This window comes from Arachis stenosperma, chromosome 1, assembly GCF_014773155.1.
Source record: "Arachis stenosperma cultivar V10309 chromosome 1, arast.V10309.gnm1.PFL2, whole genome shotgun sequence".
Classification (NCBI taxonomy): Eukaryota; Viridiplantae; Streptophyta; class Magnoliopsida; order Fabales; family Fabaceae; genus Arachis; species Arachis stenosperma.
In genome coordinates, this window is record NC_080377.1 from 70,231,526 (window position 1) to 70,303,614 (window position 72,089).

General features: G+C 36.7%; 1 protein-coding gene and 4 non-coding genes across 5 annotated transcripts; 1 reads left to right on the forward strand and 4 right to left on the reverse strand.

Annotated features, from left to right (window-relative positions):
• Positions 1-8,062: 8,062 nt before the first annotated feature.
• LOC130942104 (probable aspartyl aminopeptidase) lies at positions 8,063-13,739 on the reverse strand. The gene is made up of 11 exons (XM_057870798.1): positions 13,530-13,739; positions 13,290-13,425; positions 13,119-13,197; positions 12,595-12,800; positions 12,401-12,473; positions 11,787-11,894; positions 11,490-11,645; positions 9,328-9,501; positions 8,970-9,044; positions 8,735-8,875; positions 8,063-8,565 (listed from the first exon to the last, which is right to left on the reverse strand). Exons 1-11 carry the CDS (start codon positions 13,612-13,614, stop codon positions 8,344-8,346), a joined length of 1,455 nt encoding a protein of 484 aa, XP_057726781.1. The 5' UTR covers positions 13,615-13,739; the 3' UTR covers positions 8,063-8,343.
• Positions 13,740-31,123: 17,384 nt separating this feature from the next.
• LOC130950080 (small nucleolar RNA R71) lies at positions 31,124-31,231 on the reverse strand. The gene has a single exon (XR_009073519.1). It is a non-coding gene; the product is annotated as a small nucleolar RNA R71 (small nucleolar RNA).
• An 18,812-nt stretch (positions 31,232-50,043) lies between these two features.
• On the reverse strand, positions 50,044-50,147 carry LOC130955549 (small nucleolar RNA R71). The gene has a single exon (XR_009076805.1). It is a non-coding gene; the product is annotated as a small nucleolar RNA R71 (small nucleolar RNA).
• Positions 50,148-55,410: 5,263 nt separating this feature from the next.
• Positions 55,411-55,518, reverse strand: LOC130954097 (small nucleolar RNA R71). Its single transcript, XR_009076179.1, has one exon. It is a non-coding gene; the product is annotated as a small nucleolar RNA R71 (small nucleolar RNA).
• A 14,260-nt stretch (positions 55,519-69,778) lies between these two features.
• LOC130951283 (small nucleolar RNA R71) lies at positions 69,779-69,886 on the forward strand. The gene has a single exon (XR_009073905.1). It is a non-coding gene; the product is annotated as a small nucleolar RNA R71 (small nucleolar RNA).
• Positions 69,887-72,089: the final 2,203 nt, after the last annotated feature.

Below are 72,089 nucleotides of genomic sequence, written 5' to 3' on the forward strand. Positions count from 1 at the left end.
ATGAAATTATATGTGGACGACATGTTAATAAAGACACAAAGTGAAGAGACGTTGCTGTCCAACCTTACCCAAGTATTCGACACTATACGAAGGCATGGCATACGACTTAATCCTGCAAAATGCACCTTCGCAGTAGAAGCTGACAAATTCTTGGGTTTTATGCTCACACAAAGAGAAATCGAGGCAAAACCGGATAAATGTCGGGCCATACTCAACATGAAAAGCCCGACTTCTGTCAAGGAAGTACAACAACTCAATGAAAGGTTGGCAGCCTTGTCCAGATTTCTAGTGGGATTGGCCATAAGGTTTCTCCCCTTCTATGCCACTCTAAGGAAAGGAAAGAGGTCTGAATGGATAACGGAGTGCGAGCAGGCTTTCCAATATTTCAAAAGATTTCTGGGACAGCCACCTATCCTAACTCGGCCTCGGGAAGGAGAACCACTTATATTATATCTCGTAGTAGGAAATCGGGCAGTAGCTTCAGCACTAGTTCGAGAAGACGACAGTGGGCAACAACCTGTGTACTTCATCAGCAAAGCATTACAAGGATCCGAGCTGAACTACCAAAAAATAAAAAAATTTGCCTATGCTCTCATATTAACATCTCGACGACTTCATCCATATTTCCAAGCTCACACCATTAGGGTTCGGACAACCAACCCATGAAAGGAATTTTGCATAAAACAGACTTAGCAGGTAGAATCTTATAATGGGCAGTCGAGTTGTCTGAATTCGACCTTCAATATGAAGCTCGGACAGCCATCATAATATCTAGCCGATTTCATTGCATAATTTACAGACACCCCGAAAATCTCTGCAAAATGAAATCTCTACGTAGACGGTTCCTCAAATAAAATGGGAAGCGGTGCAGGTGTGATAATTGAAAGCAACCAGGGAACCCAAATCAAACTTTTCCTCAATTTCGGGTTTCCTGCCTCAAACAACCAAGCAGAATATGAGGCACTATTAGCTGGTTTGAAGCTGGCCAAGAAGGTTGGAGCTCAAAAGCTTATCATCTTTAGCGACTCACAAGTTGTCACTTCACAAATAACAGGGAGCTACCAAGCCAAAGATCCTACAATGAAAAAGTACTTGGACAAAACCAGGGAACAGCTCAGACAACTCGGAGAATATGAGGTCCGCCACATACCCCGAGAACAAAACGCCCGAGCTGATGCACTCTCAAAACTAGCCAGCACCAAACCAGGGGACAACAAGAGAAGCCTCATCCAAGAAAGGCTACAGAACCCGTCAATTTCGGAAGAAGAAAAAGTTCTAGCCATAACAGGTTAGGATCAAGGATGGATGACTCCCATAATTAACTACCTCAAAACATAAACGCTCCCCGTAAATGAAAAGAAGGCATAGAAGTTAAAACGGAAAGCACAATACTACACTATCATAAACAATACCCTATACAAAAGAGGAATCTCAATACCATTGTTAAAATGTGTGCCGACTTCCAACACAAAGGAAGTTCTAGAAGAAGTACACAGTGGCATCTACGGCAATCATCTCGGGGCGCATGCACTCACCAAAAAAGTGCTCCGAGCAGGATTTTATTGGCCAACTATACAAAAAAAAGCCACAGAATTCGTAAAGACATGTCCACCATGTCAGAAACATGCCAACTTCCACATCGTCCCACCAGAGGAACTCATCAGCGTAATTTCACCTTGGCCATTCGCAAAATGGGGACTCGACCTTCTCGGCCCTTTCTCTCAGGGAACGGGACAAGTCAAATTCCTTATAGTAGGGATAGACTATTTCACAAAGTGGATCGAGGCAGAACCCTTAGCTCACGCAACTGCTCAAAGAAGTCGAAAATTCCTATATAGAAACATTGTCACAAGATTTGGGGTTCCATACTCCATCACCACAGACAACGGTACTCAATTTACAGATACGAGCTTCAGAAAATTGGTGGCCGATTTGAACATAAAACACCAATTTACATCCGTAGAACACGCTCAGGCCAATGGACAAGCAGAAGCTGCCAATAAAGTCATATTGGCCGGGTTAAAATGAAGATTACAGGATGCAAAGGGAGCCTGGACCGAAGAGCTCCCACAAGTCCTATGGGCATATCGAACAATGCCACATTCCACCACAAAGGAATCTCCTTTCAGATTAGCTTACGGGATGGAGGCAATGATCCCGGTAGAGGTCGAAGAAGGGTCGCCTAGAGTGATCCATTATAGTGAAGAGGCCAATTCCCAGCTTCAAAGGGAAGAACTCGACCTACTCCCAGAAATTCGTGAAAAAGCTGGCAGCAAACTGGAAATGACCCTACCGAGTCATAGAAGTACTTGGAAAGGACTACTACAGATTGTCCGAACTCGAAGGGCGAGAGCTTCCCAGGTCATGGCACGCCTGCAACCTAAGAAGATACTACAGTTAGAGGTAATAGGGATCTTAGGATAAGGTACACTCTTTTTCCTAAAAATATTTTTTAATGAGGTGCCAAGCCAAGATCTACAAAATTGCTCGACCTAGAGAGATAAAACTCCTACATGTATATATATGCATTTCTTCTGAATAAAGTTTTTTAGATTTTCTACAAATTCTCAAGATGCATTAGTCTGAAACGCTAAAAAATTCATCGCCCGATTATAAAGCTACAAGATCGGTAGAAGGTGAAGATCAAATTCACTGTCTGACCACAATAAAGATCAAAAAAGATGAAAACCAAATTCATCAAAAGGTCAACCAAACAAGGGTCAAACTTGACTTCGACAAAATCGACAAAGATGAAAAAGCGACAAAACAGAATAATGCAAGAAGTTATCGAAAGTGATCCATAGAAAGGACCTGACGAGGTCTTAATAAAATGGGTTGCTAAAAATAACTTAAAAGACCGGCCGACATAGAAAAGTCGGACCAGTCGACCACAATAACCAAAATTATAAAAAGTCAATCCCTGGAAAGAGGTCTGGCCAGCCCTAAAAAAGAGGATTACTAGAAATAACTTATAAGGGACCGACATGATGAAGTCGGCCTCCCACAAACAAGTTATAAAAAAGTAATCCCTGAAAGAGACCTGACAAAGGTCCAAGAAAGAGGATTACTAGAAATAACTTATAATGGACCAACATGATGAAGTCGGCCTCCCACAAACAAGTTATAAAAAAGTAATCCCTGAAAGAGACCTGACAAAGGTCCAAGAAAGAGGATTACTAGAAATAACTTATAAGGGACCGACATGATGAAGTCGGCCTCCCACAAACAAGTTATAAAAAGTAATCCCTGAAAGAGACCTGACAAAGGTCCAAGACAGAGGATTACTAGAAATAACTTATAAAGGACCGACATGATGAAGTCGGCTTCCCACAAACAAGTTATAAAAAGTAATCCCTGAAAGAGACCGGGCAAAGGTCCAAGAAAGAGGATTACTAGAAATAACTTCAAACCAAAGTAAGGAATCGACATACAAGTTGGGTCCAAACATCCACAACCTCAAAAAGAATCAAGCCACAAGTATGAAAATACAAAGACAATCCAAAGAGGTCGGACAATAAGGCTCCCACACTCCCAAAAAAAGCCTAAAAAAGTACCAGACAGATGCAAACAAATGTGTCATAAAAAGCACAAGTTATAATAATAACAAACTCAAGAGGCCACCAAAATCAGCCCCAAGAGCTTTAAAACTACTTTGTTTTTCAAAAAGTTGCTAAACAAGCAACTAAGACAGTAGCAGAAAGTCAGAACCACCATGTACAAAATATAAAAAGTTCAAAAGCCCACAAGCCGGACTATCTACATAAACATCCAGAATAATCATTAAGGATCCAAAGACTTCTCAGCAACATCAACACGGGACGAAGGAGGACGAGTTTGAAGAGGCACCGCATCCACTGTCCCGTCATCCTGGTTCAAGATTTGACAATCAGGTTTTGACTCAGGATGACCAACCTCAGCTGAAGGAGTTAAAGGGGTCGGCGCAACAGAGGACTTGGTGGCAGGCACTGAAGGAGGGTCGACATCATCATCATCAGCGTCATCAAGAACAATTTTTTCGTCTTTTACGATGTTGTCCAAGCTAAAGAGAGTAAGATCGAGCTCGGGCGCAAGAACCCGAACCTGCTCCTTCAGGTTTTCATAAGCAGCATTTACACTACCTACAAGGTGACCCTGGAGCTCGACATAATCAGCTCGAGCAGACTCTAAATCATCCCTGAGACGCATCATCTCCCTATAGGTTGTGACATAGCTCTCCTTGTGCTTCAATGCCATGTCTTCAGCCAACCTCACAGAAGCCGCCAAGGCAATAGAACTAGCCTTCTCACCCTCCAACTCCTTCTCCAGCTTGGTCACTTTCACTTCGAGCTCCTCCTTTAAACCCTTCATCTGGTTGAACTCCAACTTAGCCTCTTCCATAAAGGCTTTTGTAGCATGAATGGGAAGATCTTGGGCAGTCCGATATAAAGCTGCACCCATGTGTGCCATCTTGACGCTGCTCCGAGTAATAAAGTCCAAATGGCGAAGAAGAGAAATATCGTTAGTAAGCATGGTACCATAAGGACCAATTTGTTGGTCCACAAACTCGACAGCGTCAAAGTCAGGGGCATCAAGGTTAAAGGGCTCAGCTGTTTTTTGCTTTTTCGAGGAGGAGCGCCGGTAGGAGAAGAGGTAGCAGCAAAAGCCTGTAAAGGATCAACCAAACGAACCCGAGGAGTAGGGATCATCCTCCTCGATCCAGGAGAGCTCGGAACAGATGGCTTCGACAAAACCTGAAAGGACCCCTCCCCAGCCACCTTGGCCGAGATGTTTTGAGCCGGTGTAGCCTTCCTCGCCTTCTTGAAGGTTTTCATGGAGTCATTGTTCTTGGTCATCTTTGAAAAAGAAAATCGACCATAGAAGCAGATTACACATTGGAAAAAGAAGAAAGCAAAACCAAAAAACAAAAACATATCAATTTTTAAATACCTAATGCAATTCGGACAAGGGACGGGTCCCCCAGAAATTTTTTAGTGTCAAGATGAGGAGGTTCCCCCCAAATGTCTTCCAAAACATTTACAAAGGCCTGCTCGACCTCATCGATCATCTCCCATGTATATTGAGACACCATTACATTTTGTTGCCAACACAAGGGAAAGGCAGACTCATCATTTGCTTCCAGAAAAAACGGCCGAGCTCCCTCAACTGCTCGGACCTTAAAAAAGTAATTTTTGAAATCCCTAAAGGACTCGTCATACATGAAAAAAATTTTATCTCCTTGGGCAGATCTAAAGAAAACCCATGAGGCTTTCTTTTTTGAAGAAGCACCGGGCTTAGTCAAAACAAACAGATAAAGAAAAAGGGTCTGAGAATGAGTAACGTCTAACTCTTGGCAAAGAAGCTGAAAGATCTTGATAAAACCCCAAGAGTTCGGATGGAGTTGGGATGGAGCTACATTACACGACCACAGCAGATCGGTCTCAAAGGAAGTAAAAGGAAAAGTGATATTCAACTGGCTGAAAAAATAATCATAAGCGTAAAAGAAAGTGCGCTCCCCCCGGGTCATAACAGGAAAGCAAACCCTCTCCTCGGAATCAGGTGCTACCAATTCATAGTTCCCTTCCTGATCTCTACTCTTACAGAGGCAGTGATGTTTCCTAAGCTCCACACAGAACTCAGCATTCACCACAGAAACACACATTAACACAAGGGAATCCAACCAATCGGACATCTCCTCAGGAACCTTAGAAGACGTCTCTACAATATTTTTGCGAGAACACATGGCCAACTAGTCCTACAAACAAGAAAGAAAATGGATTACTAAAAAACATCTCAGACAAATATGACACAGAGCAATACAAGCAACAAAAGGAAACCCCAGGACCTACACTAAAGATCCAGGGGCATCCTTTGGAAGCAAGTTATGGAATAAGGACTCAGGGAAACCTACAAGTCTACATCTCTACACATCCTAACAGAAAGATAATCTCCTTCTCAACAAAAGCGACACTCTGAGAAGAAAGCCATAAAGCTGCAAATCAAAAGTCATCAAAACAACTACCTCCCTAACTCACAGTCTCGGCTTATCAACAAACGGAACTACCAAACAACGAAAGTATCAAGAAGAAAATCAAAACGAGCCATCAGAAAGAATCGTTACTTTCTACAAAGGTTCATCAGCAAAACTATCAAACACAGCAAAAGTCATCAAAAGGAGCAAACCATTCTGGTAAAGAAAACAGGTTCATAAAAATCAGAAAAACATGCAGCACAGCAACAAGTAAGCACGACAACGCAAAAAGGTTCAAGCTTCCCAAACATGCATTCAAGCAAAAAAAAAGAAGCTTCGAAGGAAACTAAGAAATAGAAACCGGAATCGCCTTTCAGAGCAAAGAAAGCACCAACGATCACCAAACAACGTCGTAGGGAGAAACGCGAAAAAATACAAATATTCAGGCGAAAACAAAAAGTGAGAAAGAAAAGGGGAAGTTATGAAACAGAGAAGAGAAACCGTTTTTTGGGAAAAAGTTAAAAAAAAAAACAAAGAAACGGAACATTAAAAAAGAATTAATGAGGTTATTAAACCTTCGCACATTCCCAAAGCAAGGGGACGCGCGTTTTCAAAAGAGTAAAATTCAAAAGGAAACGTTCCGCATTCAAAGGAGAACTCTACAAAGAAGAAGTCGACAAATTGCTCGAGTTCGGCTTCACCAGAGAAGGATCGAAGTCCTAAAAGTAAGACTCGACCTCAAAAAAGACCGAGCTCGAGCAGGGGCACTGTTCATACCCTGGATCGAGCTGTCTGACCCGGGATGATTAGCAACGAGACGACCGACATCTTCAAGTCAAACTACCCGACCTCTTCTCAAAGAGCTTGGCCAAACCGCCAGAAAAGCTCAATAAAAGGGCCCAAATAGAGGAACACGACCCAAATCCAAAGGCAGCCCAAGCCCATGGAGATAACGGCGGTTCCCACGAAAGATAAGATAACTAACTTATCTTATCTGAAAATGTCACTTTACACCATTATAAATACACTGGAGCACCCAGATATAACTCATACTCTGATTCTACTAAAAATCTGCTTAATACCCTTACTAACTTAAGCATCGGAGTCCCTTGCAGGTACCACCACCCTCCGGTGACAAAGGATCAACACCTCCACCAAGTCCTACAAGTCGGACGCAACAGCTCCGACCAGTACAGAAGATCTCGTCCGAGATCGACCTACAGTTTCAGGTAACCCTCGGAACAGTAACAAATTATAGTTTTATTAAAACTATTTAAAAAGACTTAGTTCCACCAAGAGTGGAATTGTTTGCTTGATTTGTATTGATAGGTAGAGTGAATATAAAAAAAAGATTGAATAGATTAGACAGCGTTACTCACCAGAATAATGTTTGTGTTTTATGTAAAAAAGAGGTGAAATATATTCACCACTTGTTTCTTGGTTGCAAGTTTACTTGAAAGGTTTGGTGCACATGATTATCTGATTTTTGAAGACTATGGTCCTTCTTAAGCACATTGAAGGAACACTTTGAGAGTTGGATAGATGTACAGAATAGAAAGGAGATGGACAAAAAGTAATTGGTATATTTTTTTTGCAATTATTTAGAATGTTTAGATGGAAAGGAAAAGAAGAATTTTTTAGAACAAGAAAGCAGGTGTTGAGAAAACTGTTAGGAACTCATTTCAGAACTACAAGGAGTGAAATAGAGTAAATCCCTTTTGTTCATTTCAGACTACAAAGAGTGAAAAAAAGAGAATCCCTTTTGTTATTAATGGCAATACCAAAGATGACAATGAAATTTTTGTGTTCTCTTTATTTTCTATTTTTGTTTAGTTTATCTCTGTCGCTCCATTTTATTGTGTTGAGCTGTCATGTTAAAAAATAAAAGTTAGAGAGGGAGAGATACAAATGTGTATACATTTAGGTTTGCAAGAGAACACAAAAAAGTCTTTTCAACATAAAATTTTCAAATAAAAAATTTTCATCTAAACCCTTTAAAATGGCAAAATTTCAAAGAACACAACTGAATTCCATGAATTTTTGAAATCAAAGCATTTCTCTTATATTTAAATTTTAAAAAAGGATTTGTCTCATTTTATTGTATTCCAAACACACTTATAGGGAGTTCAAACTCAACTTAGCTTCATCTATCATTTGCATCGCCATTGTTACTTGACTAAAAAAGAATGTGGCCATTCAGTTAAGGTACAAAAGATGCATGCACGTGGCAGCTTTTTATATTGAATTCATTGAATCTATTACTCTGGTGTTATTTAGGATTTTTCATCTATAGAACAGTATGAGTCTTATATTAATATCCAAATTGCAAGTGATCAGTCCATTAACAACATCACCTAAAGCACAAGATTGATGATCAATTCTTCAATGAAAGATACCTATATGTCCACGACAATCTTTGCATCGAGTTGAGAGAATTCTTCGAAAAAGGCCTTGAAATGCTCATAGGAATGCTTGACATCATCTACAGCACACATTTCTCGTATGCTATGCATCGACAACTGCGGTGCACCTACATCAACAGTACGAATGCCCACGCCGCTTGCAAGAATGGGGCCAATGGTTGAACCGCAAGCCGTGTCATTGCGAACCACAAAGTCCTGCATCAACATGTTATAATTTATTTCCACTGATAAACAACTACTATCCTTCAGTGTTATTTATGATGATTCAGCTCTCAATAGGGTAACAATGCCTGTTCCATTCTGAGAGAAGAGAAGGAAAAGAAAAAAGAAATGAAAAGATACTAAAACATTTCACTTAACAGACCTGTACAGGAAGCTTATGCACTGATGCTATCTCCCTGAATATGAAGGATGTGACTGCATTAGTGGCATATCTTTGATTTGCATTGTGTTTAATGACAAGCCCTCCATGCAATTTAGGCTGATGGTTCTCTTCATGTTTGTCCTAACAAGAGCAACGGAATTAATCTGAATATGTATTATAGATCATAATCATAAAAGCTTACCCCAACTTTTCACATGCACCAGAAAAGACATACCATGTAATTGGGGTGTAGTGCATGCGCCATATCAGCAGAAACAAGGAAGCTTCTCTGAATAGCTTTCTCAAGCATCTGAGAAAATCAGCATAATGACACAAGTCAATACAAAAAGCCCGATCAGGTGTCATTCCATAATAAAATATCATGAACAGTCCTCTTATACATGATGCAAAGAACAACTTATAGATTGATACAATAATCCATTAGGAAAGTTGAAATAGTCACAGCTCCATTTCCTGTTAAACGTCTCCTACATACAATATAGAATGATAGGATGTTCACAGAAAAGGTAACAAGAATCATCCCTGTAGTCCTTTAAGTATGAAAATGAACAAATAAGATAGTTGCATATTACCTGGGTCTCTGACCTAAAGGAATTTGTAACCCGGGATACCGCATCTAGCATGACTGGAGAGCCAGCTCCTTGGGCAGAATTAGACCCACATTCTTCATGATCAAACAAAGCTACCATTCTAACACCAGTCTCTTCTTCGAGACTGGTTTCAGAGGATGTAGCATCTATCAATGCCTGTCAGTTAAAATAAGATAATCAACCATTTATTTTTAAAAGAAAAAAAAATCAATCTAGCAAATAAACAAAACCATTGCACACTTTTTATGATTACATTCGAATTACAAAGCAGACAGCTACATAATCTTAAGATCCAAAAGCTAAAGTCAACATTTCCTTCTCTCACAAGTATCCTTTGTTAGTCATACATATGAATTTGGTGTCGTTAAAAATCTGTCTCCACCCACTCCTTTTCCAAAAAAGGGAATATATGTCAATGGATGTTCAGTTGAATACAAATTTTTCCATCAGACTGGGAAATTTTCCAAATTCAAAACAGAATTTTTGGCATAATCAATTTTTAACATGATCGGAAGCAAAATTTTTATCATAACATAATCAGTTAATTACAAGCAAAATACATAATCATAACTCATAATCAGAATTTTTTAACACAATCAAATTTTTTTTTAACATAATCAGTGAGCAGAAGTAAAACCAAGTAGAAGCAGAATGAAACAAAAGCAAAATGAAACAGAAGCAGAAGCAAGATGAAGTGTTGAATTCGGTTCTCCTGGAATCTGAATCGAGACCTGTAGGTCCAACAACATCGGTCCAAGCCGAGAGGATGTTGACATCAGGAGCAATCAAATCTGGTTTGAGAATCTCAAGGTTCAAGCCGTTAGGTCCTCTTGCAGAGAACGATGCCACAAGCAGTGCTGATTTGATTCCGAAGATCGTTCCTTTGAATTCGAGAGTTGCAGTAGGGTTTGCGGTAGATGAGATGTAGGATTTGATCATGTCGCCTTCATCTGCGCCCACGGCGCATGTCGGGATGAGGTGAGCATCGCCGACGAGACCCTCACCATTGGAGATTCCGTTTGTGAGGATCATTTCAACTCCACCAGCTTTCTTCACCACCAAAATTGGCAACCCTAGGGCTACATCCCCGATCGCAAACCACGATTTTTCCTCTCACTAGTCTTAGATCCAGTGAATTCTTCATGCGGAATGAATTAGATAGAACACCAGATTTCCTAGGGTACACTAATTGGTTCATTTTCCCCCTCAATGGAGCTCGAAGTGGTGGATTCGATGGAAGAGGTGAATGGCGTGGAAGAGGGAGAAGGAGGAGAGTAGAGGTTTTTTTATTTTATGTTAAGGGCACTTTTGTAATTTAAAAAATAAAAGATGTTATCTTTTAGGTTTTTTTATTTTATGTGTAGTATATACGTTTTATTTAACGGAATATTCCGTTAACTTTAACTTTTTGTAATGGTAGGGACTCAATTACAAATTTTGATATGGCATAGGGATTCAATTAAAAAGAAAAAAAAGTATAGGGATCTAGTTGAAAATTTGGTGAAACTATAGGGACCGGCAGAGTAATTAAACCTAACAATAACAATAACCAAGACTTGTTCAGTTAAAGTGGGTCTAACTACATGGATTCCGATGATACATACACCAAGCCTCTTAATTTGGCAGCGAAGATGCAGATAATCATGATCTAACTAAATTGAACTCAAACCATGGATGCAATAACTACAAACAGAATAATACAATATCAGGAAACAAACCATCTTCTGCCCTCATGGAAGAACACTAAACAGAATTCTGAAAATTTTCATTATCTATGGTATATACCTCATCCCTATATCCTCTATCATTACAAAATTGAGTAAGTAGAGAAGAAAAAAATTACTGTACTTGAACTATTGATCGCTTAGTTAACACTTATTTATGAAGGGCACCAAATTCAAGTTTAAGCAGTTCATTGGCTGTAGTGCAGCAGCTCTTCACTCAAACATAGATTACAATGATGTTGTGAAATGATTGGGTAGTGATGTTTTTTTCTGCTTTGTCTTCACACTATAAGGTAAATATTTTTGGGATGGTAGGTATCAAACGGAAAGGCATAGTTCAAAAAGAATATTATAATTCAAAATTCATATCTATACACGTGAACCTGAAACTTGAGAAAACAATTTATGTAAAACTTAAACCTTCAAGGAGCAAAATGACATGCAGAGGTTATCAAGCCGTCCTGAAAATATGAATTCCTGTGCAGCTCCAGCAATTACACTTGGTTGGGTATCACAAGCATGCAATTCAAAATCACAAATGTCTTCTGGTTCACACCCAAGCTTGTTTGCAAGCAACTGGGGAAAAGAAAAACAAGATAATTACCAAGAGTTAGAACCAAGTTGAAATCTGCAAGTAGTGTGAAATAGATGTCAAAAGGAAATGTAACTGAAACACCTATCAAAAAGAAGGCACTATGAATTTCAAAACCTGCTAACCTGCAGTAGAAGAGAATGGTGTTTAGTATTGGTAGTGTCAGTTTTATCATTTGCTTTCTTTCCACTTTCAGCTGAATCATTTTCAGGGACAGCTTTATTCAGTTCTGCCTGCAAGACAAAACTCAACCCCATTAAATGTATAAAAGCTAAATCAAATAACTAATAAGAAAGTAAGAAACACTTTGCATCTTAATAAGCAATGCTGGTGGAAACTTATTCTTTAGTTAACTAGATACAAGTATTAGTGCTAAAAAACACAATGCACCATAACACAAAGATGGCTTTCAGTAAGGTGCAACTAAACGCTAATAATTCTATATAAATCATTTTGCCACCTCATCAAGAATGATTCTTATTAAACAAGATATGCATCTTTAACCATTAATTGAACTCGCTAAGACTCTAGCTACATGCAGTCAAATAGATTGCAACTCGGGTAAAGTAATTATTTCAAAATATAATTCAATCTTTAACTTGATGCATTATACCTGGGCATCTCAATCTAATCATTTTCTTTTGTCCTTAGCAAAATCATAAACATAGCAAAGGTATGAGTATTAGTGTATTACATATCCTGTGGCAGAAGCATGAACTTTGTTTAAATCCAGTATTACCTTCACCGATGTAGCCAAGACAGGAAGAAGATGAGATTGAGCATTAGGTTTGAATCCATCACTATTAACATTCCTGATCAAACAAGCAGCGTGTTTCTAAAGAGTCAACAAACAACGGAAGAATGTGATAATCAAAGCAAACAAAAAAAAAGGCAAAAATACAAACAAGAATGATGCGTATTTTCGAAGAAGACCTGTCCAAGTGAATAGCCAAAGTAGGGATCCTCATTATTGGTTCCTCAATTCTAACAAGCCGATGCGCATAAGAAGAGGCAGAACCCTCTTTTCTTTCTCGAATGATTACCCTCCCAGCAATGGTCAAATCCCTATCAAACCATGTATGCCACAAGCCACCACCATAAGTCTGAACCCCAACCTCCAAATATCCACCTTTAGTCACCTACCCCAAAAGAAAACCCATGTCATGTTTATGTCCAAAATTTAATTAAGCCCCCAAATTCATGTTTGATCTATATATTAAATTTTGTGCATAAATGAGACTTATACTCTGATGCACAAATACTTCATTTTTACTCAAGTATGTGTATATGCATCAAATACGGCTAACTTATTAAATCTGTGATTAATCTTTTTATGAAATTGCCTAGCATCATATTCATTCAATATTCGAATTAGTATTTGTGCTTCACAGGACTAATATGACTGATATTTACTTCTAAATAAATCAAATCAAATCAAATCAATGAAAACTAGATACCTTGGTGACGGGCTTGAGTTTGAGACAAGGGCTATCAGTATGAGCACCCACAATGTGGAAACCATTTCCAGCAACATACCTAACGACAAAATTCGAGAACACAGAACTAAGCACAAAATTTGAAACAAATGCTGAAAATAAAAGCGACTAGGGATAAGAAAGTAGAAGCACCTCTGACCAATGGCAAAAGCGACGATGGTAGAATGATTCCTGGTGAAGAAGTACTTTTTTCCAGCTTTCAAATTCCAAACTTCCTTTTCCGAAAGCTGGTCAAAACCTGCGCTTCGCAAACGGTTCTTCGCCTCCTCTGAAACAAAGAGTTAGATTAAATTAAAGTAATATCAGAATGTATCGAGTGAATACAACTGAATCAAGAAAGCAGTTTTCTTTTATCTGGGTAATTGTTATTACCGACGGCGTGAAAAGCAGTTGGAGAAGCATTGAGGAAGGCAACAAGATCGGAAGCGACATCGTTCTTGTGTTGTTGCTTCGCCATCGTGGCAGGGGTTTTGCTTCGAAAGGTTTTGCGACTGCGAGAGTGAGAGTGCACGCGACTTTGTGTAGTCAGCTACTTAGCTCCGAGAGTCGTATCGCGGTGCTGCTAGCATTTCGACACAAACAAGTTTAATAAATGTACCATACGATAAAATTAGGTGGTTTTTTTTTTTAAGATAATAGGTTATCTATCAATCTATCTGTCTATTCTATTATATAAAAATCGAATTTCTATACTTAATAATGGAATTAAAGTAACATACTTCTAAAAGTATTTTTTAATTTATTTCTTTTAATTTTGTAAAATAAATCAATTATAACTAATTAATGATATTAATTAATTAATTTGATTAAATATTTAAATCTCATAATTTATTATAATTTATATAAATTAATTAATTATAATTAATTATATCAATTAATTAATTTAATTAATTATATTAATTATTTTATTTAATTTGATTGAAATAAATATCAATTTATTTTAGTAAATAATAAAAATGATAATGAAATACATGAATTAATTTAATTAGTTTATTTTTTTTAATGTCATCTATTTATACGAAATCATAATGTGTTTTTTATTCATTCGTTCTCTTTTATATCTAGCTAATATAATTGAGGTAGTTAATTTAGTTTATTTGTTTATTAATATATTTGATCGAAAGCATGAAAGATAGATAAGAAAAAAAATAATTAGGAAAATAAAATGTTAATAATTACTTAAAATAAATAAAAAATAATTTATAGGGTATTATTTTATTTAATTATTAATAATTAGAAGAATAGAAAATCGATAATTATTTTAAATAGATATTGAATTTAGTTTTATGGTACTAATTTATTTAAATTGTTAATAAAATTTTATAATTTTTAGATTTATATCTATTCAATTTATGTATTTTATTTTATTTTACTTTAATATAAAATTAAAACATGTCTTTTAAATTATTTTTTTAGAAAGTATAGTGAAATAAGTTATATCAATTATAATTAATTATCTAAAATTAAATTAATTGATTGTGTTAATTTGTAAGATGAATAACACATAATAAATGGTGTAAAATTAATTATAATAAATTAATAAATACAAAAAATAAAATAGATTTTTTTTATTGTCTTTTGATAAATACATATTTTTATTCGTTCAATTTTTTTATCTCTTTTTTTACATTTATTTTTTTTAATTTATTGAAACAAATCAAGTATACTAATTATTTGTATAAACTAATTAAGTATTTTTAATAGACTTTGCTAATTGTGCCCTTAAAGCATAGACTAAAAACATTATAAAAAAATATTTTATAAAAATTATTTAAAAATAAATATTTTTAAAATGTATCCTTATAAAATAAATATTAATTATAACTAAATAATTATATTTAATCTGATTTTATTAGAATAAATAATATTTCATCATTTAATATTTTATTTAATTCATTAAATTACATCAATCATAACTAATCAAATATTTAATTTAACTAAAATAGATATTAAATTATTTAAAATTTTATTTGATTCATTAAACCACATAAATATTAAATGTTTTAATAAATAAAATATAAGACAATGAAATAAATAAATTCATTTAATTTAATTTATTATCTTATATATATATATAACAAAATGAGTATTAATTAATTGATACTTAAATAAAATGAGTATTAATTATTGAGAAGGTAACGAATTTATACTACGTATTAGTTATTTGATACTTAAATAAATTATTTAAACTGGTCACATATATTTTTTAATTGGTCTCTTATTAATACAATCCAGTAAATTAAATGAGTATTAATCATTGTAGTGAATGAATATTTATTATTTTAAAATAAATTCATTTAATTTATTTAAAAATATTGAAGAATTCTAATTCTATATCCTACGATTTTATTTTATTTTGTTATTAATGTATATATACTCCTATATTATATATTATATGATTCCTATATTCTCAGATAATATTTTCAAATTTTTTTAGTTTAATTTATTATTTTTAGTCATCATTTTTAGTCATCCATTCAATTTTTTTAATTTAATAATTCAACAACATATTTTAATTATATATAATTAGAATGTGCTTTCTATCCCTTTTTTCTCTCTATTTTGTGTTTGGGTATAATATTTGTAATTTCTTTATTTTTTTTTTCTATCTTAATTTTGTTAAATTTTTTTATAATTTTATTTTATATTAATGATTTTTTATGTATTTTGATTGATAGAGTTATTTTATTAAAGGCATTTTAAATTATTTATAATATTTTTATAAAAGTTGATTAATAAGTTCTTCTTCAATTTTTTTTTAATTTGTTCAATGAGATCGCATTTTAATCTTTTATATTTATGAATTATATTAAACTTCAATTACAATACATTTTTTATTTATTCCATACATTATTTGTTTTACCTTCTTTTACTTCTTTTAATTATTCTTTTTATTTTATTTTTAATTTTTAATTTTATTTTTACTCCTCATCTATAAATTTATTATAATTCATCACATGCATGTTCTTTTTTAATTTAAGCGATTTTTTTAGGTTATATTTTATCATTGATGCTATATATTGTTTAGTGTGTTTATTTTTTATTTTTTAGTTATCTGTAAATATATTATAAAAATATGATTTTATTTTGTCCAATATTTACTGCTGCGTTTAGTAGATAAATAACAAAATTTTCATTTATTGTTATATTGATTGAGTTTGAAGATTTCATTTCTATTTTTATACATTTGTTTATATTGTATGATTTGTATTTGTGTTAGGTAGCATTTGTTTTAAGGTATTGGGATGGAGACTGAGATTGGGATTCAATATCATGTTTGTTGGTTCAAAAACTAATATTAAAATTTTAATATATTCTCAAAATTTTAATATTTCAGTACCTCCAAAAAGTGGACATAGGGGACTGAAATTGTTTGGAATGAAGATTGAATTTTAATAATATTTTATATCTTAAATATCTTCATTTCAATTAATTAATTTCAACTTTACTCTTTGTGCAAATTAAATTAGAGTTCGTTCTTATTTCAGTCTCTGTCTCTCACTTTACACCAAATACAATACTGAAACTTATTTCAGTCTCAGTCTCTCAGTCTCTGTCTTTCGGTCTCTCTCTCTCTTCCAAAGACTACCTTAGTGACATCATGGTTCATACATTTTAATATTTAGGTAACAAATCTTATAAATTATTTTTACAAGTTATAATTTATTTTTATTTTATTTGGATATTTGAGTTTTAATAACAATTTTTATTTGTTTATAAATATAATATTTCCTATTTTTATTTAAAAAAATTATAAGATAGTAAATAGAAATTTTTTAATTTTATCCTTGATATTTAGTTTCAGTTTTATTCTTGATATTTCAAATATGTTTCAGTTATACTACTACATAAATAGCATTAAGTATGAATAATTATTATATTAATTATTTGATTTGACCATAATAAATATTAAATTATTTAATAAATAATGAATAAGAAAATGAAATAAATGAATTTAATTTAAAATTTTTACCTATTATATATATATATATATATATATATATATATATATATATATAATTAGAATGTACTTTATATTTTTTTTCTTTCTTTTTTTTTGTACTTCCGTTATAATCTTTGTAATTTCTTTATTTTGCCAAAATTTTCTATGACTTTGTTTTATATATTTTTTATGTATTTTGATTAATAATTTTTAAGAATGTTACTATTTTGTTTATTAATATTTCAAATTTTTTGTGATATTTTTTTAGGACTTTATTAATAAGTTCTTCGTAATATTTTTTTATTTTTTAATAGAGACATATCTTGATTTTTGTCTTTCATATTTTATATTTATTGATTTATACTAAACTTTTCTTGCAGTGTATTTTTTATCGACTACATGTATAGTCTTTTCTTCCTATTTCTATTTCTTTTAGTTGTTTTTTTATCTTATTTTTAATTTTTTATTTAACTTTTACTTCCAATTTGTTTATTATATTTCACTTCGTCTTAAATTCAATTTCATAGTTATCTTTTAATTGTGTAAAATTGAACCGTTTCTTTCAAAAATACTTAAATATATTATCTATTACAAATAATTATTATAATAAACAAACAAATATAAATTGAATATATAATTTAATTTTAATTTTAATTTTAATTAAAAATTAAGTAAATTATCAAAAAATATCGACAAATTTTGTTTTTAATTTCTCTATAGTTTTATTTAATGGTGAAATTTTTTCTATAGTCACTAACATAATAAACAAACAAATATAAATTGAATATATAATTTAATTTTAATTTTAATTAAAAATTAAATGAATTATCAAAAAATATCAACAAATTTTGTTTTTAATTTCTCTATAGTTTTATTTAATGGTAAAATTTTTTCTATAGTCACTAAGATTGTTGATAGGAAAAAAATATAAGTTTCTATCAAGTAAAATAAAATACATATAAGATAAATAACATACATGTAATTTCATTATTAATCATAGACTATAGATAAGTTTCTAAAAACAAAATCTTATGAAACAACAAGTAATTTTTTAATATTTTTTTTAAGTTGTCCAAACTTATCAATATTTTATAATATGATTTCACAAGTTATAATATGAGATATTAGCCATTGTTATATATATATATATATATATGAGAATGATATAGCTTGAACTTTGGTTATCTAAAAATTTACTAAGTAGCTAGAGTAGTTTCACATCACGAACCAACAAATGCTACCAATTAGAATGATGAAAAAAGACCAGCCAAATGGATATTTGCTGGATTACGTGCAATTTGGAACTAAATAGAGATCTATGAAATTTTTAGGGGTAAAGACCTGTCCACGTGAAATAGACTAAAATGGGGACATAGATATCCTCTTCATCAAGAACCGTTAAATTCACGCAAATATAAAATTACTGATTTATATATTTCTTAAATTTAGTAATCCTAATTTATGTCTCCAATTTAAACTCTCTTTTTTTTCTTCTAGACTCATTCTTAGCCTTGATTTTGTATTTACTCTTCCTCTAACTTACTTTCTCTACCTCTTATGGTCGTCATTCTGTCGTTCAGTCTCGCCCTAAAATATTATATTATATTATTATGTTGGAAGATGTTTTTATATTTTTTTTGAAATGTTGTTTTTTTATAATGAATATATTATGAGTTGTGTTGAATTATATTGAATTGATTATTTTATGATTATTATATTATATTTTTTTGTTATTTTTTTCAAAAATTTTCAAAAAATATCCATAGATAATCTTGGGTATCTGCATTCGCTAAGAGGATAATTAAACAGGGGGGACTTGCGATGAAGATAGAGAGCGGACATGGGATCGTTTTTTTTTTTAAACGGGAGTGAAGGATGGAAAAAGGGGTCCACCGTACCCACACAAGTATCTATTACTGTATCTAACTAACAACGAAAATTCAATTTGAACTGATTTGAGATAGGACACGTGAACTTTATCTGCATTGGATTTTATGACAATGAACCTAATTCGAATTTAGGATCCTAACAATAGGCCTAGGTTGATCTTACTCATGAGTCATTGCTATAATAAATATTATACTATTAATATGATTATATTTAGTATATATAAAAGTTAGGTATACTTACAATAGATTTTATAATCAAACTAAACAAATTATAATTATTTTTTTTCTTTTTTAATTTTAAATTTTATTTGCTATTTAATGAAAAAGTAAATAATAATAATCACTCACATAATTAAAATAGATCATCCTAATATATACAAGACACTACATATATCAAAGATTATTATATGTGGTAAATTATTTCTTTATTTTTCTAAAGATAATTTATATATAAATCAACTAATCTTTATAACATACGATCTATTGCATAATTGTTTTCTCTTAATATGGATAAATTGATAAATTTAATATACAAAATATAATTTATATTATTTAACATACGAAATAAATAATTTAAGCCATTATCTAAGACAATAAATACAATAGTACAAATACCTACATATTTATTAGTATTAGAAAAATATACAAATAATATAAACATGATTTTTTTATAGAAAAGCACTAATAAATGTTATTAATTAAATTAATTACATAATAAAAAAGATTGAATAATTTTTTAAATAATAATAAAAAATAAGATCACTATTTTTACATACTACAAAATTTATAAAAAAAAGTTAGACAATAAATTAATTCTCAATAAATCATACATTAGCTCTATTAAAAAAATTAATTATATGTTAGATATTATTATTTGTGTAATATATGTGTGTGTGTGTTAAAAAAATTAATTATATGTTAGATATTATTATTTGTGTGTTATCAATTATTAAGTTATAGTTAATTTTTAACTTAATTTTTGGTAGTAAAAATTTAAATGCTGAACATTTTGAACCTAACTAATTTTGTTTTTGTTATTAAAATTTTAAAAAAATGTGAGTTGTTAATCAATTCTGAATTTAAATTTAAATTTAAATTTAAATATGTGTAAGAAAAATATTTTGAATTTTTTTACTAATCGAAATTAATTTTGAAATAAAAAATTATTTTGTACATCATATTATAAGATATTGTAGTCATTTATTTTTTCTTTAATGGCAATTATTGCCAAATAAAATGATATAAAAATGAAGAAAAATATATTTATCAATCTAGGAATAATAATTTATTTTTTAATAGAATAAATTATATATTGAATAACAAAAGTTATTATAGTTTCTTTTTACACAAACTAATATTCAACAACGGTGTTTTGATAATATTACCAAGAAATATTAATCAATCTAATAGCTTTTGTAATGACATAAGTTTATAAGTTTGAAAATCATGTCATAAAATATAAAATTTTAATCGGTAACAACGTTGATCATATTGTTTGACTTCCTGAATGAATATGATACCAATAAATAAAATTGTCATAGTTAAATTTTAACAAAGGCAAATCTTCATAAGTATTGCTATCATCAATGAGAATTGTTCTACTTTCAAAACAAATACTATTTTCTTTCATTGTATTTTCTAACTCGGTAGGTCGAGAACATATAAAGCACAGACACTTCGTTGAGTTGCTGTGTCCGTGTGCCGGACACATTTCGGATATGACACTCGCCGACACTCGTCCGACACGCGTGTCTGCTGTGTCCAACCGTGTCTTAGTAAAAAATAAAAAATTCTTTTCCGGACACGCCTGGACACACCTAAATATCATCACGTGTCAGCGTGTCCGATCCAATCTTATTCTTAACGTATATTCTTAAAATAAATATAGATATAGTATATATTATTATTTATTAAAACAAAAAAATATTTTAAATAGTTGATATAATTAAAATAAGATATTAAAAATAATTAAAAATTTTAATTTATATTTTAATATCAATAAAATATCATTATGATTTATCTAAAAAAATATTTTATATTTTATATGTATGTGTGTTCCCGTGTCATGTAAGATTTTAAAATTCGCGTGTCGGCGTGTCCCGTGTCGTATCCCGTATCCGTGCATCATAGTCGAGAATTAATCATCCACGGATTGAAGCTCTATTTATTAAGGGTCTGCGGCTAGGCAATGAGTTGTTATATACACAAGACGGGATTCGAAACTCTAATACTTACTTAGGTAGACGAGTGAAATGACCACTCAACTAATCCAAATTAATTAAAATAAATACTAATTATTTTTAATATTAAAAATAATTAAATTTTAATTTTAATTATAACTTTGTAAAATATTTACAGTAATAATTATTATATATATCTTTTGTTTAATCTCTTTTAATAAAAAATTTATATATTTTTATTGATTATCCCGTACAGTGTACGAGAACATACACTAGTATTTCATTAATTATTGAAAAATAAAATACAAAGATGTTAAAAAATAAGATAGCATAATAAAAGGTGGGGATTTTCCAAAATAATACACTAAAGATATTCATCCAATGGTGTATGGTCGAAAAACGAAGAAAAATTTTAAAGAAAAAAGAATAATAAATCAAATTGAATGAAACTAAGAAGTTGCCTCATGGAGATGACGACCTGAATTGGGAGTTCTTTGGATTTCATGGAGCAACTTGACAGAGCTTGTTAGAATGGCAAACGGCATTGAAGTAGAACCTTCAAAAATTAACTAGGTGTGAGCTTTACAGCAGTTCCAGCAAATGATGGCAAGCAATTGAGGATTAGCATTCTTTAACAGGTTAAGCATCTCTGTTGATGCAGTCCACCATGTACAAAAGTCGTTAGGGCTTTGAGAGGAAAGACAGTGACAAAGATAGCTCTAAGACCATACTTCTTTGATTGTAGAATAATCGATCAAACAATGAGTGATTGTTTATGTTGTTTCATGACAGCAGGGGCATATTGGCGATAAAGATAGGATGCAGTGGTGAATCTGAGCAAGCACCAAAAACCGACCATGGAGAGCTTTCTAGATAAATAGCTTAATTTTGTGAGGCAAGTTCAACTTTCATAGATCAATCCACGGCTTTTTCTGCTGCATATAATTAGGAAAAAGCTCCAGAGGTGAATGGTGAAATAAATAGCCATTTCTGTAACTTGAAACTGTATCATATTGCTTGAATTTGTTCAAATTCCATTGCAATTTGTCCATACTCTGCTGAATTTTAAGTGACAAAATCCTGTCTACAACGTCTTGGGAAAATAATTCTTGAGTGAGATTCTGATTCCAATTCCTGTTTTCAATAATTAAGTCTTTAACTCTTGGAACCAACTCAGAAATAGCCTGTTTGTTTGGCATATCAGAAATCATTAAAGGATATGGAGGAGGCAGCCAAGAATCCTCAAATGTTTGGATATTCTCTCTAGTATCCACGGTCCAGTTAAGACCTTTTTCAACAATCTTTCGGCCTTCCAGTATGCTCCTCCATCCCTAAGAAGGTAAGACTCCAATTTCTACAGTTAGAGCATTACCATTGCTAAAGTATTTACCTCTTAGAATTTTAGATAATAGGGAAGTAGGCTGTGTTACGAGTCGCTAAAACTGTTTGCTTTTAAGTGCCAGATTTTAGATTTTGAGATCTTTAAATCCAAGGCCCCCTTCTCTTCGTGGGCGAGTCATAGTGTCCCAGCTAATCCAAGCTATCCGCCTTTCAGAACCTTTTTGTCCCCACCAGAAGTGAGAAAGTAGAGAGTGAATTTCTGAAATTAAACCATCAGGAAACTTGAAACAAGACAATGTATAAATAGGAATAGCTTCTCCCACCACTTTAAGCAATACCTATCTACCACCCGACAATAGAAGATTGCACTTCCACCCTTGGATTCTTTTCCGAACCTTCTCTTTGATCATACTAAAAGAAGTCTTTTTCGATTTAGAGACTGTAGAAGGCAAACCAAGGTATCTATCCTGGGCCCCAATATGATTAATATTCATAGAGTTAGCCAGTAGTGTACGAATGGTGGAGGGAATGTTATGGCTAAAGAATACAGAAGATTTATTAAGATTTACCCTCTGACCACTGATGCTTTTATAAGAATTCAATAAATGCAAGATGTTTGAACATGCTTCAGGATTAGCCTTATAGAATAAGATGGAATCATTAGCAAAGAGGAGGTGGTTGACCTTGGAACATCGCTTATGTATCTGAAGACCCTGAATTAGTTTGTTTTGTTCTGCCTGTAAGAAGGAAAGACCTTCTGCACAGAAAAGAAAAAGATATGGAGATAGAGGATCTCCTTGTCGAATACATCTATTTGGTTTGAAGAAACCATAGGATTGTCCTTCTATAATGACAGAATAAGAAACAGTTGTCACTAATTCTCGAATCCATATGATCCACCGGGAGTCAAAACCAAACTTCTCTAATATAAACCAAAGAAAGTGCCATTCTGATAAACCCCAATTTTGTGGTTTATCTTGTGTTGAATTGAAGGGATTTTATCAACTTTTCTCACATTTATTCACTAAAATAGCATGATTTTGTAAGTTCTCCTTTAATTATACTTAAGAGTGAAAACAAGCTTTTTAGGTCTTAAAATAGCTAAATTTAGTTCACCTGGATTCTATTTGATGCCTTGATATATTTGTTAAGTGATTTCAGGTTTATAAGGCAAAGATTGGATTGAGGGAATGAAGAAAAAGCATGTAAAAATGGAGAACTCATGAAGAAATGAAGGAATTGCCAAGCTGTTAATCCTGACCTCTTTGCACTTAATCGATCATAACTTGAGCTACATAGGTTCAATTAAATCGGTTCTAGTTGCGTTGGAAAGCTAACATCTGAAGCTTCAAAATGATATAAAATTTGCTATAGTTTCCTGGCGTTTAAGGATGCGTACGTGTCGTTTCACGCGCACACGTCATAGGATCAGCGTGACTCACTAAAGGCAACTCGTGGCTAGCGATTTATGGAGAATTTTGGGCCCAATCCAATCCATTTCTGATGCTATTGAACCCAAGGATTGAAAGGGGATGAACCAAGGAGTCATAGTGGAGTTTTGATCATATTTTAGGTTAGGTTTTTAGAGAGAGGGGCTCTCTCCTCTCTCTAGATCTTAGGGTTCTTCTTTCAATTTCTTCTTAGATCTTGTTTCTATTCTTACTTCAATTTAATTTTTCTTTACTTTTATTTGTTCTATTATTTTAGTTTATTTTCTTCTCTTGTCAATTTTCCTTTATTTTGTCACTTTTATGTTCATGACTCTTGTTGATTTTGATTTTCATTTAATGCAATCTTATGTTTCCATGTCTTTTGATGTTGATCTTAGTTGCTATTATTGATTTCTTGTTCATGATAGTTATGGCTTTTATTATTTCTTGCATTTTATGATGTTTACTTTTATTGCACTCTAGGTGTTTGATGAAATGTTTCTTTTAGTTATGAGTTAGATATTTCTTCTCTTGGCTTGAGTTGAGCAATTGGAGACTCTTGAGTTATCAAACTCTTTTGTTGATTGATAATTGGAAGTTGCTAGTTGACTTGAATGCCACTAACGCTAGTCTTTCACTATGATTTGACTAGGACTTATGGACCCAAGTTGATTATATCCACTTGACTTTTCTTCATAGTTAGAGGTTAACTAAGTGGAGCAATAGATAATTCTTGTCACAATTGATGATGATAATGAGGATAGGACTTCAAATTCTCATTCCTTGCCAAGAGCTTTCTTAGCTATTAGTTTATTTCTTTTGTTATTTATATCTTTTTGTCTCTTATTATAAAAACCCCAAAACATTCTTTAATAGCTGATGAATCCATATTTTACGATATATTTTGATTTAATTTGAGTGGATTTCATCACATAAACTCACATTTATTCATCTAAATAGCATGCTTTTGAGATTTCTTCCTAAATTGTGCTTAATTGTGAAAACATGCTTTTTAGGCCATAAAATAGCTAAACTTAATTTACTTTAATCCCATTTGGTGCCTTGATGTATTTTTTGAGTGATTTCAGGTTTCCAAGGCAAGTATGAGATGGAAGAAGTGAAGAGAAAAGCATGCAAAAGGGAGAAATAATGAAGAAAATGAAGTTTGGAAGCTGCTGCAAAGGTGCGTATGCACAGTGATGCGTGCGTACGCACAACGGTGACTTCGTGCAAGGATGGCTACGCACCAATTATCGTGCATACGCACGATGGAATTTTTACGCAAAGATGCCTACGCACCGTAAGTCGTGCGTCCGTACGTCTGCATACACGTGAGGTCATTAATACAAATTGTTGGGGGCGATTTCTGGGCCTCCAAAACCCAATCCAACTCATTTTCTGTAGTAATTTAAGACCAAAGTGAAAAAGGATGAAAGGGGGGAGCACTTAGGGTTTAGTTTAGCATTATGTAGGGTGTTTTTTAGAGAGAGAAGCTCCCCATTCTCTCTAAAAATTAGGGTTCTTAGTTTATTTTCTTGTAATTTTCCTTTTTAATTCTTGTTTCTATTTACTTTCCCTTGTGATTTATTGTTATTGCCTCTTTGTTCTTCTTCATTTCTCTTGTTATTACTTTATTTTGTCACTTTTATGTTTTAAGCACACTTTTGTTATTTTAATTCTAACTAATGCAAATTTATGTTTCCATGTCATTTATTGCTTTCTTTAATTGTTATTGCTATTTTCTTGCTTTGGTAGCTTTAGAATTTATTTTATTATAATTTAATATTATTTTATTTTCTTGCACACCAAGTGTTTGATAAAATGCTTGGCTTAGCTTTTACTTAGTTTTGCTCCACTCTTGGCTTGAAATTGTTGACTTTGGTGTTCCTTGAGTCATTGATGTCTATTCTTGTTTGATATATTAGAGTAGTTAGTTAATTTGATTTTTCTTGACTCTATGTGACCCCTAGTGTTGACATAGGACTTAGGGATTGAAATTAACTATGCCTATTTGACTTATCTTCGATGTAAGGTTGACTAAATAGGATTAACTCTTCATAATCATCATATGTTTGTGGTCAATGTCTAGGATAGGTAGCCTTAATTCTCAATTGCTTGCCAAGAGGTTTCTTGTACTTTAAGTTTACTTGCTTTGACTTTACTTGCTTTGATGTTTATTTTCTTGCATGTTTAGTTTTTCCACTCTTGGTTGAGAAATTGGTTGTTTGGGTGGAATTGAGTTGTGGATGTCCTTCCGCATTGTGTGAGAATAGTTAATTGGTTTGGTTTCCATTGACGCTAGTCTTTCACTAAGTTAATTAGTGAGTTGACTAGGACTTATGGATTGAGATCAATTACACCCTTTTGACTAATTCTCAAGGAGGATTGATTCCACACAATTGGCATGTTTGTGGTCCACAACTAGGATAGGAAACCTAAACTCCCCAATTCTTGCCAAGAGTTTCCATTTACATTCCTTGCATGTTTAATTGCTTTCCTCTAATTCCTTGCATGCTTGTTTGATTTCTTGCTATTTACATTTCTTGCTTCTCTTGCTTTCCCAAATCCCCCATGCTCTTCCATAGCTAATGATGAACACTTAATTGCAACTCCTAGGGAAGACGACCCGGGACTTAAAACTTCCGGTTATTTTGTATTGAATTTAATATTTGATTGATGTTCAATTGTTGGGTTTGGACTATAATTGCAACGAACAATTTCTAAGTTCAGTTTGAAAATCCGAACCTATGCTTTTGGGCATCGTCAAATTTGACCAATAACAAAACACTTTATTGTGATTCCTAGGAAGAGCGACCCGTGATTAATACTCTCAGTTATTTTATTGGGGTTGAACTAGTGACAACCATATTAAATTTGATCTGAGGATTCACTGTTGGTTTAGAACTATACTTGCAACGCAACTATTTTTGTGAAAATTCTTTACCGACGAAAATTTCACTCATCAAAATTGGCGCCGTTGCCGGAGAATTGCAATTGTGTGCCTTGTTATTGGTTATTGTATATATGTGAATATTGTGTATATGTGAATATTGTGTATATGTGAATATTGTGTATATGCTTCTTTGTTAGTTTGCTAGTTTTAGGAATTTATTTTCATTATTTCTTATTAGTTCTTGTTTTTATTTTCTATTTTCACCATGAATTCTCATTTTGGCTATGAGTTTGGTTCTAACTATGTTGTAGGAAATGGGAGCTCCAATGAGAATACGCATCAAGGATAGAGCAATCAAAGATGGGAGGAGTGATGAGCGGATAATTTATACGCTTTTTGGCATTATTTTTAGTATGCTTTTAGTATGTTTTAGTTAGTTTTTATTATATTTTTATTAGTTTTTATTTAAAATTCACTTTTCTGGACTTTACTATGAGTTTGTGTGTTTTTCTGTGATTTCAAGTATTTTCTGGCTGAAATTGAGGGACCTAAGCAAAAATCTGATTCAGAGGCTGAAAAGGGCTGCAGATGTTATTGGATTCTGACCTCCCTGCACTCGAAGTGGATTTTCTGGAGTTACAAAAGCCCATTGGTGCGCTCTTAATTGCGTTGGAAAGTAGACATCCAGGGCTTTCCAGCAATATATAATAGTCCATACTTTGCCCGAGATTTGATGGCCCAAACAGGCATTCCAAGTCAGCTTCAGAATTCCCGGCGTTAAACGCTGGAACTGGCACAAAAGTGGGAGTTAAACGCCCAAACTGGCACAAAAGCTGGTGTTTAACTCCAAGAAAAGTCTCTACACATGGAAGCTTCAATGCTCAGCCCAAGCACACACCAAGTGGGCCTGGAAGTGGATTTTTACGTTATTTACTCATTTCTGTAAACCCTAGGCTACTAGTTCTCTATAAATAGGACCTTTTGCTATTGTATTTAGGAATCTTTCAATCTTCGGATCATCTTTTGATCATGTTTTTATGATTGAACCCTCTTTGGGAGGCTGGCCATTCGGCCATGCCTAGACCTTGTTCTTATGTATTTTCAACGGTAGAGTTTTTACACACCATAGATTAAGGTGTGGAGCTCTGCTGTACCTCGAGTATTAATACAATTACTATTGTTCTTCTATTCAATTCAGCTTATTCTTGTTCTAAGATATCACTTATTCCTCAACTTGATGAATGTGATGATTCGTGACACTCATCATCATTCTCACCTATGAACGTGTGCCTGACAACCACCTCTGTTCTACCTTAGATTGAGTGGATATCTCTTGGATTCCTTAATCAGAATCTTCGTGGTATAAGCTAGAATCCATTGGCGGCCATTCTTAAGAATCCGGAAGGTCTAAACCTTGTCTATGGTATTCTGAGTAGGATTCAGGGATTGAATGACTGTGACGAGCTTCAAACTCGCGATTGTGGGGCGTTAGTGACAGACGCAAAAGAATCACTGGATTCTATTCCGACATGATCGAGAACCGACAGATGAATAGCCGTGCTGTGACAGAACGCGTTGAACATTTTCACTAAGAGGACGGGACTATAGCCATTGACAACAGTGATGCCCAACGTACAGCTTGCCATGGAAAGGAGTAAGAAGGATTGGATGAAGACAGTAGGAAAGCAGAGAGACGGAAGGGACAAAGCATCTCCATACGCTTATCTGAAATTCTCACCAATAAATTACATAAGTATCTCTATCTTTATTTTATGTTTTATTTATCTTTTAATCATTAATCCTCCATAACCATTTGAATCCGTCTGACTGAGATTTACAAGATGACCATAGCTTGCTTCATACCAACAATCTTCGTGGGATCGACCCTTACTCGCGTAAGGTTTATTACTTGGACGACCCAGTGTACTTGCTGGTTAGTTGTGTGAAGTTGTGATAAAGAGTTGAGATTGCAATTGAGCGTACCATGTTGATGGCGCCATTGATGATCACAATTTTGTGCACCAAGTTTTTGGCGCCGTTGCCGGGGATTGTTTGAGTTTGGACAACTGATAGTTCATCTTGTTGCTTAGATTAGGTAATTTTATTTTATGTTTAAGCTTTTTACTTTTCGAAAATTTTTCAAAAATGCAAAAAAATATTTCTATTTTATTCTTCAGAGTTTTTAAGAATGGATTCTAGAGTTTCATGATGATTTGTTGAAGTATGGCTGGCTGTGAAGCCATGTCTAATCTTGTGGACCGAGGTTTCAACTTATCATCACAAGAGCTTATTGATTTCTATCAATTTTGCTGTTGTGAGCAATGATCTGCTAAAGCTTGGCTGGCCATTGGCCATGTCTAGTGTTTTGGACCGGAGCTTTCACTGAAAGCTTGGCTGGCTGTGAAGCCATGTCTAATTCCTGGACCGGAATCTTAGACTAGCATTGCAATGATTCCTGAAATTCTCATTAAGAATTTTGAACTCTTGTTTTTCTTTTCCACTCAATTTTCGAAAAAGCATAAAAAATTTTATAAAATCTTAAAATCAAAAATATTTTTATGTTTCTTGTTTGAGTCTAGTGTCTAATTTTAAGTTTGGTGTCAATTGCATGTCTTTATTCTTCTAATTTTCGAAAATTACATGCATTATGTTCTTCATTGATCTTCAAGTTGTTCTTGATGATTTCCTTGCTCTGATCTTTACATTCTCTTGTCTTGAGTGTTTTGTTGTTTCTCATATGCATTCTCAATTTGTTAGTGTCAATAGTATACAAACTTCTAAGTTTGGTGTCTTGCATGCATTATTTATTTGATCTTAGTTGCATTTTGATTATTCCTCATCATTAAAAATTCAAAAAAATTTTTAATTTGTGTCTTTTCAAGTCAATAATACAGAAAATTGAAGATTCAGAACATGCAGCAGAGGAATTACACAGAAAAAGCTGGGCGTTCAAAACGCCTAGTGAAAAAGGAAAACTGGCGTTTAAACGCCAAAGGGTTTTTTGGGCGTTAAACGCCAGAATGGATACCATTCTGGGCGTTTAACGCCAGGATGATACAAGAGGGAAGATTTTGTTTTTAATTCAAATTTTTTTAAGTTTTCATAATTTTTCAAAATCAAATCTTTTTCAAACCATATCTTTTCAATCATATATTTTCAAAATCAATTTCTTTTCATTCTCAAAAATACTTGCCTACAATTAATGATTTGATTCAACATTTCAAGTATGTTGCCTTTTCTGTTAAGAAAGGTTTAATGTTTGAATCATATCCTTTAAATTTCTTGTTAGCCAAGTCATTAATTTTAAAAATCAAATCTTTTTAAATTGTTTCTCAATCATATCTTTTCAATCATATCTTTTTAAAACCATAACTCTTCAATCATATCTTCTTAATCACATCTTTTTCCAAATAGTTTTCAATCTTTTTGATTTCTAATTTCAAAATCTTTTTCAAAAATCACTTTATTTCTTTCCCAACTTTAATTTTCGAAAATCATTCTTCAATTTTCCAAAATTTCTTCAAAATCTTTTAATTTATTTTCAAAAATTCTTCCCCTCTTCTCACATCCTTCTATTTAAGGACTAACACTCCTCCACTATCAACAATTCGAACTCTATCTCTCTTGATAAGTTCGAATTCTTCTTTTTCTTCTACCTCCTTCTTCTATTCTTCTTTTCCTCTGACATCTCAAGGAATCTCTATACTGTGACATAGAGGATTCCATATTTTCTTGTTCTCTTCTCTTTCATATGAGCAGGAGCAAAGACAAAAGCATTCTTGTTGAGGCTGACCCTGAACCTGAAAGGACCTTGAAGTGAAAGCTAAGAGAAGCTAAAGCACTACTCTCTGTAGAGTACCTAACAGAAATCTTCAAACAAGAAGACATGGCAGCCGAAAACAACAACAATGCCAACAATACAAGGAAGGTGCTAGGTGACTTTACTGCACCTACTCCCGACTTCTATGGGAGAAGCATCTCTATCCCTGCCATTGGAGCAAACAACTTTGAGCTTAAGCCTCAATTAGTTTCTCTAATGCAACAGAATTGCAAGTTCCATGGACTTCTATTGGAAGATCCTCATCAGTTTTTAGCTGAATTCTTGCAAATCTGTGACACTATCAAGACCAATGGGGTTGACCCTGAGGTCTACAAACTTATGCTATTCCCTTTTGCTGTAAGAGACAGAGCTAGGATATGGTTGGACTCACAACCTAAAGAAAGCCTGAACTCTTGGGAAAAGCTAGCAATGCCTTCTTGGCAAAGTTCTTTCCACCTCAAAAATTGAGTAAGCTTAGAGTGGAAGTCCAAACCTTCAGACAGAAGGAAGGTGAATCCCTCTATGAAGCTTGGGAAAGATACAAACAATTGATCAGAAAGTGTCCTTCTGACATGCTTTCTGAATGGAGCATCATAGGTATCTTCTATGATGGTCTGTCTGAACTATCCAAGATGTCATTGGACAGCTCTGTTGGAGGATCTCTTCATCTGAAGAAGACTCCTGCAGAAGCTCAAGAACTCATTGAAATAGTTGCAAATAACCAATTCTTGTATACTTCTGAAAGAAATCCTGTGAACAATGGGACGAATCAGAAGAAAGGAGTTCTTGAGATTGATACTCTGAATGCCATATTGGCTCAGAACAAAATATTGACTCAGCAAGTCAATATGATTTCTCAAAGTCTGTCTGGAATGCAAGCTGCACCGGACAGTACTAAGGACGCTTCATCTGAAGAAGAAGCTTATGATCCTGAGAACCCATCAATGGAAGAGGTGAATTACATGGGAGAACCCTATGGAAATAGCTATAATTCTTCATGGAGAAATCATCCAAATCTCTCATGGAAGGATCAACAGAGACCTCAACAAGGTTTTAACAACAATAATGATGGAAGAAACAAGTTTAGCAATGGCAAGCCTTTTCCATCATCTTCTCAGCAACAGATAGAGAATTCTAAGCAGAGCCACTCTGACTTAGCAACCATGGTCTCTGATCTAATCAAAACCACTCAAAGTTTCATGACGGAAATAAGGTCCTCCATTAGAAACTTGGAGGCACTAATGGGTCAGCTGAGTAAGAAAGTTACTGAACTCCCTCCTAGTACTCTTCCAAGCGATACAGAAGAGAATCCAAAAGGAGAGTGTAAGGCCATCATCATGGCCGAATTTGGAGAGGAGGAAGAGGTAGTGATCGCCACTGAGGAAGACCTCAATTGACGTCCACTGGCCTCCAATGAGTTCCCTAATGAGGAACCATGGGAATCTGAGGCTCACACTGAGACCATAGAGATTCCATTGGATTTACTTCTGCCATTCATGAGCTCTGATGAGTATTCTTCCTCTGAAGAGGACGAAGATGTCACTGAAGACAAGTTGCTAAGTACCTTGGAGCAATCATGAAGCTAAATGACAAGTTATTTGGTAATGAGACTTGGGAGGATGAACCCCCTTTGCTCACCAAAAAACTGGATGACTTGACTAGGCAGAGATTACCTCAAAAGAGACAGGACACTGGGAAGTTTTCAATACCTTGTACATTAGGCACCATGACCTTCGAGAAGGCTCTGTGTGACCTAGGGTCAAGCATAAACCTCATGCCTCTCTCTGTAATGGAGAAGCTAGGGATCTTTGAGGTACAAGCTGCAAGAATCTCACTAGAGATGGCAGACAATTCAAGAAAACAAGCTTATGGACTTGTAGAGGATGTTCTGGTAAGGATTGAAGACCATTACATCCCTGCTGATTTCATAGTCCTAGAGACTGGGAAGTGCATGGATGAATCCATCATCCTTGGCAGACCCTTCCTAGCCACAGCAAAGGCTGTGATTGATGTTGACAGAGGAGAATTGATCATTCAAGTGAATGAAGAATCCTTTGTGTTTAAGGCTCAAGGATATCCCTCTGTAACCATGGAGAGGAAGCATGAAGAGCTTCTCTCAAAACAGAGTCAAACAGAGCCCCCACAGTCAAACTCTAAGTTTGGTGTTGGGAGGCCACAACCAAATTCTAAGTTTGGTGTTGAATCCCCACATTCAAACTCTAAGTTTGGTGTTGGGAGGTTCCAACATTACTCTGAACATCTGTGAGGCTCCATGAGGACCCTCTGTCAAGCTACTGACATTAAAGAAGCGCTTGTTGGGAGGCAACCCAATGTTATATTTATCTATTTTCCATTGTTATTTTATGTTTTCTATAGGTTGATGATCATGTGAAGTCACAAAAACAATTGAAAAAGCAAAAATAGAATAAAAAACAGAAAGAAAAATAGCACACCCTGGAGGAAAAGCTTGCTGGCGTTTAAACGCCAGTAAGGGCAGCAAATGGGCGTTTAACGCCTAGTCTGGCATCATTCTGGGCGTTTAACGCCAGAAAGGGGCACCAGACTGGCATTTAACGCCAGAAAGGGGCACCAGACTGGCGTTTAACGCCAGAAAAGGGTAGCAGCCCGGTGTTTAATGCCAGGATTGGCAGAAAGGGCGTTTTACACGCCACTTGGTGCAGGGATGAGCTATCCTTGACACCTCAAGATCTGTGGACCCCACAGGATCCCCACCTATCCCACCACTCTCTCTCTTCTTCACCCATTCACCAATCACCTCAATACCTCTTTCCCAAAAAAAAATCCCTCACCTATCAAATCCCACCATTCTCTTCACCACTCACATCCATCCTTCATAAAACCCCACCTACCCCACCATCCAAATTCAAACCACTTTCCCTCCCAAACCCACCCATAATAGCCGAACCCTACCCCTCTCTCCACCCCTATATAAATCCTTCTTCACTCCTTCATTTTCACACAACCTAAACACTACTTCTCCCCCTTGGCCGAACCACAAAGCCCCCTCAATCTCCTCCATTTTCTTCTTCTTCTACTTCTTTCTTTCTTCTTTTGCTCAAGGACGAGCAAACCTTCTAAGTTTGGTGTGGTAAAAGCGTTACTTTTTGTTTTTCCATAACCATTTATGGCACCTAAGGCCAGAGAAACCTCTAGAAAGAGGAAAGGGAAGGCAAAAGCTTCCACCTCCGAGTCATGGGAGATGGAGAGATTCATCTCAAGGGTGCATCAAGACCACTTCTATGAAGTTGTAGCCATGAAGAAGGTGATCCCCGAAATCCCTTTCAAACTCAAAAAGAGTGAATATCCGGAGATCCAACATGAGATCCGAAGAAGAGGTTGGGAAGTTCTTACCAACCCCATTCAACAAGTCGGAATCTTAATAGTTCAAGAGTTCTATGCCAACGCATGGATCACCAAGAACCATGATCAAAGTGTGAACCCGGACCCAAAGAATTGGCTTACAATGGTTCGGGGGAAATGCTTAGATTTTAGTCCGGAAAATATAAGGTTGGCATTCAACTTGCCCATGATGCAAGGAGATGAACACCCCTACACTAGAAGGGTCAACTTTGATCAAAGGTTGGACCAAGTCCTCATAGACATTTGTGAAGAGGGCGCTCAATGGAAGAGAGATTCAAGAGGGAAGCCGGTTCAACTGAGAAGGCATGACCTCAAGCTCGTGGCTAGGGGATGGTTGGAGTTTATCCAACGCTCAATCACTCCCACTAGCAACCGGTCCGAAGCTACTATAGACCGGGCTATCATGATTCATAGCATCATGATTGGAGAGGAAGTAGAAGTTCATAAGGTTATATCCCAAGAACTTTTTAAGGTGGCGGACAAGTCCTCTACCTTGGCAAGGTTAGCCTTCCCTCATCTCATTTGTCACCTCTGTAATTCAGTTGGAATTAACATAGAGGGAGACATCCTCATTGATGAAGACAAGCCCATCACTAAGAAGAGGATGGAGCAAACAAGAGATCCCACTCATGGACATCAGGAAATTCCTCATCATGAAATCCCTGAGATGCCTCAAAGGATGCACTTTCCTCCATAAAACTATTGGGAGCAAATCAACACCTCCCTAGGAGAATTGAGTTCCAACATGGGACAACTAAGGGTGGAGCACCAAGAACATTCCATCCTCCTCCATGAAATTAGAGAAGATCAAAGAATCATGAGAGAGGAGCAACAAAGGCAAGGAAGATACATTGAGGAGCTCAAGCACTCCATAAGATCTTCAAGAGGAAGAACAAGCCGCCATCACTAAGGTGGACCCGTTCTTTAATCTCCTTGTTCTTTATTTTTCTGTTTTTCGAAAATTATGCTTTATGTTTTATTTATGTTTGTGTCTTATGATCATTAGTGTCTTAGTGTTTATGCCTTAAAGTTATGAATGTCCTATGAATCCATCACCTTTCTTAAATGAAAAATGTTCTTAATTGAAAAAGAGAAGAATTGCATGAATTTCGAATTTTATAACAGATTAATTATTTTGATGCGGTGGCAATACTTTTGATTTCTAAATGTATCCTTGAACAGTGCATATGTCTTTTGAATTTGTTATTCCTGAATGTTAAAATTGTTGGCTCTTGAAAGAATGATGAAAAAGGAGACATGTTACTGAGGATCTGAAAAATCATAAAAATGATTCTTGAAGCAAGAAAAAGCAGTGTATTCAAAAAAAAAAAAGAGAGCAAAGAGCAAGTAGAAAAAGCCAATAGCCCTTTAAACCAAAAGGCAAGGATAATAAAAAGGATCCAAGGCTTTGAGTATCAGTGGATAGGAGGGCCTACAGGAATAACATCCTGGCCTAAGCGGCTAAACCAAGCTGTCCCTAACCATGTGCTTGTGGCGTGAAGGTGTCAAGTGAAAACTTGAGACTGAGCGGTCAAAGTCATGATCCGAAGCAAAAAAAGTGTGCTTAAGAACCCTGGACACCTCTAATTGGGGACTCTAGCAAAGCTGAGTCACAATCTGAAAAGGTTCACCCAGTTATGTGTCTGTGGCATGGATGTATCCGGTGGTAATACTGGAAAACAGAGTGCTTTGGGCCACGGCCAAGACTCATAAAGTAGCTGTGTTCAAGAATCATCATACTTAACTAGGAGAATCAATAACACTATCCGGATTCTGAGTTCCTATAGAAGCCAATCATTCTGAACTTCAAAGGATAAAGTGAGATGCCAAAACTGTTCAGAGGCAAAAAGCTAAAAGCCCCGCTCATCTAATTAATACTGATCTTCATAGATGTTTTTGGAATTCATTGTATATTCTCTTCTTTTTATCCCATTTGATTTTTAGTTGCTTGGGGACAAGCAACAATTTAAGTTTGGTGTTGTGATGAGCGGATAATTTATACGCTTTTTGGCATTTTTTTAGTATGCTTTTAGTATGTTTTAGTTAGTTTTTATTATATTTTTATTAGTTTTTATTTAAAATTCACTTTTTTGGACTTTACTATGAGTTTGTGTGTTTTTCTGTGATTTCAGATATTCTCTGGCTGAAATTGAGGGACCTGAGCAAAAATCTGATTTAGAGGCTGAAAAGGGCTGCAGATGCTGTTGGATTCTGACCTCCCTACACTCGAAGTAAATTTTTTGGAGCTACAGAAACCCAATTGGCACGCTCTCAACTGCGTTGGAAAGTAGACATCCAGGGCTTTCCAGCAATATATAATAGTTCATACTTTGTCTGAGATTTGATGGCCCAAACAGGCGTTCCAAGTCAGCTTCAGAATTCCCGGCGTTAAACGCCGGAACTGGCACAAAAGTGGGAGTTAAACGCCCAAACTGGCAAAAAAGCTGGCGTTTAACTCCAAGAAAAGTCTCTACACATGGAAGCTTCAATGCTCAGCCCAAGCACACACCAAGTGGGCCCAGAAGTGGATTTTTACGTCATTTACTCATTTCTGTAAACCCTAGGCTACTAGTTCTCTATAAATAGGACCTTTTGCTACTGTATTTAGGAATCTTTCAATCTTCGGATCATCTTTTGATCATGTTTTTATGATTGAACCCTCTTTGGGAGGCTGGCCATTCGGCCATGCCTAGACCTTGTTCTTATGTATTTTCAACGGTAGACTTTCTACACACCATAGATTAAGGTGTGGAGCTTTGCTGTACCTCGAGTATTAATGCAATTACTATTGTTCTTCTATTCAATTCAGCTTATTCTTGTTCTAAGATATCACTTGTTCCTCAACTTGATGAATGTGATGATCCGTGACACTCATCATCATTCTCACCTATGAACGTGTGCCTGACAACCACCTCCGTTCTACCTTAGATTGAGTGGATATCTCTTGGATTCCTTAATCAGAATCTTCGTGGTATAAGCTAGAATCCATTAGCGGCCATTCTTAAGAATCCGGAAGGTCTAAACCTTGTCTGTGGTATCTGAGTAGGATTCAGGGATTGAATGACTGTGACGAGCTTCAAACTCGCGATTGTGGGGCGTTAGTGACAGACGCAAAAGAATCACTAGATTCTATTCCGATATGATCGAGAACCGACAGATGAATAGCCATGCTGTGACAGAGCGCATTGAAAATTTTCACTGAGAGGACGGGACTGTAGCCATTGACAACGGTGATGCCCAACATACAGCTTGCCATGGAAAGGAGTAAGAAGGATTGGATGAAGACAGTAGGAAAGCAGAGAGACGGTAGGGACAAAGCATCTCCATACGCTTATCTGAAATTCTCACCAATGAATTACATAAGTATCTCTATCTTTATTTTATGTTTTATTTATCTTTTAATCATTAATCCTCCATAACCATTTGAATCCGCCTGACTGAGATTTACAAGATGACCATAGCTTGCTTCATACCAACAATCTCCGTGGGATCGACCCTTACTCGCGTAAGGTTTATTACTTGGACGACCCAGTGCACTTGCTGGTTAGTTGTGCGAAGTTGTGATAAAGAGTTGAGATTGAAATTGAGCGTACCATGTTGATGGCGCCATTGATGATCACAATTTCGTGCGCCAAAGAGCCGCAAGGATTTGATCAACCTTCTTGGCAACAACCCTCTCCAATATACTATGAGCAAGATCCATTCCAAGATGCATACCAAGGCAATAGTTATGGTGGACCTCTTCGTGACAATCAACACCACCACAATATACCTATGAACCCCCTCCTTAATATAGCCCACAACCATACTCACAACCCTCTTTCACCAAATATCTTCCCACGACTCTCACCCATCATACAACCAATCACCCTTTCCGCATCCTTGTGACCATTATGTAAGAAAATCCTTAGAGCCACCACAATTCCAATCCAATTACTCCCAAGAATCACCTTTCTATTATAAACCCTTTCTCTAAAATAATGAACCCTCCTATCCACCCCAAGCCCTAATGGATGATTCTCTCACTTTATTACTTCAAGGGCAAAGAGAAATGCAAAGGGAGACACTAGAATTTGTGGCTACCTTGACCAAGGTAGTAAGCACTTTAGCCTCCCAATGTTTTAATACTCAAGGTACTCCCATTGTCACATGTGGGGAATCAATTGAAGAGTTTAGCATGAAGGAGAGATTAGAAACCCCGGTGGAGAGCAAGGAGTGGGATTTTGTATTGGAGCAATTGGAGGAAGCTATAATTGTTGAAGAAGGGGAAGAAGTGGTTAAAGACTTAGGAGATGCGGAACCACCATGGGAATCTCAAGAACCTCCCTCTAAGAAGCTTGAAATTGATGTTGAGGAGGGTGTACAACCTCCACAGCATATCATAGTTGGAGACTTTGAAGAAGTTGATCAAGAGATGAATTCAATCATTGATGAATTCCTCTCCACAATTGAATCCCCTCCCATTGGACATGAAATTGAACTCATTGAAGACAACTCCACACCAAGTGACATTGGTGACCTTGTTGAAGATTCTTCCAATGGATGTGAAGTTGATGTTGAAGTGGACTTTACACAACCTCCCAAATTTGATTTGTTTGATGATGAGCAGGACTTGGAAGAAGTTAACAAGCAAGGAGAAGTTGAAGAAAGTTATCAAGAGGTGAAGGTAATCAAAGAAGTGCACAAGGGAGTGGAACTTACAAGGACATTAGAGATACCTCTCCCCAAGCCATCACCATCCATTCTTTCTTTCAAGTGGATAAATCTCTTATCCCTGAGCTTTATTATTCCACTTGAATATGGTTTGCTTGAGACAGATGGTCAACTTAAAGCTTTTTGTGGCTTTAAGAACAAAAGGGAAATGGTTAGTGGTCGGCATTGTAAATCAAAGTTCATGATGGTTGCATGTTCAAGGCTTAATAACAAGGGTTGGTGTAGAACTAGATTGCTCGGGTCTAGGATGATGTTTGGTCACTTGAGTGAGAATTCCAAGATTATGGCACCCAAATGGAATAATGATGATCAATTTGAAGATGGGTGTTGAAACAAGATTTGGGATCCGGGAATACATGAGGATCAAATTTGGGAGCCCTTAGCTTGTGTGGAACTCCATCAAGGTTTGGAGCTATTAATTATGAATGATTGAGCTTATTGGAAGTCCAAGCATTGGTGGATGTTCAAAGATGGATTCAAGCACAAGCCACCTTGACAAGGAGCTCCCCATAAGTCCAACTTAAGGACAATAAATAAAAGTGCTAGGTGGGAGACACCCTACCATGGTAAACTCTTTCCATTCTCTTGCATATATAATCAATGAATGAATTGAGTTGCCATTGTTAGGTAGTTTTCTCCTTTGCCTATTTTTATTTTAGTGTTTTGGTTGTTAGTTTGTTTGAGTAGATTTATGCTTTAAGATGTAGGTTATTTGTTTTTAAATTGCATTTTGCTTGAAATGCAAGTTTTTCTTGTTTTGTCTTTGAATTTTTTTTCAAAAACTAAAATTTTTTTGTTAAATTTGAATTTTGGTCGCTTTAAAGTGTTTATAGGATTAAGAGAGTGCCCTGTTTCTGTTTTCTATGTTTCTAAAAAAAAGAAAAAAAAAGGGTGTGTCCACGCGTAAGCGTGGAGGACGCATACGCGTCGATTGCACTTCCACAACTCCTGGTATAAAAACCCGAGAGTTGTGTGAGAATTGCTGGAAGTGTGCCTAAAGCACAATCTGGACCCACGTGTACGCGTGACGCGTACGCGTCACCTGTACTTTCTTCATTCCACGTGTATGTGTGGGCAACGCTTACGCGTCGCTTGCCCCTGCTGTATCCCACGCGCACGTGTGGGCGACGCTTACGCGTCACGTCGTGCCCTGTTTATTCTTCTTTCTCCTTTATTCTTCTTTCTTCTCTCCTTCTTCTTTCTTTCTACATTTCTTCTTCCCTCTTCTTCCTTTCTTACTTTTTTCTTTTCTCTCTCTTCAAAAAAAAAAGAAATAAAAATAACTAAATAAATAAATAAATTATTTTTCTCATCTTTCATTTTCTTTTGTTTATTGCATTTGCATACTTTTATTCATTGTATTTTAATTTTGTTCTATAACTTGTTCTTCTTTTTCTTTCTAAGTTTCTTATTTTAATAATGGTGTTGAATTCTCTTACTCAATTGTTGAGAATTTCTTGGTTATATTAGTGCTTCTTGACTTGTTTGGTATTGTTGGTTGATGAAATTTTTAGGTCAATGCTTAATCTTTGATGACTCTTGCATCCTTGGTGCATTGATATGAACTCATATTGTCTTTCATGACCCACTCTTTCTATTTGAACTTGATGCTCAACATGCTCTTCATGTCATTTACTTGTGCTTTGACTCTACTCTTGCATTAAGTATTAATATGCCTTAGCTTATATTGTTTTCTCACTCACATGTTGTAGCTACCATGTAGTTGAGAACCTTACTCTTATTTGGCATTAGCCCCCGCCTATGTTCTATTTACTTTGATATCTTTGTTGTAGGCTTAATTTTCTTTCTTTTTCTCTTCTTTAATTTTCTTTCTTTTTCTCTTCTTTTAGGTTGGCCACCAAAAAGGGAGGAAGGAAAAAGCTTCGGAATGGGGCAACAAACAAGTTTATATGCACAATCCTTTGAAGAAGCTCATCAGTTGTAGCTACCCGTCCACCTTGCTCTTCTTTGCATACACCGAGGACGGTGCAATCTTCAAGTGTGGGGAGGTTGTCCGACCGATCTCCATGGGTAACAATTTCCCCTTACAACACCAATTTTTAATTTTCTTTGTTAGTTAGTTGTTGCATTACATGATAGGTTGCATGATAGTTAGAATTTGTACATATTTTACCACCTCTTTTTATGTTAGTACTACTTGGTTATGGTGATGATTTGTTTTCCAAGAAACTGTTTTTAGGGCACCCTACCAATTTAAATTTTTTTTTTTGTTGAACTTGCTTGAAGAATTTAACATAGTTTTTGAGCTAAGAACACAAACATGTGAGTTTTGAGCCTAATTGCATGGTTATATCATATAACCACTTATTTTCATTCTTGTGTGTATTGTTCTCTTTCTATGATTGTAATCTTTGATTTGTTTGATTCTTTATGTCCATTATTTCATGTATACATGCATTTATATGATTGAGGCCATTGTTTCATCAGCTCACTTACTCAAATAGTCTTACCTTTTATCTTCCATTGTTAGCCAATTGTTCTTAATTTTCGCACATTACAAGCCTTAAGTGAAAAACAATAAATGTCCCTTATTTGGATCTTTGATTAGCTTAGGCTAGTGAGAGTGCTTATCATTTAAAAGTAGAAAGTTGGGAACATTGGTTGGGATAAAAATGTATTTGTGTATTTTTGTTGAAAATTTTGGGAATTGGGTACATACTCATGTGTTAATTAAAACCATATGCATTGATACTTTTGTATATACTCTATTGCAAAAAAAATATATGTATATACAAAATAAAGAAAAAAATATATATCAAAAGAAAAAAAATAGAAAAAAAAAGAAAAGCAATAAAAAGGGGACAAAATGTCCCAAAGTAAAGTTCAATAAAATCAATGCATATGTGTGGTGATAAAAAAGAGAATGCATGAGCGTGTGGAAAAAGTGAGGATTATGGGTAGTTAGGTTTGTTTAGAATTGTATAGGTTGTTATATAGGTTAGGTGGAAAATTTTAAGTTAATCAAAGATTCAAAATTCAAGTCCATTTTACCATATACAATCCTACCTTGACCCTAGCCCCAATACAACCTATGAATATGTCCTCATAATAAATGTACGCATGCATTGGATAATTGTTGACTGTTAGATGAAAAACAAATCTTGGAGAGCATGATTAGAAGAGAATCGAGTGATCAACCCTATACACTCGAGCGACTAGAGTACAAACACTTCCGGTGAGGGTTCGATGCTCAATTCCTTGTTTCCGGCTTTCATGAGCTTTCTTCTTGCAAGTCTAATTGTACTTCATTTTGATATTTGAATTGGTAGGATTCATGAATCATCATACTACTTGGCCCTACTTGTTCATGTATGCCTTGGAGATTGATTTACTTTTAACCAAGTAGATAGAGTCATATTGCATTTAGCTGCATGCATGTAGATATGTTTATATAGTTTCTTTGCATTGAATAAATGTTCATACCCCCTTTTTTTTGTCTTTCTTGGTTTAGCATGAGGACATGCTATTGTTTAAGTGTGGAGAGGTTTGATAAACCCCAATTTTGTGGTTTATCTTGTGTTGAATTCAAGGATTTTATCAACTTTTCTCACATTTATTCACTAAAATAGCACGGTTTTGTAAATTCTCCTTTAATTGTGCTTAAGAGTGAAAACATGCTTTTTAGGTCTTAAAATAGCTAAATTTAATTCACCTTGATTCCATTCGATGTCTTGATATGTTTGTTAAGTGATTTCAGGTTTAGAAGGTAAAGATAGGATTGAGGGAATGAAGAAAAAGCATGTAAAAATGGAGAACTCATGAATAAATGAAGGAATTGCCAAGCTGTCAATCCTGACCTCTTTGCACTTAATCGATCATAACTTAAGTTACAGAGGTCCAAATGAGGCGGTTCTAGTTGCGTTGAAAAGCTAACATCTAGGGTTTCAAAATAATATAAACTTTTCCATAGTTGCCTGATGTTTAAGGATGCGTACGCATCATTTCACGCGCATGCATTGCAGGATCAATATGACTCACTAAAGGCAACTCGTGGCCAGCGATTTCTGGAGCATTTTGGGCCCAATCCAACCCATTTCTGATGTTATTGAACCCAAGGATTAAAGGAGGATAAACCAAGGAGTCATAGTGGAGTTTTGATCATGTTTTAGGTTAGGTTTTTAGAGAGAGAGAGAGAGGCTCTCTCCTCTCTCTAGATCTTAGGGTTCTTCTTTCAATTTCTTCTTAGATCTAGTTTCTATTCTTACTTCAATTTAATTTTTCTTTACTTTTATTTGTTCTATTATTTTAGTTTATTTTCTTCTCTTGTCAATTTTCCTTTATTTTGTCACTTTTATGTTCATGACTCTTGTTGATTTTGATTTCCATTTAATGCAATCTTATGTTTCCATGTCTTTTGATGTTGATCTCAGTTGCTATTATTGATTTCTTGTTCATGATAGTTATAGCTTTTATTATTTCTTGTATTTTATGATGTTTACTTTTATTGCACTCTAGGTATTTGATGAAATATTTCTTTTAGTTATGAGTTAGATATTTCTTCTCTTGGCTTGAGTTGAGCAATTGGAGACTCTTGAGTTATCAAATTCTTTTGTTGATTGATAATTGGAAGTTACTAGTTGACTTGAATGCCACTAACACTAATCTTTCACTATGATTTGACTAGGACTTGTGGACTCAAGTTGATTATATCCACTTGACTTTCCTTCATAGTTAGAGGTTAACTAAGTGGAGCAATGGACAATTCTTGTCACAATTGATGATGATAATGAGGATAGGACTTCCAATTCTCATTCCTTGCCAAGAGCTTTCTTAGCTATTAGTTTATTTCTTTTGTTATTTACATTTTTTGTCTCTTATTATAAAAATCCCAAAACATTCTTTAATAGCCAATAACAAAACACTTTATTGTGATTCCTAGGAAGAACGACCCGGGATTAATACTCTCGGTTATTTTATTGGGGTTGAACTAGTGACAACCATATTAAATTTGATGTGAGGATTTACTAATGTTTTAGAACTATACTTGCAACGCAACTATTTTTGTGAAAATTCTTTACCGACAAAAATTTCACTCATCACATTCCACTCTATCATATGCCTTACTCATGTCTAATTTTAGCGTCATTTCATTTTCGAGTCCCCCTTCTTTTGTCCTTCAGGTAATGCATACACTCATGAGTAATAGGATATTATCAGAGATTAATCTGCATTTAATAAAGCACTCTGCGTAGGGCTAATTAGTCTATTCATCATACCCTAAAGTCTATGTACAAGTACTTTAGAGATAATCTTGTAAGAGACTGAGGATAGGCTTATTAGTCTTACCTGAGTCATATGTTTAGCATCAGAAATTTTGGGAATAAGACAGATTTGAGTGTGGTTAAAACCCTTCAAAATTCTGCCCCGTGAAAAGAAGCTCTTAACTGCTCGAAACACATCACCACTAAGTATGTTCTAGAAGCTTTAAAAAATTTTTACTGTCATACCATCATCTCTTGGAGCACTTTGAGGATGAATGCTAAATGTTGAACATTTCACTTCTTTCATAGTCACTAGTCTTTGAAGCCTACGATTCTTGTGAGCTGTAACCTTAGGTTCAAAATCAGTAAATAGAGGTTCATGGTTCTCATGACAAGTGGAGGAGAAGATGTCCTTGAAATAAGATTCAGCCACAGAAGCAATACCAGCATTTGAAGTAGCCACTTCACCATCACTGCCAAATAGTTGCCAAATTTTATTCCTTCAGGTTTGATTTCTAAATTTTTGATGGAAGAAAGTTGTATTATGATCACCAGATTTGAGTCATTTGACTCTAGACTTATCTTTCCAATAAGATTCCTTATTTTACAATGCTTTCTCAAGTTTGTTCTCTATTTCTGAAATGATGTCGCCTCTATGAATTCCTACTAAACAAAGTTCCTCTAATTCAGACTGTAGTAAATAAATCTCCATCTTCAAATTAGATCTGTGATCTTGCTATCATCTGACAATCTTATACTGATAATGCTTTATTTTTTGAGCTAGGATATACATGGCCAAACCATCAATCTGTTCGTGCCAAACCTCTCTAAAAATCTGCCTTATTTCATCATTGAAACATCATATTTCTTGGAATTTGAATTGCCGTTTAGATCTCTCAGTTCCCAAATTAGAGTCTAAGAGAAGAGGGGAGTGATCCAATCTTGATTCTGACAGTCTAAGAACCGATGTATTAGGATAGAGTTTCTACCAATCAACTCCTACCAGAAATCGGTCCAGTCTTTTATGTATTAACTCATTACCACTCCGTCTATTCGACCAAGTGAATGGTCTTCCAACCATACCAATATCAATAAGAGAATTATCGTCAATAAAACTATTAAAAGTTTCAATAGAAGAAGGAGAGTTAACACCCCTACCTGCTTTCTCCAATTGATTAGAAATGGCATTAAAATCACCCATTAACATAACCTTACCATCGAACTATTGGGTTATTGAAGTTAATTCAGCAAACTGAGCCATTTTATATTGATCATTTGAACTGAGATAAACACCTAGAACACCATAGGGATAATTAGAACCAGCTGTCAAAACTGATGCCGCAATAAAGAATCTAGCATGTTGTAAAATCTGAACAGTACAACTATCCCTCCATGCCATTGCCAAACCCCCAGATAATCCATCTGGATCCACAATAAACTATTCCTTGAAACCACAAGATCTTAGTTTTCCTTCAACTTGTTGAGATTAATTTTTTGTTTCATAGATAAAACTAACCTCGGGGGAGTATGATTTGCAAATCCCTTTAAGATTGTGGATTGTCAGGGGTCTCCCCAAATCTCGACAATTCTACGAGAGCATTTTCATATTTCTTTGGGTATCACTTGAAGGCTGGAACCTTCCACCGTCATAGCATCAAAGATAATATCATTGATACAAATTTTCTTTGAAATATCTTCAGTAACATTACCTCCACTCCTCCGTTTGAAACCTATCACAAACTTTCTGGCAAGTTGTTTCAGGTTTGTTTTTTATTCTCCTTTCTAAGCTTGGACATGGCGTTGTTATTGTGTTGGACATTATTCATGTGATAGGATATCTCCAATAAAGTATTAGAAGAAGAATTAGTATCAGTAGTCGTATCAGTATTTTCTGAGTCACCCTCATTTTCTGCTCTAGAACCCGAATTGGCAGCAATTTTTTCATTATTCTATTTTTTCTGAACATCTTGCATACTCAATTTTCAGAAACTATCAAAAAGTCAAGCAGGTGAAAAAGAAGAGATGTAATTAATGACTTGCATCATCTACCCTTCTTTCTTGCATAAAGAAGACCATAAAGGAGCATAAATCTCATTTGATCAGTACAATTCATGCATTATTTGATGAATATTATGGTACACTACTTTGAGATGAGTTGTGCTGATTTTCAGGTGAAAAGGACATCAAAAATGGGAAGAAGACAAACAAGAAGCTGGGCGTGTGAAACTAGCATCCCACTTGAGAGCAAACGCCACAAAAATGCACTGGCGTGGCATGCCAGGAGCTAAGCGTGGCACGCCAGTACTAAATTCCAGAAGGGAGATGCAAGCATGCAGGTGGGTGTGGCACGCTAGGGACTGGGCGTGGCATGCTAGCACAAAATTTCAGAGAGCAAAATGGAGAACACAAAAGGGGCGTGGCACGCTGATAAGCGGATAATTTATACGCTTTTTGGCATTGTTTTTAGGTAGTTTTTAGTAGGATCTAGCTACTTTTAGGGATGTTTTTATTAGTTTTTATACAAAATTCATATTTCTGGACTTTACTATGAGTTTGTATATTTTTCTGTGATTTTAGGTATTTTCTGGCCGAAATTGAGGGACCTGAGCAAAAATCTGATAGGAGGCTGACAAAGGACTGCTGATGCTGTTGGATTCTGACCTCCCTGCACTTGAGATGGATTTTCTGGAGCTACAGAACTTTAAATGGCGCGCTCTCAACTGCGTTGGAAACTAGACATCCAGGGCTTTCCACCAATATATAATAGTCTATACTTTGTTCGATCTTAGACGACGCAAACTGGCGTTCAACGCCAGTTCCATGCTGCATTATGGAGTAAAACGCCAGAAACACGTCACAAACCAGAGTTAAACGCCAAAAACACGTTACAACTTGGAGTTTAACCGCAAGAGAAGCCTCTGCACGTGTAAAGTTCAAGCTCAGCCCAAGCACACACCAAAGTGGGTCCCGAAAGTGGATTTCTGCACTTAGACTTATCTCTGTAAACCCTAGTAGCTAGTCTAGTATAAATATAACTTTTTACTATTGTATTAGATATCTCTTAGACCGTCTTATCTTTGGATTATCTAGGAATTGATCCTTTGATCACATTTGGGGGGGGGGAGGGGGCTGGCCATTTGGCCATGCCTGGACCATCACTTATGTATTTTCAACGGTGGAGTTTCTACACACCATAGATTAAGGTGTGGAGCTCTGCTGTTCCTTGAGTATTAATGCAATTACTATCATTCTTCTATTCAATTCAACTTATTCTTATTCTAAGATATTCGCTGCACTTCAACATGATAAATGTGATGATCCGTGACACTCATCATCATTCTCACATATGAACGCGTGCCTGACAACTACTCCCGTTCTACCTTAGATCGAGCGCATATCTCTTAGCCTCCATTCCGAAAGATCGGAGTCTTCGTGGTATAAGCTAGAATTATTGGCGGCCATTCCTAAGATCCGGAAAGTCTAAACCTTGTCTGTGGTATTTCGAGTAGGATCTGAGATGGGATGACTGTGATGAGCTTCAAACTCGCGAGTGTTGGGGGTAGTGACAGACGCAAAATAATCACTGGATTCTATTCCAACATGATCAAGAACCGACAGATGATTAGCCGTGCTGTGACAGAGCATTTGGACCATTTTCACTGAGAGGATGGGAAGTAGCCATTGACAATGGTGACGCCCTACATACAGCTTGCCATAGAAAGTAGTAAGAATGATTGGAGGAAGGTAGTAGGAAAGCAGAGATTCAGAAGAGACAAAGCATCTCCATACACTTATCTGAAATTCCCACCACTGATTTACATAAGTATCTCTATCTCTATTTTATGTTTTATTTATCTTTATATTCGAAAACCATTATAACCCTTATAATCCGCCTGACTGAGATTTACAAGATGACCATAGCTTGCTTCATACCAACAATCTCCGTGGGATCGACCCTTACTCACGTAAGGTATTACTTGGACGACCCAGTGCACTTGCTGGTTAGTTGTGCGAAGTTATGACAAAGTGTGATTCAAGTTTGAGAGCTCTAAGTCTTTGGCACCATTGTTGATGATTACAATTTCGTGCACCAAGTTTTTGGCGCCGTTGCCGGGGATTGTTCGAGTTTGGACAACTGAAGGTTCATCTTGTTGCTCAGATTAGGTAATTTTCTTTTCAAAAAGTTTTCAAAAAAAAAATTTTCTTTGTTTTCGTTTTTCAAAAAAATAATTTTCGAAAAAAAATTTAATAAAATCATAAAAATAAAAAATATTTTGTGTTTCTTGTTTGAGTCTAGTGTCAATTTTTATGTTTGGTGTCAATTGCATGTTTTAAAAACTTTTGCATTTTTCGAAAATTCATGCATGTGTTCTTCATGATCTTCAAGTTATTCTTGACAAGTCTTCTTGTTTAATCTTCATATTTTCTTGTTTTGTGTCTTTTCTTATTTTTCATATGCATTCTTGTTTTGTTAGTGTCTAAGCATTGAAAATTTCTAAGTTTGGTATCTTGCATGTTTTTCTTTTCTTGAAAATTTTTCAAAAATAAGTCATGATGTTCATCTTAATATTCAAAGTGTTCTTGGTGTTCATCTTGACATTCATAGTGTTCTTGCATGCATCATGTGTTTTGATTCATAATTTCCATGCTGTGAGACATTTTTGTGTTTTTCTCTCTCATCATTAAAATTTCAAAAATAAAAAAATATCTTTTCCTTATTTCTCTCATAAATTTTGAAAATTTGAGTTGACTTAGTCAAAATTTTTAAAACTTAGCTATTTCTTATAAGTCAAGTCAAATTTTCAATTTTAAAAATCCTATCTTTTCAAAACTTTTTCAAAAATCAAATCTTTTTCATTTTTCTTTTATGATTTTCGAAAATTTAAAAATATTTTTCAAAATATTTTTCTTAAATTCATTTCATAATTTTCTAGAATCATATCTTTTAGTTTCTTGTTAGTCAAGTAATCAATTTTAATTTTAAAAATCAAATCTTTTCCAAAATATCTTTTTCAATCATATCTTTTCAAAATATCTTTTTTAAATTATATCTTTTTTTTTTCAAAATTGATTTAAAAAATCTTTTCTAACTTCCTATCTTTTTAAAATTGAATTTCAATTCTTTTTCAACTAACTAATTGATTTCTTTGTTTGTTTTACTATTTCTTATCTTTTTCAAAACCACCTAACCACTTTCTTCTCTCTAATTTTTGAAAATCACCTCCCTCTTTTTCAAAATTCTTTTAATCAACTAATTATTTCAAATTTTATTTTTTCTCTTAATTTTCGAAAATCACTAACCTTTTTTTTCAAAAATAATTTTCGAAATTCTCTCCCTCTCATCTCTTTCTATTTATTTTATTTATTTACTAACACTTCTCTTCATCTTAAAATTCGAACCTTCTTCTCTTCTCTATCTGTGTTCAAATTTTTCTCCTCTTTCTTCTATTCTTTTCTTCTTCTACTCACATAAAGAAATCTCTATAATGTGATGTAGAGGATTCCTCTTCCTTTTCTGTTCTCTTCTTTTTCATATGAGTAGGAGCAAGGACAAGGACATTCTTGTTGAAGCAGATCCTAAACCTGAAAGGACTCTGAAGAAGAAGCTAAGAGAAGCTAAAGCACAATAATTCAGAGAAAACCTTACAGAGAATCTCGAAAAAGAAAGAAACATGGCCGAACCCAATAACAATAGTGGAGGCGCAAGGAGGATGCTTGGTGATTATACTACACCTACTTCCAATTTTTATGGAAGAAGCATCTCAATCCCTACCATTGGAGCAAACAATTTTGAGCTGAAGCCTCAACTAGTTGCTCTAATGCAACAGAACTGCAAGTTTCATGGACTTCCATCAGAAGATCTCTATCAGTTTTTAACTGAGTTCTTGCAGATCTGTGATACTGTTAAGACTAATGGAGTAGATCCTGAAGTCTACAGGCTCATGCTTTTCCCTTTTGCTGTAAGAGACAGAGCTAGAACATGGTTGGACTCACAACCTAAAGATAGCCTGGACTCTTGGGATAAGCTGGTCACGGCCTTCTTGGCCAAGTTCTTTCCTCCTCAAAAGCTGAGCAAGCTTAGAGTGGATGTTCAGACCTTCAAGCAAAAAGATGGTGAATCCTTCTATGAAGCTTGGGAAAGATACAAGCAGTTGACCAAAAAGTATCCTTCTGGCATGCTTTCAGAGTGGACCATTTTAGATATATTCTATGATGGTCTATCTGAGCTTTCTAAGATGTCACTGGACCATTCTACAGGTGGATCCATTCACCTAAAGAAAACGCCTGCAGAAGCTCAAGAACTCATGGACATGGTTGCAAATAATCAATTCATGTACATCTCTGAGAGGAATCTTGTGAGTAATGGGACGCCTCAGAGGAAGGGAGTTCTTGAAATTGATGCTCTGAATGCCATATTGGCTCAGAACAAAATGTTGACTCAGCAAGTCAACATGATCTCTCAGAGTCTGAATGGATTGCAAAATGAATCCAACAGTACTAAAGAGACATCTTTTGAAGAAGAAGCTTATGATCCTGAGAACCCTGCAATGGCAGAGGTGAATTACATGGGTGAACCCTATGGAAACACCTATAATTCCTCATGGAGAAATCATCCAAATTTCTCATGGAAGGATCAACAAAAGCCTCAACAAGGCTTTAATAATGGTGGAAGAAACAGGTTTAGAAATAGCAAGCCTTTTCCATCATCTTCTCAGCAACAGACAGAGAATTCTGAGCAGAGTCCCTCTAGCTTAGCAAACATAGTCTCTGATCTATCTAAGGCCACTTTAAGTTTCATGAGTGAAACAAGGTCATCCATTAGAAATTTGGAGGCACAAGTGGGTCAGCTGAGTAAGAAAATCACTGAAACTCCTCATAGTACTCTCCCAAGTAATACAGAAGAGAATCCAAAAAGAGAGTGCAAGGCCATTGATATTATCAAAATGGCCGAATCCAAAGAGGAAGGGGAGGACATGAATCCCAATGAGGAAGACCTCATGGGACGTCCTCCATATAGAAAGGAGTTCCCTATTGAAGACCTAAAGGAATCTGAGGTTCATATGGAGACCATAGAGATTCCATTAAACTTCCTTCTGCCATTCATGAGCTCTGAGAACTATTCTTCCTCTGAAGAGGATGAAGATGTAACTGAAGAGCAAGTTGCTCAATATCTAGGAGCCATCATGAAGCTGAATGCCAAGTTGTTTGGTAATGAGACTTGGGAAGATGAACCTCCCTTGCTCATTAGTGAACTAAATACATGGGTTCAGCAAACTTTACCTCAAAAGAAATAAGATCCTGGTAAATTCTTAATACCCTGTACCATAGGCACCATGACCTTTGAGAAGGCCCTGTGTGACCTTGGGTCAGGTATAAATCTTATGCCACTCTCTGTAATGGAAAAACTGGGGATCTTTGAGGTACAAGCTACAAGAATCTTATTAGAGATGGCAGACAAGTCAATAAAACAAGCTTATGGATTGGTAGAGGACGTGTTAATAAAGGTTAAAAGCCTTTACATCCCTGCTGATTTCATAATCTTAGACACTGGAAAGGATGAGGATGAATGCATCATCCTTGGTAGAGCCTTCCTAACCACAGTAGGAGCTGTGATTGATGTTGATAGAGGAGAGCTAGTCCTTCAATTAAATGGGGACTACCTTGTGTTTAAAGCTCAAGAATCTCCCTCTGCAACTATGGAAAAGAGGCACGATAAGCTTCTCTCAATACAGAGTCAAACAAAGCCCCCACAATCAAACTCTAAGTTTGGTGTTGGGAGGCCATAACCAAACTCTAAGTTTGGTGTTAAGAAGCCCCCACATTCAAACTCTAAGTTCGGTGTTGGAAGGTCCCAACAATGCTCTGAACATCTGTGAAGCTCCATGAGAGCTCACTGTCAAGCTATTGACATTAAAGAAGCGCTTATTGGAAGTCAACCCAATTTTTATTTATCTATATTTCTATTGTTCTTTTATGTTTTATTAGGTTTATGATCATGTGGAGTCACAAAATAATTGCAAAAATTAAAAATAGAATCAAAAATTGTAGAAGAAAAAGCACACCCTAGAGGAAGAGCTGTCTGGCGTTTAAACGCCAGAAATAAGCATTTGTCTGGCGTTTAACGCCAGAAACAAGCACCAAGCTGGCGTTTAACACCAGAAATAAGTATCAGGCTGGCGTTAAACGCCAGAAACAGGCTACATTTGGGCATTTAACGCCAGAAACAAGCTGCAGTCTGGCGTTAAACGCCAGGATTGCATACAAAAGGCGTTTTACACGCCTAAAAGGTGTAGGGATGAGAAATCCTTGACACCTCAAGATCTGTGAATCCCACAGGATCACCTCAGGATCTGTGGACCTCACAAGATCTCCACCTACCCCACTTCTCTCTTCTTCACACAATTCAATAACATTATACCCTTCACCAATCACCTCAATCTCTCTTCCCTATTACCCCTTCACCAATCACATCCATCCACTTTTCCCCATAAACCCCTCCATCCTTCTTCATTTTCACACAACACTACCCTCTCTTCTCCCCCTTGGCCGAAACCCACACCTCTCTCCCTCTCCTCCATATCTTCTTCTTCTTCTTCTTCTTCTTCTTCTTCTTCTTCTTCTTCTTCTTCTTCTATTCTTTCTTCTTTTGCTCGAGGGCGAGCAACATTCTAAGTTTGGTGTGGTAAAAGTATAGCTTTTTTGTTTTTCCATAACCATTGACGGCACCTAAGGCCAAAGAAACCTCAAGAAAGAGGAAAGGGAAGGCAATTGCTTTCACCTCTAAGTCATGGGAGATGGAGAGATTCATCTCAAGGGTCCATAGCTCAGTAGTAGAGCATTTGACTGCACATCAAGAGAGCCCACTCATGGACCTCAACAAGAGCATGATGAATTCTCTCATCAAGAAATCTCTGAAATACCTTAGGGGATATATTTTCCTCCACACGATTATTGGGAGCAAATAAGGATAGAAGCACCAAAATCACTAGGGATCAAGCAACAGAGGCAAGAAAGAGACATAGAGGAGCTTAAAGACACCATTGGTCCTTCAAGAAGAAGGCGCCACCCTCACTAAGGTGGACTCATTCCTTAACTTCCTTGTTCTTATCTCTCTGTTTTTCGATTTTATGCTTTATATTTGTCTATGTTTTGTGTCTTTACTACATGATCATTAGTATTTAGTAACTATGTCTTAAGGCTATGAATAATTCCATGAATCCTTCACCTTTCTTAAATGAAAAATGTTTTTAATACAAAAGAACAAGAAGTACATGAGTTTCGAATTTATCCTTGAAATTAGTTTAATTATATTGATATGGTGACAATATTTTTTATTTTCTGAATGAATGCTGATAAACCACTATTTTATAGTTTATATTGTGTTTAATTGTGTGGTTTTGTCGTGATCCTTACCCACTTATTCATCAATTTAGCATGCATTTAGATTTCCTTCCTGAATTTATTACATGTTTGAAAATTGCTTCCTAGAGACTTTAATTATTTAATTTTAATTCTCCTTTATTCCATTCGATGCCGTAATCTGTGTGTTAAGTGTTTCAGGCTTTATAGGGCATGAATGAGACAGAGATTGGAGAGGAAGCTAGCAAAAATGGAAGGAACACAAGAATTTGAGGAGATAACCAGTGAAAAGTGACACGGTCACATGGCTCACGCGACCGCGCGAAGGAGCGCAAATCGCAGTGACGCGGCCGCATGGCTTGCACGGACACACGGATTGGAAAGCACAAGCAACGCGGTAGCGTGGACGACGCGAACACGTGACATGCGCGATCTGCATAATCTGCAGAATCCGAAACCAGTGATTTTGGACCCTATTTCGGCCCAGTTTTCGGCCCGGAACAGCAGACTAGAGTCAGAGAATATGTAGAAACAACATAGATACATTCATTGAGTAGTTTTAGATCTAGTTTTTTCGCTCTCTTAGGTTTTTCTCTCTAGTTTTTAGAATTTTAATTTTCAATTGGTCTTAGCATTGGAACATTGAGAAGAGTTATTTCCTCATTAAGACTTCATCACTCTAGTTTGTTCTCTTAACTTGGTTTTATTCTTCCATGTTCTTTGTTATGTTCAATTTTGTCATTCAGATACTTTTATGATTAATTAATGCAAGGATTATTTCTTTTTAATTTAATTTCAATTCCAATAATCATGTCTTCTTTTAATTCCCTTTCATGTGCCATGGATTCTTTATTTACAATGCGTGAGTAGTTTCATTACTTGATGGGGAGTTGATTAAAAGGAACTCTTGAGTTGGAAGGATTGAAGGAAAAATTTGTAATTGGGTTAAATGTTGGATTGCTATCCTGTCACCGACGCCAATACCTTTGAACTAAGTGGGTTGCAACTTGTGAACAGATCTGGCATTCCCACTTGTTTGATTTTCCCTTACCTAGTAAGGGATAACCAAACAGAACAACTATTAATTATAAATTAATCTTACAATCACACCATCAATGATAGAGATTCTAACCAATCAATTTCCACTCAAGGCTTTTATTTATATTATTTAAAATTCCTCAATTTAAATTCCAATTTACTTAGCTCAACTTTTTGGAATATCTGATTAATAAAACAGCACACTTTTCTGCAACTCGTTGGGAGATGACCTGGGACTTAAAACTCCCAGTAATTTTAATTTAAACTTTCTGTGACATATTTCTAAATTGATAGGCAGATTTTCGGTGAGTTAAGAACTATACTTGCAACGTAACCATTTTAATAAATTTTTAATTCACCAGCTTCTGCACTCCATCAATTTTTGGCGTCGTTGCCGGGGAGTTGCAATAGAGTGCTAATTTTATTAATTAGAATCTATTTACTTGCATTTTATTTAATTTTGCTACTATGAGCTGCATGTTTCTTCCGTCAAATGACACGTTCACTTCCTGATCCGCGCTTGCTAATATTCGATCCTGAAATTGAAAGAACAATTTCACGAATAAGGCGAGAACAGCGTAGGTTAGTCCGCTCTGAGGGCGGATCTGAAAGTGAATCTGAGGAAGAAACCAGCCCCCATTCTACTGATTCAATTGTTTTACGTGCAGAAAACATGGCAGCTAGAAGAGTTACCATTCAGGAGGAAGGAGCTCCTGATTTTACAATACAACCCTTTCAAGCGCATCATCCAGCGGTGGCTACGGATTTTGAAATAAAGACCGCACTGCTAAATTTGATGCCCAAGTTTCATGGCCTACCTGCTCAAAGAGCCTATCAAGCACTTGAGAGATTTCCAGGCAGCCTGTTCTACTGTCAGGCGTGATGGCACTGATGAAACTTCAATTCTGCTGAAAGCTTTTTCGTTCTCTCTTTAGGGAAAAGCAAGAGAGTGGTACTACACTCAACCTCTAGCAAATGTATCCAACTGGGATACACTCAGAAAAGAGTTTCTGGAGAAATTCTTTCCATCTGAAGTTACTGATAAACTGAGGAAGGATATCTCTACAATTGTTCAGGATGACAATGAGACTCTCTTTGAATACTGGGAGTGCTTCAATAATCTTCTGGAAGCATGCCCCCACCACATGATTGACAAGATCGTGCTACTCAGCTATGTCACACAAGGTATGAGGCCCCAAGATAAGACCACATTGGAAAGTGCCAGCAATGGGTCTATGAAGAAGTACAAGACCACTGATGAAGCTTGGCAATTGATCAGTGATTTAGCTGAATCTACTCGGAACCACAGACAGAAGCAAGGCCGTTCAAGGGCCGTTGCAGAAGTATCTTCTGGCATAGAGACTGCTGCTCTAAATCGAAGCATCTGTGAAATGACCAACCTGCTGAAGCAATTGCAGTTAAATCAACAAGCTTAGCAAACTCAACCGAAGCAAAACCAACAACTAGTTCCACAAAGAATTTGCAGAATTTGTGCTGATTACAGCCATTACACTGATGAATGCCCGCAGCTCCAACAAGAAGACAACATGGTGGCATCCACTCACAACTTCTATGACCACCCCAACCAAGGGTACAATCAAAGTGGAAATAATAACCATGGATGACAGGATAATTCAAACCAGCATTGGAGGGACAACAATAATAAGGGAGGCAGAGATAATCAGGGAAATCAGAGGTGGAATAATTACAACAACAGGCAGCAAAATCAACCTTACCGAGCACCTCACCTGAGGCAAAACCAAGGACCACCGAACAATCAGCAGCAAACCTCTCAATTTACTCATTCTTCTGATCTTCTAATGAAGATTTATTACAAGCTTTTGAGAAAAGACAACTGGCCATGGAAAATACCATCGTAAACAGTATTAACGCCAGTCTGAATGGTTTCACCTCTACTCTGCAAGCTTTTATGACACAACTTGGTTCAGCACAAAATTCCAGTAACCAACCTTCAAGCACCACTGGAATCCCCTCTCAACCATTACCCAATCCAAAGGGAGGCATTAATGCCATCACCCTGAGGTCCGGAACCACACTGCAGGAGAGGAATCAAGAGGAACCAAGCTCACCAGAATACGCCTCAGCTGAAGAGGTGGTAGAAATCGAAGATGTTGAAGAGGAAGAGGATATACAGGACATAGCTGAAGAAGGGATAGCTCAACCACAGGAAGGAGCACAAAAAGGTGCAGGCACCATAGAAAACACTACTCCTATTCCATTTCCACAACTTGCAAGGAAGCCTAGGAAGCAGCTGGAACCTGATCCTAAAATGGTAGAAATATTCAAAAAGGTTGAGGTAACTGTTCCCCTTTTTGATGTTATTCAGCAGGTACCTAAATATGCAAAGTTTCTAAAAGACTTATGTATCCATAAAGACAAAATTAATGAATTAGAAACTATTCCTTTAGGTAGTTCTATATCTGCTTTAATGGGAGGATTACCTGAAAAATGTAGTGATCCAGGTCCTTGCATAGTTAGTTGTACTATTGGTGGTGTAGTAATTTATGATTGCATGTGTGATTTAGGAGCATGTGTCAGTATAATGCCTTTGTCTATATATGATGTTTTAAGGCTCCCTCCCTTAAAAAGGTCGGCAGCTCGTTTTGTGTTAGCAGATAAAAGCATTATTACAGTGGCTGGAGTTGCTGAAGATGTTTTGGTGAACATTAAAGGGCTCACATTTTCCACTGATTTTTATATCTTGGAGATGCCCCATAATGATTCAGATAAGCCATCATCAATCCTACTTGGAAGACCATTCCTGAAGACATCAAAATTCAAATTGGATGCTTTTTCAGGGACATACTCCTTTGAAATAGATGGCCGCATAGTAATCTTCAATCTGAATGGAGTCATTGACAACCCCCCAGAAGATCGTTCTATCTTCCAGTGTGATGTCATAGACGAAAGTGTGGCTGAAGTTCAAAAGGAAGAGTTTGAAGAGAGGCACACTGGACAAGGTCCAAGTGTGGGGACCCTCTTAACTGACAATGAGGACACTTCGCCATTTTCACAAGCCCCAGATAACCCAGAGCCTGCCCATGATCAAAAGTTAGAATTGAAACCTCTCCCTCCATATCTCAAATATGCTTACCTTGAGGATGAGCAGAAGCTTCCGGTTATTATTGCAAGAGAACTGACTTCTCAACAAGAAGAACAGGTACTTGATGTGCTGAGGAAGCATAAGAAGGCAATTGGGTGGAGTTTGGCAGACATAGTGGGAATCAACCCTCAAGTATGCGAGCACAGAATATTTTTAGAAGAGGGAGCAAGACTTGTCCGTCAACCACAAAGAAGATTGAATCCTACCATCTTGGAAGTTGTCAAAAAGGAAGTGACCAGACTATTGGAGGCCGGTATCATATATCCCATTTCAGACAGTGAATGGGTAAGCCCAGTACAAGTGGTGCCCAAGAAGTCCGGAGTCACTACTGTGAAGAATGAGCATGGAGAGCTCATAGTAACTAGAGTTCAGAATGCTTGGAGAGTCTGTATTGATTACAGGCGTCTCAACCAAGCTACTCGTAAGGATCACTACCCACTTCCATTCATTGATCAAATGCTGGATCGCCTGTCAGGTAAATAACATTATTGCTTTTTAGATGGTTACACAGGTTATTTCCAGATTCATATAGCTCCTGAGGATCAGGAAAAGACTACTTTTACATGTCCTTTTGGGACCTACGCTTATAAGAGAATGCCCTTTGGCTTGTGCAATGCACCAGCTACTTTCCAAAGGTGCATGATGAGTCTTTTCTCTGATCTTATTGAGGACTGTATGGAAGTTTTTCTGGACGATTTTAGCGTTTATGGTGATTCTTTTAACCTTTGCTTAGATGGATTATCTAGAGTATTAGATAGATGTATTAATACAACCTTGTATTGAATTTCGAAAAATGCCACTTTATGGTAAAGCAAGGGATTGTATTGGGACATGTGGTATCTAATAATGGCATTTCTGTAGACCCAGCAAAGGTGAATGTTATTTCTAGTTTACCTTACCCCTCTTCTGTGAGGGAAGTCTGTTCGTTCCTTGGCCATACAGGTTTCTACAGGAGATTTATTAAGGACTTTAGTAAGGTGGCACTTCCCTTATCCAGATTACTACAAAAGGATATTGAGTTCGAGTTCAGTGAGGATTGCAAACAAGCATTTGATAAGCTAAAGACTGCTCTAACTCAAGCTCCAATTGTGAGAGGACCCGACTGGAGCCAGCCATTTGAAATCATGTGCGATGCTTCCAACCATGCAGTAGGAGCAGCGCTGGCTCAGCGTGAAGGTAAGAATCCTTTTGTTATTGCCTATGCGTCTAAGACTTTAGACACTGCCCAGTCCAATTATACTACTACTGAGAAAGAGCTACTTGCTATTGTTTTTGCTCTGGATAAATTCCGGGCTTATTTACTTGGTACTAGAGTAGTAGTGTATTCGGACCATGCAGCTCTAAAGTATCTATTGGCTAAAAAGGAATCCAAACCAAGACTTATACGTTGGATACTGCTGCTACAAGAATTTGATTTAGAAATCAAGGATAGGAGTGGTAATCAAAATTTAGTAGCAGACCACTTGAGTTGCCTTGAACATATTAAGGATGATTCTACTCCTATAGATGATAATTTTCCTTTTGACAACCTGCAAGCAGTATCTGAGGTAGTCCCTTGGTATGCACCTGTTGCTAATTATTTAGTTAGCCGCACATTTCCTCCACATTTTTCTAAACATCAAAGAGACAAGCTGAAAAGCGAGTCTAAATATTATATATGGGATGACCCATATTTATGGAGATGTGGCGCTGACCAGATAATTAGACGTTGTGTACCTCAATCAGAATTCCAGTCCATTTTAGAGGCTTGTCACTCATCTAAGAGTGGAGGACATTTTGGCCCTCAATGAACAGCTAGAAAGATCTTAGACTGTGGATTCTGGTGGCTTACTCTTTTTAGAGATGCTGCTGAATTTTGTAAATCTTGTCACCCATGCCAGAAATTTGGTAACATATCCAAGAGGGATGAGATGCCTCAACAATATATGCTTTTCTGTGAAATTTTTGATGTTTGGGGCATTGACTTCATGGGTCCATTTCCAAATTCTAGTGGATATTTTTATATATTGTTAGCTGTAGATTATGTTTCCAAATGGGTGGAAGCAATTCCTACCCGCACTGATGATGCTAACACTGTTGTTTCCTTTGTGAGAAACCATATTATATGCCGCTTTGGATCACCACGAGCGATCGTGAGCGATCAAGGCACCCATTTTTGTAACAGGAGACTAACAGGATTGATGAAGAAGCATGGGATAATCCATAAAGTTGCAACAGCTTACCATCCCCAAACTAATGGGCAAGCCGAGGTGTCAAACAGAGAAATTAAACGTATCTTGCAAAAGATAGTAAAGCCTCACAGAAAAGACTGGAGCACCAGACTACAAGATGCACTGTGGGCATATAGAACAGCATACAAGACACCCATTGGGATGAGTCCCTTCCGCTTAGTTTATGGAAAAGCTTGTCATCTCCCAGTTGAAATCGAACACAGAGCCTTCTGGGCTGTTAAAGAGTGCAACATGGGGATTGAGAATGCTGGAGCTGAAAGAAAGTTGCAACTACATGAACTGGAGGACCTTCGCCTAGAAGCTTATGAGAACTCCAAAATATACAAGGAACAGATGAAAGCTGTGCATGATCAAAACATCAAGAAGAGAGAGTTCCAACCTGGAGATTTTGTTCTCCTTTACAAATCTCGACTGAGGCTCATGCCCGATAAGTTGAGATCAAAATGGGAAGGTCCATACAGAATAGAGAAGGCTGAACCGTACGGAGTTTATCACCTAAGCCATCCTTCAAGTTCTGAACTTATTAAGGTTAATGGACACCGCCTGAAGCTATACCACGGTGAGAAGGTGCAGAAAAGCAAGGAGCTTGAGATCTTCCGCCTGGAAGATCCCCACATAGCAACAGATTGAGCTAGTGGAGCATCCAACTTACGGACGTTAAAGCAAAGTGCTTGGTGGGAGACAACCCACCGCGGGATGATCGTTCTTTTCTTCACTTTTAGTTTTTCTTCTTTAAATAACTCTTCTCTTTATTAGTGCTTTCGTGCTCTTTCAATTCCATGTCTTTATCTTTCCTTAAAAAAAAAAAATTTTCGCCGCGCGACGCGATTGCACCAGCGACGCGTCTGCGTGGCAGGGGGAGTAAAGAAAAATAAAAATGAACAGAAGTTACGAAGAAGCAGCGCTGGAGTCGTGCCAAAGGCACAAATTATTCCACGCGATCGCGTCGCTGACGCGACTGCGTCGCATGAAAATAATGGCCTCCCACGCGACCGCATGCTCCACGCGGCCGGGTGCCCTGCATTTTCGACGTCAAAGGGTGCACAATGCTATATTGTGCGAGAGTAGTGCTGGATTGGTGCTGGAAGCACAATCCTTGTCACGCGACCGCGTCACCGACGCGGCCGCGTCAATTAATTTCTGATGCACACTCACGCGATCGCATGACCCACGCGATCGCGTCACCCCAATTTGGCAATTAAAATGAATCGAACAGAGAGTTGTGCTGGAGCGAGGCTGCACTCGTGCCAGCAGCGCAACACGGGTCATGCGACCGCGTGACTGACGCGATCGCGACGTCTTACCTGACGCGCACCCACGCGAACGCGTGCCTTCCGCGGCCGCGTCGCATGCGCCGCACAGTTCAACCCAATAGCCAAATTATCTTATCTTTCTCTCCTCCAAACCCTACTTTTTCTTTTCCCCCCTTCTTTCTTCTTTCTCCCTTCCCCCTTCTACTTCACCTTTCACTCTCTCTCTCTCTCCCCTCCATTAACAAGGTTTTACCTTCTTCTCTTTTCCATCATCCTTATTATATTATGTATATATATTATTATTTTCTTTTTCTTTTCTTTTTCTTTTCAAATCTTTATTTTTCCTTCTTCTTCTTTTCCTTTTACATGGTGTTAGAAACCTTTTGAGTCATCATTCCTCATTATATGCTTGTGGATTATTGCAAATTGTTTGACAATTATTTTTCTCCTATTTAAGGGATTGCTTGCATGTTCAATTTCATACTTTTTATATCTTGTTTAACATGCATGCCATGTGTTTGTGAAAAAGCCCATATAGCACTATGCACTTTTCTACATTACTTTACTCTACTTTGCAATGCTTGCTTTTCACAAATTCCCTTTCATATTTTATTAATTAAATTTAATTGTCAATACAAACGTGATAGTTAGTTTGTTACAAATGGTAACCTAACTTGGACATTGAATGTTTGATATATGCTACTCATGCCTTTGCCTGCATGCCAATAAACCTCTTGCATTCCATTATCCTACATGTACTTGCTATATTTCCATTAATGTGCTTTTCACATGTAATCCGGACCATGTGTTAATGCCATTTATCTTTATTGTGCATTGACTATCACTTACAATACCCTCTTCCTTGCCCTATCTCTTTGAATTTAATTTCCTTTCTCTTCCCTTCTTTCAGGATGGCCACCAAGAAAGGAAAAGAGAAAGCTACTTCCAAACCACCAGCAAGAAGAGGAACTAAAAGAGCATTAGTGGCAGAGCCTTCTTCAACTGCAGTCAAGCCCTCAACAAAAAGAGTTAAGAGGATAATAAAGGTTGACGACAAGGAGAAAGCCTTTCCAGCAAAGGACACTGCGCGATTTCCCAATCGCTACTGTGAGCAGATGTTCCCTATCCTAGCAGAAAGGAACTATAACAATGAATACCTTCTTATCCTCCCGTCCAATATTGCCACCTTTGTTGAGCCGCAAATTGAGCGAAGACAATGGGGTTTCCTACGGAGACAGCCAAGGCAGGTCAATCTTTCTTGGGTAGTTGAGTTCTACTCCAACTTCTACATACCAACCCTGCAGTCTGTTTATGTCCGGCAGAAGCAAGTCCCCATCACAAAAGAGGCCATTTAGCAAGTTCTGAGTCTTTCCCCTATTCCAGCAGGAATGGACGCTTTTCAAGAAGCCACCCTTTAGCGCCAAAGATATCAATTTGACTGGGACTCCGTTCTCGGAGTCATCGCTTTACCTGGCAGCCGTTGGATCTACGGATACCACCGCACCCGCCCTAAGGGAATCTTGGCTTCCGCACTTACCTTGGAGGCTCGCGTATGGGCATAGATCATGTCCCATTACGTCTTTCCAAGCACTCATGAGTCCTCCTTCACTGCGGACATGGCTGTTCTACTATGGTGCATCCTTACAGACCAACCTCTGGATCTCTCAAGACACATCCGGCATGCTATGGAGCATGTACAAATCGCGGGCAACTTACCTTTCCCCGCCTTGGTCTCAAATCTTGTCTCAGCAGCCGGAGTCTCCTGCAGAGCTGGGGACACCAAAGCCATGCTTCCACGGGATGATCAATATGTCCCTAACGGGAAATACCTCAGACTTTCAGCAGCCACTATAAGCCAGCCTACTGAGCCGGTTGAAGATATTCCTTCTTTAACACCACAAGCATCTTCCACTGAGAAATTGCTCTAGCAAATACTTGAAAAGTTGGATCGGCATGAACAGAAAGCAAAGATGAGAGAGCGCCGTAACGAGCGTCGATTCAAACACCTCAAGGAGCTACTCCAGGGACGCTTCAGAGACTTAAACACCCCGGACTCCACTTCTTTTACCAGCACCGGGAGCCATGATGATCCCGATTGTGGAGATACTGCCACCAGCCCACCCCTGTTCCTGACAGATGGCACCGAGGACGGTGCAAAGCTTTAAGTGTGGGGAGGTCGGTCAGTACCTAACTTCCGGAGGTAAATTCTCTTCTCTGACACCAATAACTAGGATATTTTAGTTAGATTTTTCTTTCTTTTATAGAATAGAATAAATTGCATAGGTTAGAATAGTTGCATGAATGTTCTACTTGATTGAAAAGATAATAAGTTTCTTTTAAAAATCTATCTTTGGAGCAAAATTTCACTAATTTTTCAAAATTTTTATGATAAATCTGCTTGAGTTGTATTTGGAACATGATGTTTGAGCTAAAGAACACACAACCTGTGAAAGATTTGAGCCTTTATGTATGGTTACATTATTTAACCATAATTATTTTATTCTTGTGTGTTTACTTCTCTATGATTGTAATCTATATTTTGTTTTATCTTATATGTCCAATATTTATTATATTTACATGCTTGCACATGATTGAGGCCATTATTTGTTTAAACTCACTTATCCAAATCAAGCCTATCCTTTTCAATTACCCTTGTTAACCACTTTGAGCCTTTAAAACTGGTGCGCGAAATTGTGATCACTACAACTTCACACAACTAACCAGCAAGTGCACTGGGTCGTCCAAGTAATACCTTACGTGAGTAAGGGTCGATCCCACGGAGATTGTTAGCATTGAAGCAAGCTATGGTCATCTTGTAAATCTTAGTCAGGTAAACTCAAATGTATATGATGATGAATGAAAATAATATAAAGATAAAGATAGTGATACTTATGTATATCATTGGTGTAAGAGCTTCAGACAAGTGTATGAAGATGCCTTCCCTTCCGTCTCTCTGCTTTCCTACTGCCTTCATCCAATCCTTCTTACTCCTTTCCATGGCAAGCTCGTGTAGAGTTTCACTGTTGTCAGCAGCTACCTCCCATCCTCGCAGTGAAAGCTAATGCACGCACTCTGTCACAGTACTGCCAATCACCGGTTTGGTTCCCTCCCCTACCGGAATAGAATCCCTCTTTTGCGTCTGTCACTAACGCCCAGTAGGTTACAGGTTTGAAGCACGTCACAGTCATTCAGTCATTGAATCCTACTCAGAATACCACAGACAAGGTTAGACCTTCCGGATTCTCTTGAATGCTGCCATCAAGTCCTGCCTATACCACGAAGACTCTGATCTCACGGAATGGTTGGCTCGTTTGTCAGGCGAGCACTCGGTTGTCAGGCGATCAACCATGCATCGTGTAATCGGGAATCCAAGAGATATTCACTAAGCCTCAGATGCTTGTAGAACAAGAGTGGTTGTCAGTCACCTTGTTCATGAGTGAGAATGGTGATGGGCGTCAATCATCACCTTCATCATGTTGAAGAACAAGTGATATCTTGGACAAAGAACAAGCAGAATTGAATGGAAGAACAATAGTAATTGCATTAATACTCGAGGTACAGCAGAGCTCCACACCTTAATCTATGGTGTGTAGAAACTCCACCGTTGAAAATACATAAGAACAAGGTCTAGGCATGGCCGAATGGCCAGCCTCCCAAAGAGGGTTCAATCATCAAAACATGATCAAAAGATGAAAATACAATAGTAAAAGGTCCTACTTATAGATAACTAGTAGCCTAAGATGTACAAAGATGAGTAAATGACATAAAAATCCACTTCCGGGCCCACTTGGTGTGTGCTTGGGCTGAGCAATGAAGCATTTTCGTGTAGAGACTCTTCTTGGAGTTAAACGCCAGCTTTTATGCCAGTTTGGGCGTTTAACTCCCATTTAGGTGCCAGTTCCGGCGTTTAACGCTGGAATTTCTGTAGGTGACTTTGAACGCCGGTTTGGGCCATCAAATCTTGGGCAAAGTATGGACTATTATATATTGCTGGAAAGCCCAGGATGTCTACTTTCCAACGCCGTTGAGAGCGCGCCAATTGGGCTTCTGTAGCTCCAGAAAATCCACTTCGAGTGCAGGGAGGTCAGAATCCAACAGCATCTGCAGTCCTTTTGAGTCTCTGGATCAGATTTTTGCTCAGATCCCTCAATTTCAGCCAGAAAATACCTGAAATCACAGAAAAACACACAAACTCATAGTAAAGTCCAGAAAAGTGAATTTTAACTAAAAACTAATAAAAATATACTAAAACTAACTAAATCATACTAAAAACATACTAAAAACAATGCCAAAAAGCATACAAATTATCCGCTCATCACAACACCAAACTTAAATTGTTGCTTGTCCCCAAGCAACTGAAGATCAAATAAGATAAAAAGAAGAGAATATGCAATGAACTCCAAAAACATCTATGAAGATTAGTATTAATTAGATGAGCGGGGCTTTTATCTTTTTGCCTCTGAATAGTTTTGGCATCTCACTTTATCCCTTATAATTCAGAATGATTGGCTTCTTTAGGAACTTAGAATCCAGATAGTGTTAATGATTCTCCTAGTAAAGTATGATGATTCTTGAACATAGCCATTTATTGAGTCTTGGCTGTGGCCCAAAGCACTCTGTCTTCCAGTATTACCACCGGATACATACATGCCACAGACACATAATTGGGTGAACCTTTTCAGATTGTGACTCAGCTTTGCTAAAGTCCCCAATTAGAGGTGTCCAGGGTTCTTAAGCACACTCTTATTTGCCTTGGATCACAACTCTTATTCTTTCTCTTTTTTTTTTTTCGAATAATTTTTTTTTTCGGTTTTTGCTTGCTCTCTTTCTTGCTTCAAGAATCATTTTTTTTATGATTTTTCAGATCCTCAGTAACATGTCTCCTTTTTCATCATTCTTTCAAGAGCCAACATTCATGAACCACAAATTCAAAAGATATATGCACTGTTCAAGCATACATTCAGAGAACAAAAGTGTTGCCACCACATCAAAATAATTAAACTATTATAAAATTCAGAATTCATGCAATTCTTTCCTTTTCAATTAAGCACGTTTTTATTAAAGAAAGGTGATGGATTCATAGGACATTCATAACTTTAAGGCATAGACACTAAGACACTAATGATCACAAGACACAAACATGGATAACATAAAGCACAAAAATTCGAAAAACAGAAGAATAAAGAACAAGGAAATCAAGGAACGGGTCCACCTTAGTGATGGCAGCTCTTCCTTCCTCTTGAAGATCCTATGGAGTGCTTGAGCTCCTCAATGTCTCTTCCTTGTCTTTGTTGCTCCTCCCTCATGATTCTTTGGTCTTCTTTAATTTCATGGAGGAGAATGGAGTGTTCTTGATGCTCCACCCTTAGTTGTCCCATGTTGGAACTCAACTCTCCTAGGGAGGTGTTTAGTTGCTCCCAATAATTTTGTGGAGGAAAGTGCATCCCTTGAGGAATCTCAGGGATCTCTTGATGAGAGGGGTCTCTTGTGTACTCCATCCTTTTCTTGGTGATGGGCTTGTCCTCATCAATGGGGGTATCTCCTTCTATGTCAACTCCAACTGAATAACAGAGGTGACAAATGAGGTGAGGAAAGGCTAACCTTGCCAAGGTGGAGGTCTTGTCCGCCACCTTATAGAGTTCTTGGGCTATAACCTCATGAACCTCTATTTCTTCTCCAATCATGATGCTATGAATCATGATGGCCCGTTCTAGAGTAACTTCGGACCGGTTGCTAGTGGGAATGATTGAGCGTTGTATGAACTCTAACCATCCTCTAGCCACGGGCTTGAGGTCATGCCTTCTTAATTGAACCGGCTTTCCTCTTGAATCTTGCTTCCATTGTGCGCCCTCTTCACATATGGTTGTGAGGACTTGGTCCAACCTTTGATCAAAGTTGACCCTTCTAGTGTAAGGATGCTCATCTCCTTGCATCATAGGCAAGTTGAACGCCACCCTCACACTCTCCGGACTAAAATCCAAGTATTTTCCCCAAACCATAGTGAGATAATTCTTTGGATTCGGGTTCACACTTTGGTCATGGTTCTTGGTGATCCATGCATTGGCATAGAACTCTTGAACCATCAAGATTCTGACTTGTTGAATGGGGTTGGTGAGTACTTCCCAACCTCTTCTTCGGATCTCATGGCGGATCTCCGGATATTCACCCTTTTTGAGTGAAAAGGGGACTTCGGGGATCACCTTCTTCAAGGCCACAACTTCATAGAAGTGGACTTGATGCACCCTTGAGAGGAATCTATCCATCTCCATGACTCGGAGGTGGAAGCTTTTGCCTTCCCTTTCCTCTTTCTAGAGGTTTCTCCGGCCTTGGATGCCATAAATGGTTATGGAAAAACGAAAAAGCAACGCTTTTACCACACCAAACTTAAAATGTTTGCTCGTCCTCGAGCAAAAGAAAAAAGAAGAGAGTAGAAGAAGAAGAAATGAGGAAGAGGGAGAAGGTGGTGTGTTCGGCCAAGAAGGTGGGTTTGGGAGGAAAAGTGGTTTGAATTTGAAGGGTGAGGTTGGTGGGGTTTTATGAAGGATGGATGTGAGTGGTGAAGAGAAAAATGGGATTTGATAGGTGAAAGGTTTTTGGGGAAGAGGTATTGAGGTGATTGGTGAATGGGGGAAGAAGAGAGAGAGTGATGGTGGGGTCCTGTGGGGTCCACAGATCCTGTGGTGTCAAGGAAAAGTCATCCCTGCACCAAATGTTGCTCAAAATCACGTTTTGAGCTATTTCTGGCGTTAAACGCCGGGCTGGTGCCCATTCCTGGCGTTTAACGCCAGGTTGTTGCCCTTTACTGGCGTTTAACGCCAGTCTGGTGCCCCTTTCTGGCGTTAAACGCCCAGAATGGTGCCAGACTGGGCGTTAAACGCCCAACAGCTAGCATTACTGGCGTTGAACGCCAGCTTCTTCTCCTCCAGGGTGTGCTGTTTTTCTTCCTGTTTTTCATTTTGTTTTTGCTTTTTCATTGTTTTTGTGACTTCTTATGATCATCAACCTACAAAAAAGATAAAATAACAAAAGAAAATAGTTAACTATAAAACATTGGGTTGCCTCCCAACAAGCGCTTCTTTAATGTCATTAGCTTGACAGAGGACTCTCATGGAGCCTCACAGATACTCAGAGCCATGTTGGAACCTCCCAACACCAAACTTAGAGTTTGAATGTGGGGGTTCAACACCAAACTTAGAGTTTGGTTGTGGCCTCCCAACACCAAACTTAGAGTTTGACTGTGGGGGCTCTGTTTGGCTCTGTTTTGAGAGAAGCTCTTCATGCTTCTTCTCCATGGTGATAGAGGGATATCCTTGAGCCTTAAACACCAAGGATTCTTCATTCACTTGAATGATTAACTCTCCTCTATCAACATCAATCGCAGCCTTTGCTGTGGCTAGGAAGGGTCTGCAAGGATGATGGATTCATCCATGCACTTCCCAGTCTCTAGGACTATGAAATCAGTAGGGATGTAATGGTCTTCAATCTTCACCAAAACATTCTCTACAAGTCCATGAGCTTGTTTTCTTGAATTGTCTGCCATCTCTAATGAGATTCTTGCAGCTTGCACCTCAAAGATCCCTAATTTCTCCATTACAGAGAGGGGCATGAGGTTTACACTTGACCCTAAGTCACACAAGGCCTTCTTGAAGGTCATGGTGCCTATGGTACAAGGTATAGAAAACTTCCCAGGATCTTGCCTCTTTTGAGGCAGTTTCTGCCTAGACAAGTCATCCAGTTCTTTGGTGAGCAAAGGTGGTTCATCCTCCCAAGTCTCATTTCCAAATAACTTGTCATTTAGCTTCATGATTGCTCCAAGGTATTTAGCAACTTGCTCTTCAGTGACATACTCATCCTCTTCAGAGGAAGAATACTCATCAGAGCTCATGAAAGGCAGAAGTAAGTCCAATGGAATCTCTATGGTCTCATTTTGAGCCTTAGATTCCCATTGTTCCTCATTGAGGAACTCAGAGGAGATTAGTACACGCCCACTGAGGTCTTCCTCAGTGGCGTCCTCCTCCTCTCTTTCCTCTCCATATTCGGCCATGTCTATGGCTTTGCACTCTCCTTTTGGATTTTCTTCTGTATTACTTGGGAGAGTACTAGGAGGGAGTTCAGTAATTTTCTTGCTCAGCTGTCCCACTTGTCCTTCCAAATTTCTAATGGAGGACCTTGTTTCATTCATAAAACTTTGAGTGGTCTTTATTAGATCAGAGACCATTGTTGCTAAGTCAGAAGTATTCTGCTTAGAACTCTCTGTCTGTTGCTGAGAAGATGATGGAAAAGGCTTGCCATTGCTAAACCTGTTTCTTCCACCATTATTGTTATTGAAACCTTGTTGAGGTCTCTCTTGATTCTTCCATGAGAGATTTGGGTGATTTCTCCATGAAGAATTATAGGTGTTTCCATAGGGTTCTCCTAGGTAATTCACCTCTTCCATGGAAGGGTTCTCAGGATCATAAGCTTCTTCCTCAGATGAAGCATCCTTAGTACTGTTTGGTGCATTTTGCATTCCAGACAGACTTTGAGAAATCAAGTTGACTTGTTGAGTCAATATCTTGTTCTGAGCCAATATGGCATTCAGAGTGTCAATCTCAAGAACTCCTTTCTTCTGACTAGTCCCATTGTTCACAGGATTCCTTTCAGAAGTGTACATGAATTGGTTATTTGCAACCATTTCAATCAATTCTTGAGCTTCTGCAGGCGTCTTCTTCAGATGAAGAGATCCTCCAGCAGAGCTATCCAAGGACATCTTGGATAGTTCAGAGAGACCATCATAGAAAATACCTATGATGCTCCATTCAGAAAGCATGTCTGAAGGACATCTTCTGATTAATTGTTTGTATCTTTCCCAAGCTTCATAGAGGGATTCTCCATCCTTCTGTCTGAAGGTTTGGACTTCCACTCTAAGCTTACTCCATCTTTGTGGTGGAAAGAACTTTGCCAAGAAGGCATTGACTAGCTTTTCCCAAGAGTCCAGGCTTTCTTTAGGTTGAGAATCCAACCATATTCTAGCTCTGTCTCTTACAGCAAAAGGGAATAGCATCAGTCTGTAGACCTCAGGGTCTACCCCATTAGTCTTGACTGTGTCACAGATTTGCAAGAATTCAGCTAAGAACTGATGAGGATCTTCCATTGGAAGTCCATGGAACTTGCAATTCTGTTGCATTAGAGAAACTAATTGAGGCTTAAGCTCAAAGTTGTTTGCTCCAATGGCAGGGATAGAGATGCTTCTCCCGTAGAAATCAGGAGTAGGTGCAGTGAAGTCACCCAGCACCTTCCTTGCATTGTTGGTATGTTGTTGTTTCGGCTGCCATGGGTTCTTCTTCCTTGAAGAATTCGGTCAGGTCCTCAACAGAGAGTTGAGTCTTAGCTTCTCTTAGCTTTCGCTTCAAGGTCCTTTCAGGTTCAGGGTCAGCTTCAACAAGAATGCCTTTGTCTTTGTTCCTGCTCATATGAAAGAGAAGAGAACAAGAAAATATGGAATCCTCTATGTCACAGTATAGAGATTCCTTGAAGTGTCAGAGGAAAAGAAAAATAAAAGAAGAGAAGGTAGAAGAATTCGAACTTGATTAGATAGAGTTCGAATTGTGCATTGAGAAGGAGTAGTACTCCATAAATAGAAGGATGTGGGAAGGAGGGAAGAGAATTTTCGAAAATTCAATTAAAAAGATGTTAATAATTTTCGAAAATTGAAAGTGGAAAAGAATTAAAGTGATTTTTGAAAAAGATTTTGAAATTAGAATTTAAAAAGATTTGATTGAAAACTATTTGAAAAGATGTGGTTGAGAAGATATGATTGGGTAAAAGAAATGTGATTGAGAAGATATGATTTGAAACAATTTTAAAAGATATGATTTGAAAACAATTTGAAAAGATATGATTTAAAAAAATTTGATGACTTGCCTAACAAGAAAAGATATGATTCAAACATAAAACCTTTCTTAATAGAAAAGGCAAAAAAATGTTCAATCAAATCATTAATTGTTAGTAAGTATCTTTGAAAAAGGAAAGAAATTGATTTTGAAAACATTTGATTGAAAAGATATGATTTGAAAAAGATTTGATTTGAAAAACTTTGAAAACTTGAAAAAAAATTGATTTGAAAACAAAATTCTCCCCCTAGCACCATCCTGGCGTTAAACGCCCAGAATGGTATACATTCTGGCGTTTAACGCCCAAAATGCACCCTTTTTGGGCGTTAAACGCCCAACCAGGTACCCTGGCTGGCGTTTAAACGCCAGTCTGCCTTCTCACTGGGCAATTTTGAATGCCCAGCTTTTTCTGTATAATTCCTCTGCAGTATGTTCTGAATCTTCAATTCCTTGTATTATTGACTTGAGAAGACACAAATAAAAAATATTTTTGGATTTTTAATAATCAAAATGCAACAAGAATCAAATAACAATGCATGCAAGACACCAAACTTAGCAGTTTGTATACTACTGACACTATATGAGACATATAAACACTCAAGCCAGAAGAATTCAAAGATCAAAACAAAGAAATACATGCATGGATTCGAAAAGTATAACAAAAACATGCATTTGACACCAAACTTAAGATGAGACACTAGACTTAAGCAAGAAACATCAAATATTTTTGGTTTTTTTATGATTTTGTAAATTTTTTTGTGTTTTTCGAAAATTAAGTGGAAAAAGATATCAAAATTCTTAATGAGAATTCCAGGAATCAGTGCAATGCTAGTCTAAGACTCCGGTCCAGGAATTAGACATGGCTTCTCAGCCAGCCAAGCTTTCAAAGAAAGCTTTGGTCCAAAACACTAGACATGACCAAAGGTCAGCCAAGCCTTAGCAGATCACTGCTCCAAAAGCAAGATTGATTAAAATCAACAAGCTCTTGTGGTGATAAGTTGAAACCTCGGTCCAATCAGATTAGACATGGCTTCTTAGCCAGCCAGATTTCAACAAATCATCATGAAACTCTAGAATTCATCTTCAAGAATTTCGAAAAAAATAAATACCTAATCTAAGCAACAAGATGAACCGTCAGTTGTCCAAACTAGAACAATCCCAGGCATTGTTACCAAAAGCATGCTCAAAACTTGAACAATCCCCGGCAACGGCGCCAAAAACTTGGTGCGCGAAATTGTGATC

Bases quoted from the DNA above. Each gene is read 5' to 3' on its own strand.
- LOC130942104 (XM_057870798.1), bottom strand. From the start codon at position 13,614: ATGGCGAAGCAACAACACAAGAACGATGTCGCTTCCGATCTTGTTGCC. The intron at 13,426-13,529 runs GTAATAACAATT...TCTTTGTTTCAG, and splicing joins AACTGCTTTTCACGCCGTCG to AGGAGGCGAAGAACCGTTTG. The intron at 9,045-9,327 runs GTAATATGCAAC...TGATTTTCTCAG, and splicing joins CCTTTAGGTCAGAGACCCAG to ATGCTTGAGAAAGCTATTCA.